Source organism: Neofelis nebulosa, chromosome 10, assembly GCF_028018385.1.
Source record: "Neofelis nebulosa isolate mNeoNeb1 chromosome 10, mNeoNeb1.pri, whole genome shotgun sequence".
Classification (NCBI taxonomy): domain Eukaryota; kingdom Metazoa; phylum Chordata; class Mammalia; order Carnivora; family Felidae; genus Neofelis; species Neofelis nebulosa.
The window spans coordinates 61,070,291-61,137,119 of record NC_080791.1 but is presented as its reverse complement, the minus strand read 5'-3'; the positions used below and the strand labels follow the sequence as shown (position 1 = coordinate 61,137,119).

The following is a 66,829-nucleotide window of genomic DNA, read 5'->3' as shown; positions in this document are numbered from 1 at the left end:
ACCTCAATTAATACAGAGCTAAAAATCCAACTAAAATATTTCACAGCCCTACTCAGGGAGCATAAAATAAAATAAATAACCTATCTTAAGGTTATGATTTTGTTTGGAATAGAACTTAACATTTATTCCTGATATTTTCCTTTTTATTCATACTCATACATAAGCTTTTAAGTCAAATGCTAACCATGGTATATTCTTTATGATTATTTGCAACAAATAATCTGATCAAAATTATTCTGAATAATGACATCCGATGGGAAGTATACAACCACACAGCATGCTAGCAGTATATCCGAGGATGTGCCTTAACTATTCCCTCTGAGCTTTCCTAAATGTATCATTTGTTTTGCTAGTAGTATGGTATTTTTGTGCCCTACTAAAATTGTTCAAACATCTTCCTGAATACACTCAATCAAATTTTATATTACTCTATTATTAAAATTCAAACTTCTTTTAGGAAGCCAGAGCCTTCATCAGCTGGGAATGTACCAATTGAGATGGCCTTTGGGATGTATATTTTTCTCTACTTCAGATATGTACATAGCTATTGTTCTGCTTTATTTGACTGACTTTATGCCAGCAAAAGTCAATCAAAGAAAATAATACTTACCAAACACTACTTGATGCTTTATAAATATTCTCATTCAAATTTCAAAACAACTCTCTGAGGTAGATGCTGTTATAGCAGATTTAAAGTCAAATTTAGTATAAATTTGTATAAAGTATAAAACCAAGTATAAAGCTAGGGTTAAGAGAGTCTAAGGCATTTGTCTTAGATAACTCATAAACATAAATTGTATGATTAGAAATTGAGTATGTGTCTCTCTCCCTGTTACTAAATTCACCTTGAGCAATAGTGTTTTTGCTAAGGTAAATATAGAAGTATTTATAGAGGTAAATTTATAAGTTAAAAAGAAAATAAATCTTCTATTTAAAACTGTACAGCTATTTAAAGCCTATAGATCCATGAAAGTTACTTTATATAGTAAAGTATGGAAATTACTTTATATAGTAAAATATTCATTTTTTTCTTCCTGTTTTATTTTCTGTAGTGTTTAACAGTCAGACAATAAAATAAAAAAGATAATGTGTGTTCTTCAAGAATAAGAAGAAAGAGGTTGACAATTTAGACCATTAATCATCTGATCTAAACTTGGTGGGGGTCCAGGGTGTTCCCAGGGCCAGGAAGAGCTAAGACTGGAAGGAAAGAAAAGCCTGAGGATTTCAGTGGACCTTGGCAACTAGAGCAATGAAAATATGCTGACTTTTTGGGGGAAGGGAAGGGTTACACAAAGCAAAGGCAAGTGAATTTCAGGGAGCTATTTTTGGCTAGGAAAAGGTGTTGGAGTTAAAACATAGCAAATACGACGTGTCATTCTCTAAGACTGTATCTCAACTCTGTTGTTGTGCTGATGATGCCTGGTAATCATGCTGATGATCTGGTAATAAGTACATCCATTTGAAACTGGAAATTGCAGTGGTTTAAAGTTTAATTAAAGAGAATCATAAACGTGAAGGTCAGACTTTTGAGGCTACTTGGTGAAAGCTTCTTTTCTGTTAACAACCAGAGAGAAAGTCAGTCCTCTCCTTTGTATCTATGGTTTTGCAACCATTTCCATGGTTCTGGGTTCTGATCACTCACCCAGGCTAACATTTGCAGCGAAGTCCACCATACCATAGAGTGCCTGGGTGCTTGCTTTCTGTGGGGCAGCTGAAAATAAAGGGCCCTTTCATCTGTGATATGTCTGTAAATGGTACTACCTGGCACAACTTCCCAAAACTCTCCTCAGTGTCTACTGTGCTGAACTGCCCTGCCTATCTCAACTTTTTCATGGGAGACCTTCCACAAGTATAAAAATATAACCTGGGCTACCTTCCCAAGGACAATGTTCTGCCTCCTCTTGCAGTACCAGGCTGGCCTTCCTGCCCAAGATCCCCTACCAGTAAAATTATACATTATATGGTTATTTTTTATAATTAATAAACCAATATTAACTAAAGTTCATATTTTATTAAAGTTCATATGTTACTCAGATTCCCTTAGTTGTACTTGGATACCAAATTACAGTTACTAGTGATACCTAGTTAGTTCTGTTAGGTTCTCTTGACAGTGACAGTTACTACTCAGGCTTTTCTTAATTTTGATGACTTTACAGTTTTTAGAAGTAGTAGTTAGGTTTTTGTAAAATATCCCCTAATTGAGATTAGTATGATTATCTCCTCCATGATTAGACTAAAGTTATATTATTGGAGAAGGAGATCGATGATGTATACTACTACTTATGTCAAAACATATCAAGGGTATATACTATCAACATAGTTTATCACTATTGATATTAAGCTTCATCACCTGGCTGAGGATGTGTTTGTCAGGATTCTCTCTCTCTCCCCCATTTCCAAGTTTACTCTTTGGCAGTAAGTTGCAATGTGTAGCCCACAAATTAAACAGTGACTTGTTACGCTCCACCTCCTTTAGAATAGAGCATCCTCATAATATTGTTTGGGAATATTTTGCATGAGAGTTAATCTAGTCCCTTAGTTGTTTATGTATTCAATCATTTATTTTTATCAGTATGGGCTCTAATATTTATTTTATACTTTAGACCGTAATCCAATACTACTTTATTTTTTCACACTGACCGGCTTTGGCTATTAGGAACTCTTTCAGTTGACTCCTGTGTCCCTTTGACTTAACCTCACAATTGTGTGGGGTTTTTTTTTGGGGGGGGGAGGGTCACCTCCTTACTTTTGGAACCATAAATTGCTACAGGTGTATCCTATATATCACCTGCCCCAATCTTAGACTGTGATATTTCTCCAAGGATTACTGATTCCTTTAATTGGATAAGGTTACTGGAAACAAAGTTTTGATGCTGGGTGTGCTTTGCTACTGGACTGTTGTTGGTTTAAGACCCTCTCAGCTGGCAGAGCAAGGAAATTTATATGTGTATCCTAGCCTGTGTGTATGTACACACATATATAAATATCCATCATCTATTTATCTATCATCTTTCTGTCATCTGTTGTCTATCTAATACTAAACATAGTAATGGCTAACTCTAATCTGTCACCACGAGAATTATTCTAGTATCCCTTCATGTTTCTCTGTAAACTGCCGTTCCAAAACTGAGAAACCTGGTCCCCACTATATGCCCTACAGTTACATAATTGTTCAATAACACTATGCATATGTAGCTGTATTAGAATTGTTAACCTATAACCCTATGGGGAAAAATTATCCACTAGAATACAATGCTGTATGTATAGGTCTTTTGCTTTTAGTCTCACAGACTCCACTCATTTCCCAAGTTAGTTAGGTTAAAACATTTTCCCCATCCATTTTAGTGAGGTTTTTCCCTACGTTTTTAACACACAGTGTTTCTCATATTTTTGTATTTCATCATGGATTCCCCTGAACTCCTTGTTGATTTTTTAAAATTTGCATACATTAAGATCATCTTTTGTGTTCTAAAATTCTAAGAGTTTTGCCAAATGCATATCATAACCCACCTTTATAGTATCATATAGAACCTAAAACCTTCCATGTGCTTCACATATTCAACATCTCCCCACTCTTGCTCCCCCTGGGATGCATGGATATGTTTGTGGTCTCGATAGCTTTGCTTTTTCATAATATAATTTCACTAGAGTCACCCAATATAAAGCCCTTTCAGATTCACTTCATTTACTTCAGAATATGCATTTAAGATTCATTTGTGGTTTTTTCATGGTTTGGTATCTTATTAATGCTGAATATATCCATTGTAGGAGGTACTACAGTTTGGATATTCATTTACCTATTGGAAGGCATCTTGGTTACTTCTAATTCTTTACGAATAAAGTTGCTGTAAGTATCCATGTGCAGGTTTATGTGCGGACATAGTTTTTAAACCCATTGGGTAAATTCTTTGGAATGTAATTGTGAATCACATGGTAAGACTATATTCAGCTTTGTAAGAAACTTCCAGATGTTTTTCTTTTCTAAATAATTTTTTAATGTTTACTTTTATTTTTGAGACAGAGTGCTAGTAGGGGAGGGACAGAGAGAGAGAAGGAGACATAGAATCTAAGCAGGTTCCAGGCTCCAAGCTGTCAGCACAGAGCCCAATGTGGACCTCGAACTCACGAATTGAGAGATCATGACCTGAGCTGAAGTTGAACACTTAACCGACTGAGCCATTCAGACATCCCTCCATATGTTTTTCTAAAGTGACTGTGTCAGTTTGCATTTCCACCAAAAATGAGTGAAAAGTTCTCTTGCTTTCTTTGGACCCTGACCTACCTTTGATATTGCTTTATTTTTAATTTTAGCCATTGTGTGAAGTGGAATCTTATTGCATTTTTTAATTTGTAATTCCTTAATGGAAAAATATGCTGAGCATCTTTTCATGTGTTTATTTTCAGTCTGTATATTCTATTTGTGGGGTGTCTGGACAAAATTTTTACTCAAGCTTTAACTGGGTTATTAATTACTTTTTAAATTTACATATGTTTTAGTTCTAGGTTTTAATTTTTTTAAATCAAATTGATGGAGCTCTCCTTTATTCCTTGTTTGCTTCATATTTTTATTAGAAATATGTGCTGTTGCCATTTAAAAAAAAATTTCCTTTGACCATTTATGTGATCGATATAATTTTTCTTCTGTAGGCTGATGTTCTAGGCTACATTGTTTTCTGAATGTTAAATCAGTCTTATATACCAAAAATAGACACCATTTGGTCATGTTGTATAGTTATTTTGATAAATTATTAGCTTAAATTTACTAACATTTCATTGAGGATTTTTTCATCTGTTCATGAGATATAAGTTTGAGAAATGGTCTATATATATTTTTGGATATCTTTAACTGACTTTGGTGTTAGGATATGTCCAGCTTCATAAAATGAGTCAATATTCTTTATGATTCTATAATCTGGAAGTGATTTTAGAGGATTGACATAATTTCTTTATTGTTCAGAAGAATTCATCAGTGAAACGATCAGAACCTCATTTGGGGGGGAAGGTTATTAATTAATGATGAAATTTATTTAATAAACAGATATCTAGAAATTTAGAACTGTAAATTTTCTTCTGTGCGCTTTATATCATTTATATATATTCAGTTGACTATTGAGCACATGAATTTGAACTGCGTGAGTCCATGTGGATTTTTTTGTAAACACAGTACAATACTATAAATATATTTTCTCTTCCTTATGATTTTATTACTAACACTCACTTTTCTCTAGCTTACTTTATTGTAAGAATACAGTAGACAAAACATATATAAAATATGCTTTAATTGTTTATATTATTGGCAAGTCTTCAAGTCAACAGTGGGCTGTTAGTAGTTAAGTTTTGGGGGAGTCAAAAGTCATAAGTGGATTTTCAACTGCATTGGTGTGGGGGGGCACAGTGCTTGATCCCCAACAACATAGGGGTTAGGGGCACTGACCCTATATATAGTGTTTAAATATATTTTTAGTGTTGTTGCCACTAAACACTGCTTAGCTTTTAGTCGTAGTGCATGGAATTTATATCAAGAAATTTAGGGGATGATTTGAGACAATGAACATTATGACTATAAAAGACACAGTTAGGACATGAATATAAAGAAACCATTAAAATTTTAATAGAGAACATCACTACTTACAGATTAGCATATCTGAATCCTGTTAATCAGACCAACTGGAAATATGTATGAACTTTCCCTCAAAAGGTAGGACATCGAATTTAGTTTATTTGAGGAAATCATGTTGGTAATCCTGTGTGGCTTTGAAGGTAGGGGGTCATGTATTGAATGGAGATTTAAAATCAACTTATAAAAATAAAAATGTATAAATGTAAAGAAATCAATTTTTATTTTATTTTGTTTGTTTTTTTGGTTTTTGGTTTTTGTTTTAAGTAGGCTTCATGCTCAGCATGGAGCCCAGTGCGGGGCTTGAACTCACAACCCTGAGATCAAGACCTGAACTGAGATAAAAAATTGGACACTTAACTGACTGAACCACCCAGGCACCACTGTATTTTATTCTTAAATATTATTAAATTTGATCTGTAGTTAAAATGAGATGCAACATTCAAATAAAGAAAACACAGGGAAGAATGCTTTTGGGTTTACTTTTGACAAAAGAAGACATCAAAAACTCAGAATGTGCATCTTTCTATACCTAAGAGAAAAGAGCATTTAATGTGCTCACAGGAAATAAACTCTTCAGATAATCATATTTAGATACCCCTGTGTCATCGTCCACTAACTCCTTTCAGAAACTGTTTACCAAAGTCCATGTTCCTTGCTGAAATATAATCTTTCATACTTCCAAATCCTGAAGATACATGTTCTGGCTCAGTCACGTTGCAAAGTTGTACAATCATTTTCATACCATCACATAGTAAACATGCCATCAGGAAATTAGTTTCTAGGCTCCTGAGCAGTCATTTCTATGTTCTATTTCATTATTTTTATGCACACATCAGTTTCTGCTCACAACAAATTCAAGAAGAATAATAAAAAGATATTTGATCCTTAGGAGTCATAGAGGAGATATGTCCCCATAAGATTACACAAAATACTTGTAAATATATCCAGAAAATTCTTGTAAAGTAAGTGACTGAAAATTTAATCTCTACCTGAACTTGTCTAAGATTCATCTACTTTTGCAAAGCATCAAGTCCCAAAGGATGCATGTATGTTGCATTCCACAAATAAAGAGGGATTTGGAGAGGACAAAGTGGTCCTATGGATAACAGGTTACCCAAATACGCTTCACACACACACGCACCACACTCCCAAGGAAAAATTCTGGTTAAATATGACTCAAAACCACTGTTAGAATTTTATACATTCAAGCTTCTCTTAAAAACAAGAGTTTCATCCTTTAACACAAGTATTGTTTTCAGGTACTTTCACTTCATGATTCTCCATAAAGGTAGGAGGTGGCATACTGAGGGCACATAGTGCCTACAGGTTTTCATGAAGAATAAGGAAGAAGGTGCTGAAATGAAAGGTGAAAACCCGAGACATTTTTTTTTTAACTGCACGAAGTATCCCAGTATTGTCCTCAGAGAAATCGGATACAAAGTTTTTAACTGAGAAATCTATGAAGATCTTTCTTATTTTATATTCAAATTTAGTTATTTTTTTTTCTGAGAAAGCAAAGCAGTTGGCATAAACTGATTGTGCCCAGCTGGAATACTATCCTATTTTCAAATACAGAGAGATAGAGGTTCACTAAATTTCCCTAGTTAAAAGGGAAGGGGCTTTGGGCGTGATGTTTGCCCTACTGTAATGGAACCCTATGGTCAGAAGAATATGCATTCAACACCAATATGGAGAGAAGGTATTGAGATTAAAGAACAGACAGCATTCTCCAAAGTTTGTAACTTTAGGATCTTCAGGATCTTTTGATATGAGGAGCATTTAAAAAATAATCAACCCAGAGTAGAGTAAAATTAACTTCCTTTAGTTATATCCACACCTTCAAGAGCTAAGGAAACAAGAGACTCTACTGGGAGGTGAGAGCATGGATCACATGCTCACGAATCTGCTTTGTCCTCACACCGTAGATAATAGGATTGAGGGCAGGTGGGAAGACTACGTAGAGATTGGCAACAAGGATGTGAACATAATGGGGAATTTTCTTGCCAAACCGGTGGGTGAGGAAGGAGAAGAGACAGGGTGTGTAGAAAACACACATGACCCCAACATGTGACCCACATGTGCTCAAGGCTTTGTGACGAGCATCTCGAGATGGGAGGAGGAAAACTGCACGGAGGATGTAGGCATAAGAGATTCCAACAAGTACCACGTCCAAAATAAGAAAAGAAGCCACAAAAAGCCCATAAATGGTATTAACTCGAATGCTGGCACAGGCCAACTTGGCAATGCCCATGTGCTCACAGTAGGAATGCGCAATAATTCGAGTCTCACAAAAGGGCAGACGATGGGTTAGGTAGAGAATGGGCAACATGAGCAGGACAGGACGCATTATAATGCCCACACCAATACCTGCTAGCACCCGGGGTGTCAGGGTGGTTGCGTAGTGGAGTGGTACACAGATAGCCACATAGCGATCAAAAGCCATGGCCAACAGAACAGTAGACTCCATTCCTGTAAAGGTGTGTATCAGGAACATCTGAGCCACGCAGGCTCCAAAACCAATTTCATGTGCATCAAACCAGAAGATACCCAGCATTCGGGGCACTGACGTTGTGGAGAGGGCCAGATCTATGGCTGATAAGATGGCTAGAAAGTAGAACATAGGATCCCGCAGAGTACGGTCAGACCAGATGATCAGCAAAATTGTAACATTGCCTAACAGAGCCATTAAGTAAATGGAGCAAAAAGGTAGGGAGATCCAGCCATGGGAACCCTCAAATCCTGGGATGCCTGTGAGAAAAAAGGTGTCTGGGTGGAAAGCGGAAGTGTTTGTGTGGAACATCTTGCCATTGATGAGAAGAGAAGTAGTTGACTACTTCTAGAAGGAAAAAACAAGAGCTATGAACACATTTCTCAAAAGTCTCAGGTAGGCTTAATTTTTATCTGTAGCTGTCTTATTATGAAAGCAAATACTAAAACTTGAGTTCAAAGTAATATGTAGGCACAGACTGAGCACTCTACAAATGGAAGAAACATTAACTTTATGAGAAGTATACTTCTCAGGTTTTGGACGTGAATATCATATTCATTTGCTGAAACTCCATATAAAACCTGGAATTAATTTAAAAAAAACATGAAAGGATTGAGATATCAATCCTCTTTGAGGACAAAATACACTTTACCTAAACACATCAACACAAAAAGCATGGAACAGATACAGACACCCGCACACAGAACATGACAATACATATAAGAATATAAGATACCTAGACCTGTAGAATGATAGGAAATACAGTAAGACTTCTTAAATCAGTTTGTTCTGTATCAGTTGTGACATTGATATATATTTAGAAAATCAGATCCAAAATGAAGAACGGTGTTTCATTAATGTGTCCCTCCATATTTACTCATATGCTCCCACAGACATGCTGTACTGTATCTGAGATATAATAAGAGTTGCACAAAGATAGACAGACACTGTACTATACAAAGATAGGAAAACACTGCAGCTGGAAGTCACCTCCAGGACAGAAATGCATCTCTTTGCTACAATATTCTGATAGGAATTAAATTAATAAAAAATCCCAAGGTTTCCATTGGTTGCCAAATTCTCAAGAATGTCCTAAGATATCCAACAATTCTACCTATCATTGCATAGGTGTGTGGGGGAGAGTTTGGGGGGAGGGAGATAGCGAAAAGACATATTGGAAGGAGAAGCATTGAGAAAAGTAAAGATTTGTTTCCAATGACAATAATGGTGGTCAACATCAGGCTTAAGAAATCCATGCTCCTGATTTACCACACTCTAGTTATGATTGCTCTCTCTCTCTCTCTCTCTCTTTCTCTCTCTCTCCATTCTTTCTTCCCTCCCTCCTTATTTTCCTTCCTTCTTCTTTCTTTTCTTCTTTCTTTCTTTCTTTCTTTCTTTCTTCTTTCTTTCTTTCTCTTCCTGTCTTTCTGTCTGCCTGTCTTCCTATAGAAAAAGAAAAGAAATATAAGAGAGCACAATAGAAAAAAAATAAGTAAGGGATAGAGAAATATAGGAAGAGAAAGGAGGAAAGGTAAAAAAAGAAGAAAGGAAAGCAAAACAGAAGGAACATAAAGGAAGAAAGGTAGGAAGAAAGTTGATCTCAGCTCCAGTTGACTCCTGAGCAGAGTGACAGAGAAAAGTCCAAATTTGGGGAAATATTTTATTAATGACATTAAAAAAAATAGAGACTCTCCAGTTATGTAAGTACTGAAAGACTATAAATGTTCATCTCCAGGCTATTTATTTATCTTCTTCCTTCTTTGTAATCAATTTTAAAAACCTGCACTCAACTCTGGGCCCCTGATGAGCATATTTTAAAATTATTATTATAGAAGACCATGCCCTAATACACAGTTATCACTGAGAATTGAGGTTGTTTATACCACAACTATAAGTTCCCTCTGTAGATGGTTATTTTAAAAAATCTAAGTTGTCTTGGGGTGCCTGGATGGCTCAGTCAGTTAAGTGTCCAACTTTGGCTCAGGTCATGATCTCACAGTTCGTGAGTTCGAGCCCTGCCGTCAGGCTCTGTGCTGACAGCTCAGAGCCTAGAGACTGGTTTGGATTCTGTGTCTCCCTCTCTCTCTGCCCCTCCCTCACTCATGCTCTCTCTCTCTCTTTCTCTTTCTCTCTCTCTCTCTCTAAAAAAAATAAATAAAACATTCAAAAATTTGATTAAAAAAATCTATGTTGTTTCAGCATAATCCAGTAATGACCTCTTTCAGTCAGGAAATCTTTCTACAGTAGTGAGAATATAGTAGCTTAATAAATTTAGCTGTAACCTGTTCCTTAATTGTTAGACGAGAGTCTCTGATCACTGTTCATCTCCATCACACATTTACTAGGAAACTCACCTGCAGCAGGACTAGGGCTAGAGAGCTCTGGTATATCCAGTAATGGGAATAAGGTTTTATACTACCTATATTTAGGGCCCTTGGGGGCCTGTCTGAACACAAAGCCAACTTAAATCCCCTGCATGAACCATAGCTAACACCACAGAACCTCCTGAGAAAGATTCCATTATCTGCACTTAGGATAAAGGGACTGATGGAGAAGCAAACATCTTCCCTACATCCCCTACACATCTTGTCAATAGAAAATCAGAGATGCAAAACTAATGCTACCAAATGTGTTCATATGAAATATGACGTGAACAGAATCTCTTATTGGGTAAATTTTGCATCTTAATTTTATTAGATATCATAGCAATGAACATTTAGAACATAATTTACCTATATATATATACCTATATATATACCTATATACCTATATATAGGTATACCTATATGTGTATGTATGTATATATATATATATATATATATATATATATATATCCCCTTCCCACATCCATGTCTTACTACTCATCAATAATATATCATAGCTATCGAATAAGACAAAATATCTTATTTCTATCCTATGTAGTGCTAGTCTTACTGGCTTTATTTATTTATTTATTCATTAAAGTTTATTTTTATTTTTTTTTTTAATTTTGATTTATTTTTGAGAGAGAGAGAGAGAGAAAGCATAAGCAGGGAGGGGCAGAGAGAGGGAGACGTAGAATCTGAAGCCAGCTCCAGGCTCTGAGCCATCAGCACAGAGCCTGACGCCAGGCTTGAACTCACCAACTGTGAGACCACGACCTGAACCAAAGTTGGTGCTTGGCCGACTGAGCCACCCAGGTGCCCCAAATAGAAGTTAATAAAAATTAATTTGACATAAAAATGAAAAAAAAACCCATGAATTTATGTTTGTTTGTTTGTTTTAAATGTTTACTTATTTATTTTGAGACAGAGAAAGAGATCAGAAGCACATGAGCGGGGCAGGGGCAGAAAGAGGGAGAGAGAGAGAATCCCAAGCAGTTTCTGCACTGCCAGCATAGAGCCTGGCACAGGCTTGATCTCACAAACAGTGAGATCATGACCTGAGCCAAAACCAGAAGTCAGACACTTAACCAATTGAGCCACCCAGGCACCCCACATGAAATGTATTTAGAGACATGAAACACATGGAAACCAAAGAAAAAGATCCATTACACTAGTATTACAAAATAAGGCCAAATGTATTTTTCAATGTAATGAATAAAAATAAAGTGAAATTACATTACTTAATCATAGAAAAATATAAAGGGCAGCTGGGTGGTTCAATCAGTGAGGCATCAACTCTTGATTTTGGTTCAGGTCATGATCTTGGGATCCCTGACTTCAAGCCCCATGTGGGGCTCTGTGCTGATAGCATGAAGCCTGCTTGGGATTCTCTCTCCCTCTCCTTCTGCCCCTCTCCCCTCTCATGCTCATTCATGCTCTCTCTCAAAAAATAATTGTTTTAATTAATTTTTAAAAAGAGTGAAAAATATAAGAACACCACTTACCAAAATTTCTATTAGGATGGTGACACAGGAGGAAAATCACTGACTGGGAGGTGATATTCCCAATACATATATTGGTTAAAACACTTATATTAATAACACATTAAAATAGTGAATTGAAATTATTATTAATCTATAAAGAAATGACAAAACAATGTAAAATATAAGAGCAAATACTTACTCTGGCACTTTAAAGGAAAATAATATCCAATGAGCATAAGAAAATTTTTTCATCACTGTTACTCATCAGGAAAATAAACCACCATGCTATACCTACAATCTTTCCAGTATGGCTGAAAATTAAGACCGCTAATACCAAGTGTTCATAAAGATAGGAGCATCTGCTGACCACTTTGGAAATTGGAAGTGTCTGCTAATTCTAAATATTCCCAGCAATTACTATTACATAAATGTCCAAAGGAAATGAGTGATTATGTTCACCAAAATACATACACAAAAATGTTCATAGGGATTTATTCAGAATAGAGAAAAAAATTAAATAATTAAAATTATTCAACAACAGTAGAATATATAAATTAATTGGGTTTATTCATTAAAGAAAATACTATCAGGGCACCTGGGTGGTTCAATGGGACACCTGGGTGGCTCAGTCGGTTAAGTGTCTGACTTTGGCTCAGGTCATGATCTTGCAGTTCGTGAGTTTGAGCCCTGCTTCGGGCTCTGTGCTGACAGCTCAGAGCCTGGAGCCTGCTTCGGATTCTGTGTCTCCCTCTCTCTCTGCCCCTCCCCTGCTCATGCTCTGTCTCTGTCTCTGTCTCTCTCTCTCTCTGTCAAAAATAAATAAACATTAAATTTTTTTAAAAAAAGAAAATACTATCTATGAAGAAATAAAACAGCACAATAAAAACAATAAGAAGCAAACCAAAAGAAAATTCAAATGAATTACTATTACATGCAAAGTGGATTAATCTAACAAATCTTGTAAAGCAAAAAATAGACACATCAAATTGTGTTAAGATTTTGATGCTTGAATGTTTTTATGTGAAACTCTGGGGGCAAGAAAAAAGACAAAAAGAAAAAAGAAAAAGAAAAAAACCACTATACTATATCTGCATGAACCAGAAGATAAAAATAAGAAGAGATGAAGTGAGTGGTAAGCCAAGGAATGAGTGAAAATTGGAAATATGCAGATAATCATAATGGCTTAAGAGGTAACAGGACTAGCAAGAAAAAATCACTGTTGCACATCTGCCAGATTGTAGTCTTATTATGATGCACATGGTAAATGCATTGAAATAAGCAAAATCAAAAATACAATGCTTGCAATGTTTGCTTTTTATTTTCCTAGAATGTACCAATTATTCTATGCCCAGAGAAATCAATTTACCCTTCCATACAGCTTGACTGTGCTCTCTTTCCTGATTGATCATCACCCCCCTCATATCTCTCCCTGCCTCCCTTTCATTATATACACACAGCCCTCATTGTTTTCATTTGGAACATCATGTATGCTGATATTTCTCATCTACTAGGGAGCAAATTCCTGAAATTATCATGTACATCCTTATGCATACCCCAGTAGTTGGCACAATATGCTGAGTAACATTTCTTATTAAATTTTGTTGAAAGAATGACTAAGTTATTGACCTGAACAACATAAGTCATTTCAAATTAAAAAATGTAGTATTATGGAAGATAAATGCTAATAACATGAGATTATGGTAATTAATTTCAATTTTATATTCTTCAATGAGGAAATATTTTTATATGATCATAATTTATGCATCTTGATTAAATGGGTATGGCCCTACTTGTGCAAGAGAAAAAAAGAGTCTGTAATCAGTGTTTCTACTGAGGAAAGCACAGGGACATCTGGTTCTTAACTCAGGAAGTAAAAATCATGAAATAGTGTGCTAAGGCCACATTAGAAAGGCTTTCAAGAGGAAGGAATTTTGAATCAAGTTTTTAAATCACTATTAATGTGATATTGGTCATTTTAGAAGAAGTTGCATAACAGAATATTTTCCATTTTGTAAATTCCCCCAACATTGTGTGTATGTGTGTGTAAATCTATCTTTATGTGTTCATATACATATATACACGTGTGTGTGCAAGCACATGTTTAGGAGTGTGTGTGTACGTGTGTGTGTGTGTTTAAGAAAAAATGGCACAATGAGTAAAAAAAGAAGTAAAAATATGTATATTCCATTTTGCATTAATAAATCAGTTGAGTTGGAAACATGTGCTGTATGCACTCACTATTTTTAGAATTTATTTATTTATTCACCTCTTTCTGATGTAGTATAATATCCTATTATCAGTCTGTTTTTGTACATTTTTTTTTAAATTTTGGCAATGGTAGCTTACACCAATGCACACGTTTAATGTCAACTTTCTTGTATTATACCGTGACTAATAGTAAGTACGTTCATTCTTTTATTCTTACTTAGACTGATTCATTCAGCATACGTTTATTGAGTAGCTGTGTGAGTCACACTATAAGTAACTAAGTGGATAAATAAAGTAATATCAAATCCTTATCGCCAAGGAGGAGAGAGGATGAAATGTACACATTGCAAGTGATTATAATATTAAGTTGTGAGTAAGAGAATGGAGCAGAAGTGCACAGAAGGCAAAGAAAAGTGAGTATTGCTCTATCTTCAACAGTATGAGGATAGTTACCCTAAAATGTGCATACATATAGAAATTCACTCCTATGTGAACCAATGTTTTTCTTTATCTGAAACAAGATTTTATTCGAATAGTAGACTTTGAAAATTAAAATGCAAATACCAGAAAATTGGTGTGCCATTAGTATTTAGCGAATGAAGGAGAGACAGGCAATAGGTCTTAGAAAGTAGGTATATTTGGAGTGTAAAGGGGTTTATGAAGGAATAGGCATATCTCTATAAATCAAAAACCAAGGATGTTAATTGTGATATGAAACCTGAAATCAGGAGGATGTTTGGCATGGGCAATGTCACAAAGGTCCTAACATCACATGCTGGTCACTAGGAACACTAAATAAGATGGTACCACTGGAGACAGAAAACAAAATACCTGAGAGATATTTATGAAACAAAATCAGCTAGTCTGGAAGACTGGAAGTGGCTGATGATAGAGGTACTTCAGAGATAGAGTGATCCCATACAAGAGATCAGGCTACAGAAAGTTAGAAAAAGGAACATATGAGTGAGATCAAGAGAATATGAGCCCAAATAACAAAAGATTGTGGAGATAATGGAGATAACTTGCCTCGCATTACACAATGAGGAAGAGAAGGATAAATGATGAAAATAATTATTTCCAAATTAAAAATTTCTGTTTTAAAGACTAAGAGGTAATACCAAATATATGCATGAAAAATATAAATGTCATTTTTGATGGAGTTAGGTAAAATGAGCCTTTTGAAATTTTTCCTTAAATAATAACTTTAAGAAATCAAGTTTTTATAAAATATCAACCAATTAGTTGTGGACTAGTATCTTGTGTGCGTGTGTGTGTGAGTGTGTGTGTGTGTGTAGTACATATACAATGTATATATTATATTAGATACTTTTTGTACTTTGTGTCACTTTAGCTTCAGGTTATTTTATGTGAGGGTGGTATTAAAATAAAACCCATAAGCACCTCTTATAGAAACACTGTTGTCAAGGGTGAGAATAATAAACAAAACATAGTAATACAAATAATGATAATACTAATGGCTAACAATTATTTTGTATTTATTGCAAACAACATCCTGGGAACTATGCTGATGACTTTAGAAGCATCATATAATTAAGTCTTCATGCTTTATCTCTGAAATGAAACTATGACTATATTTGGAAAGTAAGGAAATTGAGGCCACTGAAACTTACGCATCAAAGATAGAAGTAGGAGTGGAATCAAGTTCTGTTTAACTGTTCAAATCATATATGAAAAGATAGGACAAAAGGAAACAACTACAAGATGACTCTCAAAGCAAGTGAAAAAAACAATAGAACCCAGGAGGTGACAGTGGGCAGCCTCTCCGGGCTGCAGGAGGTTTCTTCCTTCAAGTTTACATCAGAGTTGGGTCTATGTAAACCTAAATATATTTGTGAGAAACGCCACACAAAAATTAGGAGGAAGGTTTTTGTAGCCACATTTATTTCCTCACTTCCTTTCTATGTATAAAACCAGGATTTAATCTATGATATGATTCTGGATCTTTGCAGTATTTTGATGAAATCACAGGATATCACAATACGGTTTTTGTAATGCAATGAAAATTTGCATACTTTCTGAAGAGAAAAAAAAAGAAAAAGAAGAACAGATAAGGGGGGGGGGATGCAAAATAAGGAGAGAGAAACCAATACAGGGACACCTAGAGATAAAAAAGGAATAAGAATCATCAAAAAAAGAGCCATATAAATGATAAAGGGTAACCAGTACATGTCCAAAAAAATACAGCATGCCCTATAAATTCTACTTTAAATCTACTGACACCAGTTATTAAAAATCACATATAAAGACTCTGATATGCCCTCACTTACCATATAAATTGGATAACAAAACTTAAGCTTTCAGTCTCTGAATTCATTAAAATACTTACAGAATGGACCCCCTTCCCCCCCAAAAAATAAACACTGTCAAGCACATTTAAATTTACTAAATTTAATATCACAAGGCGTTTCTCTGCTCAGAAGTTCCATCTATATACATATTCCTTTTTAATTCTTTATTTTTTCAATATTATTTTCTTCACACGGTCATAAATCTGTTTGGTTCTGACTCCATATATGACAGGGTTGAGCATTGGTGGCACTACGACATAAAGATTGGCCAGGAGTATGTGGATATAGCGGGGGACGTTATGGCCAAAGCGATGTGTCATAAAGGAAAAGAGGGCTGGTGTATAGAAGGCAAGAATTACACAAACATGAGAACCACATGTGCTGAGGGACTTGAGTCGGGCTTCGCGGGAAGGAAGACGGAAAACGGCATGGAGTATCTGAACATAAGAAAGGGCAATGGCTATGATGTCAAATACTAGGATTGAAATAGCACCCAGGCCATAGATGATATTGATCTTGATGCTGGCACAAGACAGGCGAGCCAGACCCATGTGTTCACAATAGGTATGGGGAATGATATGATTCCCACAGAAGGGCAGTCGCAAAATAAGAAACACAAATGGAATAACAGAAATAAATGACCTCACTAACACACCAACACCAATCACAGAGACAACCTTGTTGGTGAGAACGGTGCTATATCGAAGTGGGTTGCATATGGCCACATAGCGGTCATAAGCCATTGCCAACAGGACTGCTGACTCCATACCAGTGAAGTTGTGGATAAAAAACATCTGGGTGAGACAAGCATCGAAGATTATCTCCCTGAGACTAAACCAGAAGATCCCAAGCATCTTGGGGATGGTAGCTGTGGACAGACCCAAATCAATGGTAGCCAACATGGCCAGGAAGTAGAACATGGGCTGATGTAGGCTGCTGTCAACCTGGACCACAAACAAAATAGTGAGGTTTCCTATGAGTGCAATCACGTACACAGCGCAAAAGGGAAAGCCAATCCACATGTGGACAGTTTCCAGTCCTGGGATCCCCAGCAGCAAAAAGAAGGAGGGATGAAACTGGGTGTCATTGGGAAGGGACATCTTGATAGGTAACGCATAAGTCCATGTTCTTACAATTATATGTTCGTTAATCCTCAGGACACAAGGTAAAACTCTGCAACGTTTTAAACCTAAAGAAAAATAAGATCATACAATTTTGTACATTCTCCTCTTCAGTTAATTCACACAATTAAAAATGTACAATCAGAAATCCATCTCGAGCAATGTGAGGAAGTGAATTCTCAGTGAAAACCTTTGGAAGCAGTTATGCAGTGGATTATAATAAAACATTTTTCATAATATATTCATCTTTGTTAGCAACTTTCTTTTTTCTTTTTTAATTTGCAATGGTCTCACCACTGGTATTAGGGTAAGATTTTGCCTTAATTCCTATTTCATTAATTATCTTCTGTCATCACCAACATAATTTACTTTCAATTTTGGCATATAGAGAGTTGTGCTGGCCTATGTAAATAGTTATTTCTGTTGGTTCCATTTGGTTAGATGGTAACACATAGGTGTTGACATACAAGATGGGTAACAAGTGTTAATGAACACAGATTCATTAAAATGTAGTCTAAACTATTAGAAATAAGTCTTTAGGATTAAAATCATCCATTTGTTAATATTTATTCATTATTATTACAAAATAAGAAGCAAATGTGGTGAAAACATAAGCAACTACCATTTTTTTATTTTTTAAAAAAAATTTTTAACGTTTTTTTATTTATTTTGAGACAGAGAGAGACAGAGCATGAACGGGGGAGGGGCCGAGAGAGAGGGAGACACAGAATCAGAAGCAAGCTCCAGGCTCTGAGCCATCAGCCCAGAGCCCGACACGGGGCTCAAACTCATGGACCGCGAGATCATGACCTGAGCTGAAGTCGGACGCTTAACCGACTGAGCCACCCAGGCGCCCCAGAACTACCATTTTTGAAGGTACTGCCTATTACTTTCCACGTTGTCGGCACCTATGCAAGTACCAGCTGTAATCTTTATAAACACATATAGGAGAACATAGTTAACCATATTTTTACATGTGGATCTGAACCTTAAATAGTTTAAAACCCTTGTCAAACGCTTGAAGCGCTTGTAGTTCTGGAGCTGCGGAAAGAAGGTAGAGAGGAAATAATTAAATTGGAATGGAGAGAGATTGGAAATAAAGAAAAGCTGACTCGTGCCTCAGTCACGTCAGATCCACACAGCTTCCCTTTGTCCACACACATTCACACAAACACATAATCTCTTTTAAACTCACATCCCTCTGAATAAGAGATATCAGTGTCTTCATTATAAATCTCAGGTAGTCATTATTTTAAGAGTTAAGATGCATGACAAATATGTTGAAGAAAAGACCAGGTGGCATATTCTGAGCAAGCTGAATCTATCATATCCAAAGCTACCCAAGCTGTTCTACATGTTCATGTACTTTATGTCATTTGTTAGAGTATTTCTGAAGCACTTGATCATTCAATACATGTAATTGTTTTCTGGTAAAAAGTGTCTTTTCATGATTTTATATCATTGGAGGATTCCAGAGGAGCAGTAGTAATTATGATCCCAGTTTCAGTTAGACAATCAGAGTATTAGCCAGACATTGTTGTATGAGAAGCAGAGGCAAGAAGTGTCATGTCTGTGATAAACAACTAATAGAGGGAGTAGTACCATGTGGATGAGGAAAGCTGGAACTCCTGGGAAGAAATGGTAGACATTTGAAAAGGAAGGAAGCTAAAAATAATAGATATTATTTGTTTTTTTAAGTTTATTTATTGATTTTGAGAGTGAGAGATCACGCAAGAGAGAGCATGAGTAGGGGAGGAGCAGAGAGAGAGGGACAAATGGGAATCCCAAGCAGGCTCTGCACTGTCAGTGCAGAGCCCCAATAAGGGCTTGATCTTATGAACTGTGAGACCATGACCTGAGCTGAAAACAAGACTCAGAAGCTTAGCCTACTGAGCCACCCAGGTGCCCCTAGATGTTATTTGTAGGGGATGCTCTGTGACATGACTATAAGAATAGTCTCTCTTCTAAAGTCCTCTGGCCTTGTAATGGAATGGTGAATAAAAAGGCATGATGTGATCAACACAAGAATGGAAAGTAGGATTCAATTATGGGAGCTAAATTTTCTGTGATTTATCAATGTAAGCAAAGTGCCAATGGCAGATTCTTTTATTAAATAATTTTTTTATATTCTTCAGTAACATCTCAGAAGATCAAAATTGTAGGCAATAGTCTCAGAAAGATACAAAAACAAAACCTAAACAAACAAACAAACAAACAAACAAAAAGGGTGATGCTACTTTTCAAGTAGATTTAAAATCAGTACATTTATCTCTGTCCTCATGGCATCATTTTTGGGGTTTATTACGACACAATACTTTACAGTGCTTAAAAGCATGAGCTCTATAGTTTGACCAATTGTGTCGAAACTCAGTTTCCTGACTTAGTCACTCTATAATCAAAGGAGACTAAATAACAAGCACTTTTCATCTATAAAATAGAGATTAGAGATAATAAAGATTAAAACCCTAAGTATGTTGTTAGTTTTAAACAGATAATTTTTTAAAACACTCTGAACCATGTTCCAAAGATACTAATTATCCATCATTCTTTAGATATCAGGCATACTAATTTTTCTAAAATGCCCATTGAATGGATTCAGGCTGAAATCCAAATGCTTTTACTAGAATTATATGGTTTTTCCTAATGTAATCCTACTCATTCTCTAAACTTCAGTCCTAGTCCTCTATCCCCTACACTTATCCCATGGCTCTTCTCTTCCTTTCCTATCCCTCTCTTTCCCTTCAGCCATCACTGTGACATAAGGAGGCTCTGTGAGTTGGGAGATGGGGAAGACTCACCAGAATGAGCACCAGGATAGAACCCTGTCTCTGTTTTATCTCAACCTGCTCAGTCTTTATGAGGGTGTTGCTCTTTGCCTGTGAGGAGCCTTTAACAGGAAATTCCCTATAGCCAGTTTTGTAAAAACACACAAGGTCTCTGAGGAATCTAATTTCTAATTCTGACTCAAAAAGAGAGAACCAATAGGGAGCTATGGCTTCTGAGAAAATGAAGGCAGAATAGTGAGGTTTAAGTCAGCAAGATGATGGAATAAGAGGACCCAGGACTCTTCCCAATACAAAAACACAGATTTAACAAGCATTGATGGATGAAAAGACCTATACGAGAGTTCCAGAATTCAGTTGAGAGATTACAGGATCCTGGTGGCTCATACAACAAGAATAGACAAATGGAAAAGGATGAGAAGAAAAGTTTCACCTGACCCACATCCCCTCTCCCCCAACCTGGCACTATTCTGCGCCAAGAGAGATTCCCTCAGCCCATGAGTTCTCCCGTGGTGGAAAGAGTGTGGTGGAAAGAATGAGCAAGTCTGCCCCCGCACACCTATATGTGTATCCACACAAACATAGTTCTCATTATTCTCAATAGCTGTGTTCTATAACACTGAATTATGTTCTTGAACTCTGAATTAGAAAATTTGGAACCATTGCTCTTAGGGGAAATGCAGAGTAAGATTCCTACAAGCATCTTGTCACAACATTTTTGTCAATCAGCCAATACATAAACTTTTTTTAAATGTGTGTTTCTGTGAAAATACACCTCCTTTAATACATAGTTATTACAAATGATTAATTGTACAGTCCTTAAATGATTGAAAACCAGGGGCTTTGGAGGCCACTTATGTTGGTTCCTTCCACAAAGTCTTTATAGGACAAGCCAGTCTCATTGGTGTTGATACTTGTTTTCCACTTACTCCTTTCCCTGTATATTTAATAGGCGTTTGAAGAACTCATCTGCAGCCTCCTGATTAGCAGAACCTGCCTGAGGCCTGAGCTCTAAGTTTAACATTGTATATTCTTTGTTGCCTTTTGTTTTTTTTTTCCAATATATGAAGTTTATTGTCAAATTGGTTTCAATACAACACCCAGTGCACATCCCAAAAGATGCCCTCTTCAATGTCCATCACCTACCGTACCCTCCCTCCCACCCCCATCAACCCTCAGTTTGTTCTCAGTTTTTAAGAGTCTCTTATGCTTTGGCTCTCTTCCACTCTAACCTCTTTTTTTTTTCCTTCCCCTCCCCCATGGGTTTCTGTTACGTTTCTCAGGATCCACATAAGAGTGAAACCATAGGTATCTCTCTTTCTCTGTATGGCTTTTTTCACTTAGCATAACACTCTCCAGTTCCATCCATGTTGCTACAAAGGCTCATATTTCATTCTTTCTCATTGCCACGTAGTACTCCATTGTGTATATAAACCACAATTTCTTTATCCATTCATCAGTTGATGGACAGTTAGGCTCTTTCCACAGTTTGGCTATTGTTGAGAGTGCTGCTATAAACATTGGGGTACAAGTGCCCCTATGCATCAGTACTCCTGTATCCCTTGGGTAAATTCCTAGCAGCGCTATTGCTGGGTCATAGGGTAGATCTATTTTTAATTTTCTGAGGAACCTCCACACTGCTTTCCAGAGCGGCTGCACCAATTTGCATTCCCACCAACAGTGCAAGAGGGTTCCCGTTTCTCCACATCCTCTCCAGCATCTATAGTCTCCTGATTTGTTCATTTTAGCCACTCTGACTGGTGTGAGGTGATATCTGAGTGTGGTTTTGATTTGTATTTCCCTGATGTCTTTGTTGCCTTTTGACACATTTCCTAGCCAGCCTGTGCCAGCCTAGAAGAGTGATTATTATTCTGACCTGGAATGATATAACTGAATACCTTTGACCTCCTTACACCAGGGTTGTCCCACTAGGCTTTTTTTTTTTTTAATTGTCATCTCTTGAATCCACAAATTTAACCTCTTTTTCATCTTTTCCATATTTTTATCTCACACTACCTACCGATGTTATTTTAGTACTTTCCAGAGTGACTTCACACACAGGTAGACAAGTTTCCTCTTCCTTTATCGGGGTATATATTATATTTTTGATTCATTAACCTTGAACTCACAACCAACAATGCTATAACTCACACTTGAATGAAGTTTATCTAAGATGGTTATTTTCTCCATAAGGCACATTACAATCTTGCACTTAGAAACACTAGAAAAGTATTATTTATACCAGTAAACTCCATAAATGGTAAGATATTTACTTATTCTAATGTGCATCAGCCATACGCATGGGGGCCATTTTAAACAGTGGAATCAACAAAAAACATAAAAATATGAAAAATATGGCATGAAACAGATTGCAAAAGCACTTGTTTATAGCTTAAATGAGAAGTCAGAACCTCACCTTATTCAATCTCTGGGAATGTGACTGTCAGGCAACTCAAATATTTACCAGCTCTTTGCATGCTGCAAATAACAGTTAAAGTGCCATGAGAATTTATTTGACAATAAGTTACAATTTAAATTGTATGGAGTGGGCAAATTTGCAAGTATGGAAATCCCCATATAATGGAGCCCTGCTGTGTATTTGTAATTTATATGACTCATATCTAAGATGTCCACAAAGAATGTAAGTAAATGTAAAATTAATCTGATAGAATTCCAACCTCTACAACTTACAGATTGGTGAGATTGACACAAAAATGATGTAAAAACTGTTCAGTGCTCTCAAAGGAGCCTGAAATACATGCAAAAGCATAGTAAATCTAGATGGCTGAGAGGATTGCATGTGTATTAAAGTTGTCAAATTTTCCACATTAATGTTTAGATATAATTCAACTTTCACCAAAATCCCATTTTGATTAATTTCATATAATCAAATAAATCTTCCACAAAAATTATTCTGATGAATTGTGAAAAGAATAAAGTACATGTTACAACATGTTATTTAGACTCTGATATAAAATTTTAAAGTCTAATATGACTTAAATACTCAAATGTATATGAATATGAAAATCATGGAATAAAATTAAACCAAATATCAAAGTGACAGTATGGTTGATGTTTGTTTTGTGTTTATATTTTCCTATATTAAAAATAAAAAGACATTATTTAAAGTAAAGGAACTAGACACTTATCTATCCTTTTGTGATAAATACACATGATGTATTTAAGAACAATTCCGAGACTCAAGCAATCCTGCTGAGAGGCAGGCTCCAGAGACACTCCAAAAAACTCACCTTCCCTCTCCCCACCCTTGTTGGATTCTCCTGTTATTAAGATGTTAGTGCTAAAGACTTAGAACCTGAGTTCTGAGCTCAAATTGAACTCCCAGCGGTTTCTTCTCTTGACATGTGGGGAGGCCACCCCCACTCTATGCCCTTGAGAGCTTTAGAAATCAGAAAACATGTCTATAACTGAGCTTATTTGGAAATGCTATAAGTCTTGAGAGAACTAAAGTGTTCCTCAGACCAAGATGCTCATCCTCACAGGTCCCCTGTTAGGTAAGGCACTGTTTGGTCACACTCATTTGTGTCATGGGCTGGCTAAGTGGACCATAGCCAAAGAGAAGGTTTCAGGGCTCTAATAGAACAAACAAGCTCTATTAAAAAACATCTTGTATAAGATTTCTTGGGGCACCTGAACCTATTTGGCTTTGTGGCACCTGAATAGACTACCTACCTCTGTTTTACCCTGTATGGGCTGAGATTAGGCTGCAACTTTTATTGAGAATAAATTTGTGCATGGGCTTCTCTGCTTAGTTCAGTACATCAGAGGAAGTCTGATGAAGGAAAGGATGGGAGTATAGTTGTGTCAGTTCTTTAGCCTGAGCGAATCTATGGTATTTGAGCAATGTCTCATACTGCTCGTGTAGTCATAAATGCATTATGCCATTTTACATTTATAAAACCTTAAGAAGTGCTCATCTCCTAAAGCTTAATGTAAAGATTACAAACTTTGTAATTATACTTAAGTAGGGTTCAAATTCCACATCCTTGAATTCATAGAATAGCTTTGGGAACGTAAATTAACATTCTTAGGGTTTTTTTTAAAGCTGTATTATGAGTATGGTTATCTACCAACTCCCTTCCTTAAGGATTAAATGGGATAATGCTTGCAATGTTAGTAATATAATACCTAATATATGCCAATGCATGTTGATTAATTTTTGTAAGGAGATGTATAGGGTTGTAGAATTTAGCCAAAAGATATAATGGTGTTTTTTTTAAATTTTATTCCTCCCCAAAAGCAGATGTAAGTTTCTTTTCCTCTGAACCTTCTTTTTATCCATCCTATAATCAGACAAGGAATGAAATGCTGACAATTCAATTTTGTTAGAAACTAATACCTGGGTATGTCTTAAAGATTTAATATTAGAATCAGGAAAACTGTTAATGCACTATAGTGTTTGAAGATAGTGTGCACTATAATAAATTTATAGTGATTCCACTGGTTGTCTTAAATTTATATTGAAATTATTTACCAGAAAAATAACAACATTCCTTTGTCTTTTCCTTTTCTCTTTTTCTTCATTCTTTGGAACAAGCAAATATATGAAAGTACATGGCCTCTGCCAAGTATTTTATTTGCAATATATATATTTACAATATAATATATTTATTTGGATTATACATATATATATATATATATTTGCAATATAATAGATGAGAAAACATGCAGAAATAGACAATATGACAAAAGATAGAAGACAGGTAAGTATACATATCATAGTAACACTTGAGGGATATCAGTGGTGGTTCAAAGTTCCCAGAAAAATAATCTCACAGGAGCTGATATGTGAGTAGAGTCTTCAATTCTAACCAAATTACTAAGGGTTTGTATGTGTGAAGAAATGCTATGACAAATAAAGACACAGGGTTACCACCTTCATGAAGTGAGTAGATGACCAGTTCTCCAAGGAGAGAAATATAGGAAAGGTATTTCAAGGGGTTAGAAAACTTGCTAATATTTTACAAGACATAGAAAGCTACATCTTCTTTGTAACTTCTGGGGTTGTACATTTTTCTGATAAATACATTTGTAACTCTGTATTATTTACTTACATACTTTAAACAGAGCCCATATTTTAGACCTCTCCTACATTGAGTGTATATCCTTTTCAGGTTATTTCTTATGTTTATAAAAGTTTTATTATAAATGTGTGTGTCTACACCCACACCCATACATGCATACACACACACACACACACACACACACACACATGCTTAATTTTTGCATGTGTGTCAATGTTAATGGAAAAATAAAATTTATGCTTCCTTTTTTCATTTTTCTGTCAGTTTGCAAAAATATACTTTACTTATTCTAAGTGCTTCTGAGTATTCTAAAATATAAATATACCACAGATTTTTAAGTTCAGTATTACTTTACTGATGGGCATTTTGAATGTTTCAATATTTATTCTTTTACAGGAACTTTTACAATGAAAATTACTGTATATACTTCCACATGTATATATGAACATTGTCCCCTGAGATGGCACGTAGTTAAATTGGTCTGTCCAAAACTTTGTTTTTAATAAGAATGATCACTATACAATTTTCCACTAAGAGCAGGCTCAATTTTCTCCAATCAATTGGGCATAAGGATCGCTCTTTAGCCCAAACCTCACTAATGCTTATTTTCATCATTCCTGAAATTCTGTTGGTTAAAAAATCCAATTCATTTCCTGACACATTGTTATCAGCCCCACTCTGGCCATCATGCTGAATGAGTTCCATGTCAGTGTGAATGAACTTCCTCCTGGTCCTTCCAAAGAAAGTCACACATCCTCCCAAATTTTGGTATTCCCTTCTCAAAGCTATACACTATCACTTGGCATCTTGGCATGAACTAATATGACTAAAATCTAAAAGAAAAGGCATATTTTCTATTTAAAACTTCCTATCATCCCTCCTGCCTTTATAACCTGTGTCTTACAACTGTTTCTAAGTCCTCCAAACCCATGACTCTTACACATTTTTCCCCACATGATTCTACATATACATTTACAAATACATGTCTCGTAATGAAAGAAGAAGTTAGTTGAAGGAGCCATTACATACAGTGTGGTTTTGATGAATTAATCATACAGAAATTCCACTAAGCATCTAAACTTATTTTTATTTTTTTATGTTTTTATTTAAATTCCAGTTAGTTAGCACACAGTATAATATGGGTGTTATATGTAAGTACTGAATCACTTATCACAATATACCTGGGACTCTTACATATTTTTTAGCATATTACTTTTTACATATTACTTTCTTCTCAGTGTGTAAAAGATTTTGGATTTTCACACATTAAGCTCCAATTTTTGGTGCCTAGATATTTTCCCTCATATAGCATTCATAGATCAGCCACATTGTAATTACACCTGTGAAATAATATCTGATAATCAGATACGATGATGAAATAATTCATAAATATTTACAGACATTGGAATTATTTCATGACCTGCAATTCCCTGCATTTTGGTTTACTTAGCTCATCAAAGGTTTCAAAATTTGCAAGCTATTATTTTTGTTTGTTGTAGAGGAAAATACACCAAGAGAAAGCTAAAACATCCGGCACTTGTTATGTCAGCATACAATAAGACTGATGTCCATCCATCAACCTTCATCCTCATTGGCATTCCTGGCTTGGAGGCCGCCCACATCTGGATCTCCATCCCCTTTTGTGTGCTATACCTTTTGGCCCTCCTGGGAAACTGCTCTCTTCTGTTTATCATTAAGACAGACCCCAGCCTCCATGATCCAATGTACCTCTTCCTCTGCATGCTGGCTGTGGCTGATCTGGTTGTGTGTACTACAGCTGTACCAAAACTTCTTAGCCTTTTCTGGTTCCATGATGGAGAGATTCGCTTTGAAGCCTGCCTCACTCAGGTGTTCCTGATTCACTCTTGCTCTACCATGGAATCTGGCTTCTTCCTGGCCATGGCTTTTGACCGTTATGTAGCCATTTGTAACCCATTAAGACATTCAGCTATTCTGACACATGCTGTAATTGGGGGGATGGGTCTAGCTATAGTACTCCGGGGCACAGCACTTCTCAGTCCTCACCCCTTCCTGCTACGTTGGCTTCCCTACTGCAGAACCAATATCATTTCCCACACCTACTGTGAGTTCATGGCCCTCATCAAGATTGCCTGTGCTGAGACAAGAATCCGTAGAGTCTACAGCCTCATTGTTGCCTTCCTTACTGGTGGCCTGGACTTCATATTGATCATTTGTTCTTATGTTCTCATACTGCACACTGTCTTCCACCTCCCATCCAAGGATGCCCGATTCAAGACCTTGGGTACCTGTGGCTCCCATATCTGTGTCATCTTAGTGTCTTATACTCCAGCCTTCTTCTCTTTCCTTACCCACAGGTTTGGGCACCATGTAGCTCCCCATGTCCACATATTTGTGGCCAACATCTATCTCCTGGTCCCACCCATGGTGAACCCTATTATCTACGGGGTAAGGACCAAGAAGATACGGGACAGGTTTCTTAAATTTTTCACTTTTTCAAAGCCTGTGAAATAAGTCTTTTGTGTTGATGAGTAATATATAAACAAATGTTATATTATTTATCTTAGAATGTGTGATTTCTTTTTTTTTAATTTTTTAATGTTTATTTATTTTTGAGAGAGAGAGAGTGTGAGTGGGGGAGGAGCAGAGACAGAGGGAGACACAGAATCCGAAGCAGGCTCCAGGCTCTGAGCTGTCAGCACAGAGCCCTACGTGGGGCTCAAACTCACAAACCACGAGATCATGACCCAAGCTGAAGTCTGACGCTTACCGACTGAGCCACCCAGGAGCCCCAGAATGTGTTATTTCTTCAGAAAGATCCTCTTTTAATGGTCAGAGGGCTAGGACTTTTCTGTGGGAAGTAATTCTTCCAAAGATACATTTTATGTTGTAACAATCATTACCTACAGGCAAACATATCACTGAGTATGCCTCTTTACCAAAATATTAAAGTATCATTTCCTAAAAAACATAAAACTAGAATCATCTGTGGCTAAAAATAAGAAATTTAAAATTAACATGCTGCATAATCACGTATCTTTGGTTTATCATCTAAGACTTACTACCAGGTTTAAAAATTCCATCCTCCCTGCCCCCCCGTTTTTTTTTGCCCCAATCATTCCTTTTTGACTTATGTCCTTCTTTCTCAAGTATATAGCTCACCACTTAGTGAGAGTTTCTTGGTGCTAACTTCTGTGTTCTGTGTTCATCTACAGTTTTCTTTAGTTCTTCTTGAATGATACTGTTCTCTTGAATGATACAGTTCCATTCTCCAGTTACTACGTTTCCTTAGCTTTTTGATGTCATTATCCTACAGTCTTTTAGAATCTATTATTACTTTGAGAAAACATTGTTGGCCAGATTGTCATTAATTTGTAGGTAATTATCTTTTCTGTAAATTTTTTTTTCTGTCATTAAATGCTATTGCTTTGGTGTTTTGTAGTTTCACATGGATAAATCTCATGGGCAATATGCTAAGTGACAAAAGATCACATACTGCATGATTCTGTTTAAATGAAACTTTAGGGAAGAAAAATTAGTGTTGGGGTAGCATTTAGGCATCCATGTTTTAAAGTTCTGTAGGTGATTTTACATACAGCTAAAACTGACCCACACCTGGAGCAGCTGGGTGGCTCAGTGAGTTAGGCATCCAACTCTTGATTTTGACTCAGATCATGATCTCACAGTTCATGAGTTTGAGCCCCACATCTGGCTTTGAGCTGAAAACGCAGAGCCTGGTCGAGGTTTCTTTCTCACTCTCTCTCTCTCTGCCCCTCCCTGGTTTGCTCTCTCTCTTTCTCAAAAAATAGACACCAAAAAAAAGTGATTAAAAAAAATTGACCTGTGCATTGAGACACAGAGACATTAGTTGACCACAGGGAAAATATTTTAGTCAAGTACCTCACCCTTCAAGCTAAAATGTGAGGCAAATCAACATTTGTTAAGCATTTACTTAAATAAGCTGTTTATTGTAAGATATATATATATATATATATATATATATATATTAGCTGTTTATTATAAGTTTTCTATATATATATTACTTAACCCTGATATTTTTTAGAATTATCATGATAAGTAACTCAACAAACTTGTATTCAACGGGCTAGTTTAGAGGAGCTAGGATTTTAAGTTTGTCTAGCTCCAAAGCCATAATTTTCTTATAATGTCGCAATGAATCCATATACAGCCAAATCAATGCGTGGGACTCCTAGGAACATAGTCTCTCACAGGCTGAGGTATCAAAATTGTTGCTACTGCTCAATTCATTCTCCATAACCACATTCAGTTTCATTCCATTTAGCTAATGTTTACTTGTTCATCACAATTCACCAAGGATATAGAAATGAGTAAGGCAAGGTTTGTAATCAGTTTCAGAGTCTCAGAGGTACACATGATCAATATAGCCTTTCTTCTCCATATGATTCCTGAAAATACTGAGACTGAAGAAAGGTGTGGCTAATGTGAGTTCAAAATACCATCTTTCTTAGTTATGAAGGACCTAGTCTATTTTGAAGGACCTAGTTTGGTTCAAGAGTCAGTGAACATTCTATAGAGTGCCTGGGTGGCTCAGTCAGCTGAGCATATGACTCTTGGTTTAGGCTCAGGTCATGACCTCAAGGTTCATGAATTCAAGCCTTGCATGGATGTCTGCACTGACAGTGTGGAACCTGCTTAAGATCCTCTCTCTCCCTCTCTCTCTGCCCTTCCCCTGCTCAGATTCTCTGTCTCTGTCTCTGAAAATAAATAAATAAAAACATTTTTAAAAATTTTAAAAAGAGCCAGTGAACATTCTAACTAAACCCCAGAGTTAGGCATATATTCTGAATCAGAACAGTTATACTTACTATATGGAGGAACACCAGAGAACATATGACTGCCTTAGAAAGTCTCACTACCAGGAAGTGTGTGTGTTGGGAGGTAGGAGGGCATGGAGAGAGAAGTCTTAATAAAACTTATTGAGTTTACTCCCACCAAATTTTCAAGTCTACAGCTTCTGCCTAGCACATAGTGAATAAGGGTATATATAAAATAAAAAAAGATGGACTTTACGATACATTAACATCCAGAGTAGGCTAGAAACATTTTGTTCCAGCAGTCTGATAAAGTTGATTCAGACATGCAAACACTTACTTTTAGTATAATAACATGTAACACTTATATAGTGTGTACATTCTCATAACCACTCCTGAATTCTTTACATATATTAATCCATTAAATTCTTGTGCAAACTAAAAAAGATTTGTAGCCTTAATATCCTCACTTCACAATATAAGAAAATGGAGAAATGGAGAAATATTTGGCTTTCTCATAGTTACAGATGGTTAAAAAGGGAGACAGGATTTGAATCTAGGAAGTCTGACACCAAGTTTACATTCTCAGCCACTACACTGCATTTAGTCACATTACACTCTGATAATAGCAATGTGACAAGTGCGATGATAGATGTAGAAGACAGATAAGTAGTTATCCAAGGCCATGGAGTTTAGAAAGTCAAAAACAGTTCCAGAAGATAAAGACATCAGGAACATCAGATAGGCAACTAAACTAAGTTCCCTGTGGATTAGGTCAAGTCAGGTAGGTAGAGTGTGGTGTGGGGAGTGAGGGGAGGGAGTGTTAAGAGTGGTGTCCAGTTTTGAGTTTTGAAAGCCAATTCTTTCAGTCATTTCACTTCCTAGAGTTTATCCCATTTTCTTCATCTAACAATCAACCAATTTGTTTATTAACCAAGTTTCAAGTTTCTAGAATGATAGTTTTCAAAATTTAGGCTTGAAGACTCTTAAAAATACATATTGCTTAGGCCCACTCTAAAACTACTAGATTCAAAATGTGTATGGTGTATCCCATAAGTAAAATCCCATTTAATTTTCCTCAGTCATTCTGTATATTTATAATTCAGTGATCCACAGTCCATGCCACAGTTGTAGGAAGCAGAGAATCAACACATAGCTGTTCTACTCAGAGGATACAACATGATTTAAAATTCCTACCAAGATTTATACTCTTTACCTAGAATATAAAAACTTGGACAGAATGTAATTCAAAACCTTTTGACAAAGAAAAATATTGCTGGATAATCAAAAAACTCACAATTTTCTGGGTGCCTGGGTGGGTGGCTCAGTTGGTTAAGTGTCCAACTTTGGTTCAGGTCATGATCTCATGGTTTGTGAGTTCAAGCCCTGCATCTGGCTCTGTGCTGACAGCTCTGAGCCTGGACCCTGCTTCAGATTCTGTGTCTCCCTCTTTCTCTGTCCCTCCCCTGCTTGCCCTCTATCTCTCTTTCTCAAAATTAAATAAGCATTAAAAAAATAATTTAAAAAACTCATAATTTTCTTGGACCTGTCAGAAAGTTGAAATCACAGAGCAACTAACTAACCCAAAATATAAGGAAAGATTGGTAACTCCAAAGAGAGATGGAACATGATTCTGTGCTCACCAGGTGCTAGATACTATACAAGCCATTCTACAAAAAATGTTAAAATTTTAAACCAAATTATTCACAGCTGAATATGAGCCTGTGTGAGAATACAAAGTGTCTGGGAGTCTTGTGTATATGACACAAAAGGGACTTCACACCCTTTTCGGTTTTTTTTCTCCCTAGACCTAGACCAGGTACTCATTAGAAAGCCTGAGTGCAGGACTAGAGACCAGAGAAGGCCTTCATCATAGAACAGACCCGATGGAGGCAAAAGGCAAATAGCAGCCACCTGAACGTAAGAATGACCCCTCATCCAATTTCTCTCCCCTAAGGAGCAAAAGCATTTACCCTGGAGGAAGAGGACAGCAGAGACCCATTGCTGCTGAGACAAAAGAGCAGAAACGAACTTTGTAGCCCAGGGTGAGGCCTGTTCCCCAGAAACTGTAGGACACTTCTAGGGAAGGGGCAGGATGACTGAGACGCTTTACTTTCAAGACCCAGGGACATAGCAGCCCAGTTGGTCATGCTGTATCTTCCGGCTCTCACTAGTAGACTAGCAGGGTTCGAGTAATAAGTAACAGTGCTCTGCTCCTGAGGGAATGTAGAGGACATGAAGAATGGCGTGATTTGTAGCACAGCAACAAAGGGAAGATCTAATACTGATAGTGGGTTGGACATCAGGCAAACCCAATTCATCAGCCCACACCCTGAACAAGGGTAAAGTTAGAGGAATGTGATACGTTTACTGAGGACATTCAAAGCAAAGACATGAAGAAATGAATTACTTGAATAGTTGTTTACCTATCAAGTAAGTTGAATCCGGAGTTAGCAACCTTCTAACACAGAAAACTCCAGGGCCAGGTGACTACATTGGTGAATTTAGTCATTGAAAGGTTAAATACAATTCTCCACAAATTAGCCAAAACATCTAAATGGAATGAGCGCTGACCAAATCACTCAAGGTATAATTGAGGCCATATCATTAAAATCCATTTCATAAGCAGAATAAATAGATAGGGGATGAGCTCAGTGTCACAACAGGATTGCAGGAAAAGCTGCTTGTGCCTATAATTTTACAGCATAACTGATTGTTTCAAAGAATCCCAAGTTGGGTGGGATCCCAAGGATGTGATGCTAATTAATATAAATTCCCACTAAGAGTTTATGATGTCATTTTTTATATTATAATAAAAAAAAGTAGGATTTTTTTTTCTAAAGTGCGTGCTACAGAATATTAGCATCATAGGTTGGTCAAAGGAACATTCTGAAGCCAATATCACCCTAAAATTTCAAATGAATGAATTTGAAAATGAATTTTCAAAATTCAAATTTCAAATTAAAAATGTTGAGAAATCCCACAATAAAAATATAGGTAAAAATTTAGTTTTATTGGCCAGGATTTGCAAACATAATTTCTCAGAATCCTTCACACAAATAATGCCAATAATATCACCTAGAACTAGAGAACACTGAGAGGTAGCATATGGAACAAGAATTCCATGTTTAAAACACACACACACACACACACACACACACACACGTACTCACTTGGCTAATACTGTACTTGGAACATCACTAAAACCTCCTGCTTTCCTTAAGAGGGAAACTCCTCCATGAAGTGGCAAAAGACACAGAGACAGTACTTTTTGAAAAAGAGTTGTTTGAAAAGAAGTATCAATAAGCCAGATTTTATAAGTATTCATCCATCAAGTAAACGGTACAATTTAAAACCAAAAGACTACCAACTTTTTGCAATTCTATTCCTGGTAGAAAATAGCCAGTTTTCTTACATGATTATGGTATTCACAGGATCAATTTCACATCTTCTGACATTAACATGGTAGAGGCAACAGTAACCCATGCTTTTTGATAGGGAGTCCAGCCATATGGGAAGTGTTTGAGCATCTATTATTTTGGGGACCAGCATTAGTAAGGGTGATGAACTATTTTTGTTTAAATTAGGATATGAAGGAATTTATGGGTGTTTTTATTATTTGTGTGGTATTTCCTTTTTGGAGGGTTTGTTTTGCTTTAAAATGATGCCAACTGTGGAATGCAGTATGTTCGATCATAATGGAAACAGAACAAAGAGTTCGTTTTCTTCCACATGAGGAATCTGAATGATTTCCAAACAATGGAAAATGATAAAACACTTTTACTCATGTGTTAGACATGGGCCTAACTTCCCATTTCTGGGTTTGAGAAGGAGGGTGACATGACTCCCCTAAGATAAGCCAGTGTGACTTTCAAATGTTCTCTTTCTGTTCTGAACATAGAGAATTAGTGCTGCTCCCTTCTTAAATGGATTATTTACAAGAATTATGGTTTTTTCTTGGAAAATACCTTCAGCACCTGTTCTCTAATCTGTTTAGTTCTGACACCATAGATTACAGGGTTGAGAGCCGGTGGAATGACTACATAGAAATTAGCCAGAAGGATGTGAATATAACGTGGAATATTCCGGCCAAACCTGTGGGTCATAAATGAAAAAAACGCAGGGGTGTAGAAAGCCAACATGACACACACGTGAGAGCCACAGGTGCTGAGCGCTTTGAGCCGAGCATCATGGGAAGGCAGTCGAAAGACAGCATGAAGGATCTGGGCATAAGAAATGACAATGGCTATGATGTCAAACACCAGGTTAGAGATGGCATATAAGCCATAGATGATGTTGACCCTGATGCTGGCACAGGACAGGCGGGCAATGCCCATGTGCTCACACTAAGTGTGAGGGATAAGTTGGTGCCCACAAAATGGTAACCGTAGGATGAGTGGAACAAAGGGTATGGCAAAAGACAAAGGCCTCAGTAGAATTATCAATGCAATGATGAATACCACCTTGTTTGTCAGCACCAGTGTGTACCGAAGAGGGTTACAGATGGCCACATAGCGATCATAGGCCATGGCCACGAGCACAGCCGACTCCATGCCAGTGAATAGATGGATGAAGAGCATCTGGATGAGACATCCCTCAAAGGAGATTTCTCTCAGGCTGAACCAGAAGATTCCAAGCATCTTGGGGATTGTGGATGTGGACAGGCCCAGGTCGATAGATGACAGAATGGCCAGGAAGTAGAACATGGGCTGGTGGAGGGTGCTCTCAGTCTCAATCACAGAAAGGATGCTGATATTCCCAAGAACAGCTATCAGGTACACAGCAAAGAAAGGGAGACCCATCCAGATATGCATGTGTTCCAGCCCAGGGATCCCCAGAAGGAAGAAAGAATATGGATGAAATAGGGTGTTATTAAGTGAGGCCATCTTTCTGGGATAAATTTATAGTGAAATATATTATAAATCAAGTACCTCTCATTCACTGAGTAGGTCTCATCCTTGCTTAGTGCACAGAGAAAGTGGAGAAACCAGTGAAACATTTATTGTATCTACCCATATCACAGCATTATAGACTCAAAAGCATACAAAATTGAATGGTAAAATGAAGGCACTTGATTTCAGTGTACTTCATCATATCCATTCAATTGAATTAAATATTTTTACTCAACCAAAATTGACTGAGTATCTAGTATATATGTGTCAAGCTCTGTGCTAAGACTGATTACAAAAGATGAATTAGAAAAAAAATGAATTAGAGAAGGTTCCTTTTTTAATGAAAGTTAAAGTTTTAGCAGTTGAAAGTTATACAAATCAACCATTTAAATTAATAAAATAATTATTAAGATAAAGGTGTTCCTCTGATACTTAGGTGCACAAAACATTTTTCTTAAATTTATTTATCATTATTTTATAGAAAAAATATTTGATTTATGACTACATACATTATGTACAAGGTAGGGACATAACATAAACATAATGACAGCCATTATGATTCCACATGTACAACATTTCTGAGCTGAACTTATATAATGCACTCTTCAAAGGAACTGTAAATGTAGCAAACCAGAACTTTGTAAGACAAATTTGGATCTATGTAGGCTTCTCACTAAGTATCCCAAACATTTTTCATGCCATAGTCATCTTCTGATCTCTCCTTTCTTGCTGGTGCAGTATCAGGTGCCTTGAGGTTTCAAAATGAAGCCACACAGAACTTCATTTTAGGATAAACCTCTTAATCTGGGTGGGTCTGCTGAGAATGGAACATACATATTCTTCTTCGTTTCTGTCCTGATGATAGGCAAACCCTTGCCCTTTAAGTGCCCTCCTGCTAATGCCTGTCCAGAAAGAAATGCAGATTTATACATGGAAACATGAACATTTATGTTCAGGTTTATAAAATATCCATAATCATCAGGTAAAGTGAGTTAATTTATATAAACCACTCTTTGAAGCTAAATTCATCATTTCTCTTACTATATAAGTTGTCACAATATATACACCTTAATAATTTTAAGTACATTGTGATTAGGAGCTCTTGCTTGCTCTTCTATAGATAGATGATAGATGATAGATAGATAGACAGATAGACAGATGATACATCGATCAATCTACACATACAGAGAGAAGGTCTGAACTTAGAAGTGCTCAGTAGAAATAAAAATTATTAATTTAAGGAAATTACCATCATCAGGAAAGTAGATCTAATCCATACCACCAGGAGGCTATCTTGTTATTAACATGAGAAGTTTGGAAGAACTCAGAGGTCTAAGGTAAAATGTATTATTGTTATAGATCACCTTCGATGTACTCCACTCCCTTATAGATAGAATTGGACCTTTCCATTGTTCCTCTGCTCAGTGTTCTGTGAGACTCCTAAGTACTGTGCCAAGCAGGAACAGGCAACATTAGCCAGATTGACTGTATTAGAACAGTACTTATGGGGATGGAAGTGTGTGTGTGTGTGTGTGTGTGTGTGTTGCAAGGGTGCATTGCAGCTTGGGTCTTGAACAAATTGCTTAAGAAATCCTAGAAACGGTTTGCTCACAGGTACAGGAACGAGACAGTTAATTAGTCAAAGGCAAGCAAATTACTAGATTGAGAAAATAGAAGAGGGATTTCGAGAAAGAGAGAAGAACTATATAGAAAACAATCCCTAATTTGAACAGGGATGACTATAGGCAAGGAATGGCATTAAAATCCAGGGGATTCGGGGGGCGCCTGGGTGGCGCAGTCGGTTAAGCGTCCGACTTCAGCCAGGTCACGATCTCGCGGTCCGTGAGTTTGAGCCCCGCGTCAGGCTTTGGGCTGATGGCTCGGAGCCTGGAGCCTGTTTCTGATTCTGTGTCTCCCTCTCTCTGCCCCTCCCCCGTTCATGTTCTGTATGTCTCTCTCTGTCCCAAAAATAAATAAAAACCGTTGGGAAAAAAAAAAATTAAAAAAAAAAAAAAAATCCAGGGGATTCGGGAAGAGGATGAAGTAGAGTCCTATAATCAGATCTCTCTTCTGTGATTGTGGTTCAGCTAATTTAGAGTTTAGTGTATGATAAATGGTATACTGTTTAGAATTAGACAATAGGAACTGAAGCCAGGGTCTGCATGTAGGCTTCTCACTAAGAATTTGGCAAAATTACTTATCTTCATTGGGTCCATGATTCTTCACCCTTAAAATGAGGCTGAAAGGCCTCCATAGCAGGATTCTTGACAAGTTTGCATGACTCAAGATGGGTCATCAAGAAAGTGTAGTTACAGTTACTGGTTAACTTGTTGATAAGAACATGATAAAGTAGAGAGTTTTTGTGGAAGTGGTTCTGACATATCTCAGGCCTTCAGGTAATCCATACATCAGGAGTCAGCAGACTAAATCCTGATCTTCACTTTATCCACCTATAAATATTTTGGTAAGGTTTCCAGCCTTTATAATAGAGTATATCTGATTACCATATCCTTAGACATTTTCCCAGACATTAGCATTACACACTTGGAGGCCAAACCATTCCAAAATGATCAGTACTGCCTTTAGTTAGAAGAAAGTAACAAGTGGTTTGGTGTGTTTTACTAGGTTGTAAGTTGTGAGAGATAATTTCTGAATAGCCGAAGGTAAATTCAATTATTGTTCTCCCTCTGGGTCAAAAATGGACTCAGGATGGGGATATTTATCCAACCTTTAAATTAGACTAGAAAGGATTGAGGGAGCGATAACAGTGAGAATGAGGCAGAAAAATTGAAGAGAAAGAACTTGGTACATTAGTGAATCATTAGGCTGCAGGTCAGTGAAGAGCTCTACGCACAGAAAGAATGGCAGAGGTGTGAAGAGATAAAGAAGCTGCACACAGAGATGGTGTAGGAGGTATTAGAAATGAAAGCAGAGGTTGCTCACATGCATATAAGAGATTACGCCAGCACATTCTTACAGACAGTTCCCTTATCCCCTCCCTTCAGTCAGGAGGTTTTCCTGTTCCCCCATCCTATCAGCTATCCCTCTTTCCCTTGTGCTCAGCTGGCCACAGATAAGGACCCATGCTTCTAAAGCATTGCTTACCAGCAAGGACTCCTGGAGAAGTTAGCAAATCTCCCCTAGCATACTTCTGAGCTCCATTTGCTTTGGTGGGAGGATTTTTTATATGGTTGCCACAGCCTCTAGAGTGAGAACTTAGCATGTCTTGGAACTCCTTGGGGATAGTGTGGGCTACAAAGCTCTGAGATCTGTATTGACTCCTTTCCTAGTGGAATATACCAGACATCAATAGACCATGTCCCGATTCTGGACCCAGACTCTCAAATTTAGGGTTAGCATATTTCCAGGGCAATAATTGTTATTATCTTGGCCTTGTAAGCTCTGTAAACATTTTTTCCAGCAGGGTTCCTGGAACTGGTCTTAGGATATTAATTCTGAAATCCTCAAAGGGGGTTTAGATGGCTCATACAGGCCCCAAATATACATAAGCTAATGATTGTATTAAATCTGGGTATATCTTCTTACTATTGTGCAATTGTCATATTGACTCAATATTTATCACAACTGAAGTGCTAAAAAGTAAAGAAGTGCACTAAAATTGAATCATAATGGTTCAACATTTAGCGTAATTTCACGACCCTGAAGTGAAGTAATGCATACAGTTTTGCATCACAACTGAAATCTATCATGTCATTCCAGTGGACGTTCCCTGTCAATAAGGAAAAGTAGATATGAAAATCTGGAGGGCAGAAGCTAGTTAATCAGTCCCCACTGACTACTTATTTAAAACCTGTACAAGTTGGCTTATTCTCTCAATCTTGATTTTGAAACCTGTAAAATGAGGACATTTGTCAAGCAAGTTTTAGTGTCCTATAGTCCTAACATCATATGAAGTTATCACCCCATTTTACTGATGAGGAGACAGAAATAGAGAAGGGAAGGGGAGGTAGAGTTGAGTGTTCAAGCTTCCATCTAGAAGGCTTTTCCGTGAGTAATGGGGACTGATCTTGGACATTCAGGTGGATACACCATTTCAAGGTTCATTCACTGATGAATTCAACAACTATGCACTGACCATCTTCTATGTGTCAGGTACCATTTCAGGCACTATCCATACAGTAAACAGGACAGACAGAATACCTTTTTCTCTAGTAACAGGAAGATAAGAAACAGAATAATTACATAGATGACAATATGAGCTGTGTTGAAACATAAAGCTGGGAAGTGGGGGAGATGCTGATGGTCAGACTTAGTCATTCTAAGTAACATTGTCAAGAACGTGATGTTTATGTAAGGGTTAGGGGATGAGGGAGCCAGCCACGTGGGATTGGAAGTGGGGCGATGTCTGGGGTGAAGCATTGCCGGCTGAGGGGACAGCAGATGCAAAGACACCGAAGCTAAAGCATGTTCAGTGTCATCAAGAAAAATGCAAGTTTCACAGAATCCAGGTCTCGAAGATGTGGGCAACACTGAGAACCCTCAGACCTCCACACACTTAAGTTTCAGAGGGCCATGATCCATTAGTATAAACACCAAAGGAGATCCACATACAGTGCCTAGCAGTTAGGAGATCTCGTGGTTACTATTACAATTAAGGAGCCATGTTTAAATCAACTCAATTCCTTGCTCTTTGTTTTGTTTTATATAGAAAAACATGGAAATAGAAAAAAAAACAGCTCAATCAATAGTTAACTTTTTTTAATTTGCTGATACAAAAATGTATGTCTATGCCTTCTCATTCGTAATATTGCAGTTTTTAAAAAATCTGTTCAACATACCATATGACCCATAAAGTTTTATGTTTTATGTTTCTTTAATTTTTGAAATTATTAGTCATTTTTTCAAATATTTTACCTCTTCATTTATTATTTCCCTCCTTCTAAAATTCATCATCTATGTCTTTGGCAATTCTACATTAATCTTCCAATATATCCAATTTTTTGCATTTTCTTACATCTGTTCATTAGTGATAATTTAATAATTGCTTTATGATCTATTATGTAACAGGTTTTTTTTAAGTTTATTCATTTATTTTGAAAGAAAGAGAGAGAGTAGTGTGCATGAGCAGGGGAGGGGCAGAGAGAGAGAGAGAGAGAGAGAGAATCCCAAGCAGACTCCATGCCATCAGCACGGAGCCCTACACAGGACTCAAATCCACAAACTGCGAGGCGATGACCTGAGTCAAAACCAAGAGTCAGTCACTCAACCAACTGAGCAACCCAGGTGCCCTTATGTAACAGTTTTTGTGTGTGCATGTGCCATAAATGATATTCAGTAATCTTATGTGCAGAGTTTTACCCATATTGATTAGATCAACTCTACTGAAGTGTCTTTTTTTCCCAAATATTCTATATAGGAATTAATTCTATGAAAGTTGTATTTGTTTCCTACTGCTCCTATAATAAATTATCACAAATTTATTTGCTTAAAACAACACAAATTTATTAGCATACAATTTTATAAGTTAGAAATTCAAAACATATGTCACTGGACTAAAATCAAGATGTCAGGAGGGGCGCCAGGGTGGCTCAGTCGGCTAAGCATCTGCCTAAGGCTTAAGTCAAGATCTCACAGATTGTGAGTTTGAGCCCCACATCAGGCTGACTGCTCTCAGCACAAAGCCTGCTTCAGATCCTCTGTGCCCCTCTCTCTCTGCTCCTCCGCCACTTGTACTCAGTCTCTTTCTGTCTCTTCCAAAATAAATAAATAAACTTAAATAAAAAAAAAAAGATGTCAGCAGGGTAGCATTCTTTTCTGGAAGCTTTAGAGGTGAAACCTTTTTCTTCACTTTTCTAGCTTCTAGAAGCTTCCCACATTCCTTGATTGTTTGTCTTCTTCGGTGTTCAAGGCTGGCAATGGATGGTGTCAGTTCATTCAGGTTGCTATAACAGAATACCATAGATTGGCTGGATTTACCATTTTGGAGATAAATCTCCGAAGTCCAAGATCAAGGTGCAGGAAGATTCAGTCTGTGGTGAGAAGTTTCCTGGTTCACAGATGGCTGTCTTCTTGTTGTGTCCTCACGTTTGGGGTCTCTTTTCAAAAGACATTGGTTCCATTCCATTCCATTCCATTCCATTCTATAATTAGGCTCCATCTTCATGATCTAATAACTTCTCAAAATTCTTGACTTCAAATACCATCACATTGGGGATTAGATTTCAACATCTGAATTTGGAGGGAGACACAAACATTGCTTACAGCAGATAGTCAAGTGTTTCTCACATCATATCCTTAGACACTAACTCTTCTGCTGCCTTTTCACTTCCACTTTTAAGGACCATTGTGATTACCTTGAACCCCTCTAGATGATCTAGAATAATGTTTCTGATTTAAGGTCTGATCATTAGCTTTAAGTCCATCTTCAGTCTAAATTCATCTTTATTTTGTAAGGTAAACTACCCACAGTTTTGGGGGACTAGGATATGAATATCTTTGGGGGGCCATTTTATGCCTACCACAGAGGTTCTTTTTATCTCTTAATAACATTAAGAAATTTTTGAAATTTAAGAAATATTTATGTTCTACTTCCTATATAGTGTTTTATTTTCTTGTTGTGGTGTGTGTGTATCTTAATTACATATTGAAATCTTGGTGTTACTACTTAAAAACACCACAACTTTTACTTTAAGTCATAGAATATCCGTTTGAATCTTTAAAAATACTCCAGTTTCTTTCTGAGTATTTCAATCTTGTCTTTCATTTTCTCAAGTATATTTAATCATACTTATTATAAAACCTGACTGAAAACTGTATTATTGAGTCTCCTATGTTTCTTCTTGTTTTTTTTTATTATTAGATGTTTTTATTTTATGTTTTTTCTGTGCTTTGTTATTCTAATGCCAGATATATTGTGTAAAAATAAAGTATCAATAATTTGAAGTCTAGGATAGTGCTATATAATGCTAGGTCAGTCTAGAAGATTCCCATTTTTTAGCAGGTGACAATGGACACTAAAAGTCTCAAGTCAAAAGGCTAAGAAAAATAGTGTGGAAGAGAGATCATGGCAGTGATGAAGTGAATGAATTAAAATACTTTGGACAAAAAGGACATGTCTTTTGACAACTTTTGTAACAAAAGGGCATGTTGATGAATTGGATGGGGTAGGAAGGTTTGAATAATTGAGGAAAATGCTTAGTTTTAACATTTTACCAACTGTACAGCAAGCGTTACATTTTCCAAGATGGAAATATTAAGGCAGCTATGGAGAATCCTTCCTTGACCATGTGATATTTGCTGCACCTTTTAGACACATAGGCAGAAATATTTAATACACTGTTTCACATATCACTGTGGATATCAGTAGAGAGATAAGGGATGGAGAGGTACAGTAGAGTTTCTAGTGTTCATACAGTTTTTAAAGTCAATTACTGAATAAAATATCTTTAAAAAGAGTATAGTATATAAGAGAAATAAAAGCAGAAGTAAGACCTAGGGTACTCATGACAACATTTAGAAATCAGGCAGTAGAGAAGGACGCAACCAATATTAAGAAATGAGATCATGTAGTGAGGTGGGAGGAGACAAAGCATGTAAGGGTAGTTTTTAAAAAAATGTATATGAAGACAAGCATTTTCAAATGAGCGAATGGTCAATTTCACACACTGCTGAAAGTTGTGTTATGAGGGCAGGGTTTGTCTGGGTTTGGTGACCAGAGATCATGTACTTGACCAGAGAGGTGTTGGGGAGGATGCCAGACTAGAGAGATGAGGTGAGGTGAGGAAAGACAGATTATACACCTGATTGTTTTTTCATGGTCTGTTTTCACATATTGTTAGAGAATTCCAGTGGATCCATAATCCTTGAGGGATGATATTGTCACTCACTTGTTTTCAAGTGTTATCACCAGAAACATGTACACAGTCCTAGATGCAAGTTCTAGGATTTCAACTCTCCCCATAGGAATTTCCACCTCTGTTCCACTTTGTTGTAGGGTCCTGGGCTGAGTGATATGGACGTTTTCTGCTCTTCACCTAACACTTTGGTGCTCAGGTTCCCTTGGCAGGAATGATTCAATCTGCCAATGCAATTGGAGAGCTGCAATGAAGTGAGAGTACTGTCCCTCTGTGTCAAAGTACCAAAATACAGCTGATTATCTTCCTTCTCCTCTCCAATTACTGGGTTCTAACAACTGCCTAAGGTAGCACTCTGGCCTCAGAAATTCTCACAACTCTCCCCATTCCCTTCCTTTTGTGCCCATAAAACTTTTCCTTTAGAGAGCTGCCCCCCCTCAGTTTTCTTCTAGGCCTATCTTTTTAGGGGAATGCAAATGAAGAGTGAAAAGGTAACACCTGTTCCGTAAAACTTGGAGGAATTGATGAAGTGCATTCACCACTCTAATTCCCAGTGTGTGACGGAGGTCCTCATGGTGCAGAGGTAAGACAGGTTTCTGAACACAGAGCTAAAATGTTCCAGTGGAAATGGTAGAAGTTTCAGAAGGAAGGGGTTAGATTCTGATCATACATCTCTTTAGTTTCCTCAGTGACATTTCAAAACCTGGGAAGTGCAAGATCAAAATGCCAGCTGATTTTGTTCCTGGTGAGAGCTCCCTTCATGGCTTGTAGATGGCTGCCTTCTTGCTATTTCCTCACATGGCCTTTCTTTCTTTGTAGAAAGCCATTAATCCCATCCTAAGAGCCCCACCCTCAGGACCTAATCTAACGCTAATTACCTCCAAAGACCCATCTTCAAATACTATGACATTGGGGGTTGGAAGTTCATTTATGAATTTGGTGAGTGGAGGAGGAGGGCACAAACATTCAGTCCATAATATTGCCCTGAATTTTCAGGTGTTGTGTCTGAGCCAATGTCTTAACCAGGGCAGGTTGCATGACCTGAGAAGCCCAGTGCAAAGTGAAGTTGGTTGGCCGTTTATTCAATATGCAGGGAGAAAAAGAGCTCCCCCCCGCCCCCCACCATGGTCTGTCTTTTAAACAGTCATGGTGTTTTCCATGTTCTCTTTTACCTTGCTTCCTTTGGGGTATAGGAAAAACGTATGGGGTAAGTGCAAACATGCATAGGAGCACAGGGTCGCTGTCCTGTGAATGGAGCACTGGTACAGGTGTGGATAGGAATTGAGGTCAGGAGCATGCCAAAGGCAGCCTCAGTCTCTAAGCAGGGAATATCCTGGGAATATGTGTGTGTGTGGGGGGGGGGGTGGGGTATAGCCCATGAGAATGTATGAGTCAGCCTGACTCATACAGGCTTCCTGACTCTTACATTCCCCAGCCCCAGCACCTGCCCCATTTTCATATCAGATTTCCATTACAGAAAATAAATGCAAAGATAAAATTATTTAAAAATTTGATACAGGGTAACATCCCAAATACCACAGAGATTAAACCCCAAGTGAAGGGCCCCTTTTTGAAGGCAGAGTCCTGAGTACTGCAGTGGTTACATACCCATGAAGACCCTAAAAGCATTAACTAAGCCACAACAGGTCTAACTTTTGTGATATTATCGGTTAGTTACTGAGGAAGAAACAAAGCAAAAGGACTGTGTGGGACCATACCTGCACCGATAAAGTTTTTATTTTTCATAGAATAAGTAGATCGACTTGAAACATTCAAGACACAGTATTAGCATCTGCTTAAAGTTATTGATTTACAGGGGTGCCTGGGTGGCTCAGTCAGTTAAGCATCCGACTTCAGCTTGAGTTCGAGCCCCGCATCAGGCTCTGTGCTGACAGCTCAGAGCCTGGTGCCTGCTTCCGATTCTGTGGCTCCCTCTCTCTCTGCCGCTCCCCTGCTTGCACTCTGTCTCTCAAAAATGAATAAATGTTTCAAAAAATTTGAATTATTGATTTACAGTGTTTACAGAATTTCATTACAAAATTTTATGTTAATTTTGCCTTTTGTGTGTAACTCAAAATGTAATCACAATGGTGAATGTCAATAAAAAGAATTGAAAGAGTAACTGATTACACTTATGAACTGAGAAATAGGTTGGTGCAGTAAAACAGAGGGAACAACTGAAAAATAAATGGAAAACAAAATTATGAGGTTAAATAAATGGAAAACAAAATTTTGAAGTGTAAAGAGCTACCAGTAGAACAGCAGTGTTCTGATTTGAGAGCCCTGTTCTTGAACACAAAATTATACTGTCCCCCATAGTGATGATCTGGGATGGTGAGAGAATGATCTGTATCAAACATCGTGTGCTTTAACACAGAGCAAGTTACCAAAAGGTTAATGGAGACTCACAAAGTAACCAAGAAACCTTAGTTTTTCCTGCCTTCATTTCCTTAGAAGTCATGTCTTTCCATTCATGACTCAGGACTAGATTAGAAAATAGACTCCTCAGAGACTTTGTGTTTTTTCTAAAACTGGTACCAGGGGATTTTCTTTTTTTTTTTTTAATGTTTATTTATTTTGGAGAGAGAGAGACAGAGCATGAGTGGAGGAGGAGCAGAGAGAGAGATACACACAGAATCTGAAGCAGACTCCAGGCTCCAAGCTGTCAGCACAGGGTCGGACGCTGGGCTTGAACCCACAAACCATGAGATCATGACCTGAGCCGAAGTCAGACGCTTAACTGTCTGAGCCACCCAGATACCCTGGGGATTTTCTATTGAAGGCTCCTCACAGGCAAAGAGTAGCACCCTCATAAAGACTGAGCAGGTTGAGATAAAACAGAGACAGGATTCTATCCTGGTGCTCATTCTGGTTAGTCTTCCCCATCTCCCAGCTCACAGAGCCTCCTTATGTCACAGTGATGGCTGAAGGGAAAGAGAGGGATAGGAAAAGAAGAGACAGGAGATAAGTTTCAAAGAAGAATAAGGCTTGAAGCTTAGAGACTGAGTAGGATCATGGTCAGAAAGGGCCATATAATTTTAGTAAAAGCATTTGGATTTCAGCCTGAATACACTCAATGTGCATTTTAGAAAAAATCACTCTGCCTGATATCCATGAAATGATGGATAACTAGTATCTTTGGAACATGGTTCGGAGTGTTTTAAAAGAATAATCTATTCTAAAATTAAGGGTTTAATTTTTGAAAGGTTTATTTACACTTATTTCTATTTCCTAGATGAAGAAACATAGGTATAGCAATGCTATAGCTCTTGTGCAAGGCTCACACAGCTAATAAGTAATACTTTACTTACTTTCCTTCAACTCTAGAGTGAATAAGTCATGAAGCTGGTTTCAACACAATTAGTCTCGCTACAGAGCTCATGCTTTTCAGCACTAGAAAGCACTGTGCCATAATCAACTCAAGAAATGATGGCTGGAACTGTTCCAGTGAGGATGATGACAACTGTACTGATTTTCAGGATATTTTTAGAAATAGAATCAATAGAGTTTTTTTTTTAAAGAGGTGGAGAAGGGAAGAGGATGATGCTCATATTTCTAAATTGGTCAAATAGTTAAATGGTAATGACATTTACTGATATTAGACAAGAGTGAAAGTAAGATTGAGTTAAACTGGGAGTCTGGTAGAGACAGGTTTGGGGATTCAATTTTAGGAATATTTTATTTGTAATATTTTGGCAAAAGAAGAGCAAAAGTAATTGCCAAGAAGAATTTGGTTTTGAGAACCTGAATTTGATAAATTCTGAGGGTTAGCAACTTTTACTTAGGATTTTTCATTGTAAAGATAGCTATCAAAGCAATGGATGTGAATGGGATTGTTTGTACAGATTAAAGTGGATGAGAAAGAGCAGTAACTACAGCTGATGGTTAAGGATCACTAATAGTTAATGAATGGTCAGAAAAATGTCTTTAAAGGAAAATGAGAAGATGCAACCCAGAGAGATGGCAAAACATCAGAAATTTTTAGTATTATAGCATTTATCTTTCTGCAGATTACAATAATGCAGGTACAATGTTTTATATTTTAGTTACAGATGTCAGGATGTGAGGCAGTGTTGGCATTTATAGGGAAGCGTTTGACCTTGATACTGAGAAGTGGTATGTACATATGAACCAGAATAATAATTTTGAGAAATTCTACTCTGTGTTAACTTTAAGAATAGATTGTATGATTAGATCAAAATGTTGGTGTAGAGTTTCTTTCACTATTGATAGGATAGTTCCATGCATTTATTTATAGAAATTTGTTTTTCTTGCATATCTTTGTTTATAAACATTGCATCAGATTATATATAACATTTTTTATTATGCATGATTGCACAGATCTCAATTTTAAAATGTCTCAGAACAGTTTCTGATACATAAAACACATTCTGTAGTATTTATTTAACAAATGAGTAATGCATACATTAATATAAAACTATTAACAAGAAGATTAGAGAGCAAATTAGTCTGACCCAGGAATTATTTATTATTAACCCCTAATACTTATTACCATTAATAATTTATTAATTATTAATCACTTAAATATTAACTTCCTTGATACAGTAGACTCTGCATGTTTGGTAAGTAGTTTACATTTTAAATTAGATACAGAGATGTAAGCATGAGTGACACTTGTAATAATGCTGTAATACAAATCTGTATTAGATCCTATAGGAGCCCAGAAAGGATCAAGTAATTCATCAGCACCTTGTATATGGACCTTAAATATGTCTTGAAGGATGCTTTTCAAAAATTTTTGATGGAACTTTCCATTATTGTTAATGCACTTTTGTCCATGAGAGGCTTAGGTATAACACTGATGTTTTTATCAATTCAAACACAAGGGAGTCAAGAAGATATCAGGGTATTCCTATGGTAACATCAGATGCATAACATATCTCCGGGAAGGAGTAAAAATTCAAGATGGCTTAAGCACATGATTGTAGGTATTCTTGGCTTGGAAGATAAGAATCAAAGTTACTAGTAACCCTTCCTTTAACACATCCATCTCACTGTAACTTTGTCCCACTTAAACTTTTGTAAATACTAAAGACCTCGTCAACAAGTATAAGACTATATTCGCTATTCTTTCCCATGTTTATATATTCACGTTGCCCTTGGGGTTTTCCAAAATTTTTTCTTTAATAGTCACCTAAGAAAAACTATTTAATGTCCACAGGAGCATAAAGATTCAATTGTGAGAAATCAGATCTTATTCCTGTCTCCATATTCCTTATTTCCACTCTAGGTTTTTGTGTTCTTTGTCTATATTTGTCTTCTAGTTGGTTTATTCACACCATTTTCTGACGTCTTATCTCATATTATCTCATACTGCATCATTGTGGAATATAATTGTATGACCAGGGAGACATAATTCCCTTATCTTATTTGCAATCACAAAATATAGTACTATTCTCTTAGAAAAACCAGAGGTAGCTTATTTTTACCCTTCGCAATCATATCTACAACTAATGCCCCGAGTAAATTCCCCATTAACTGAGAAACTGTTCTATATGTGTATACTGGAAAAAAGAAAAACTGCTTTTTTTTTTTTTTTTTTTTTTTGCTAATTTCCACCCTTGGGCTTCACAGAAACACTTGCCTCTGACTGAATTCTACTTTTACTCCTTTTGTCCATTGTCATACCTTTTAAAAGTATTCACAATTTCACTGTTATGACGTAACTTTACAGAAATAGCCTCTATTCCTGTTGAAACTGCCAGTTTCCTGGCTTTGCTCTTCACATTTACCATCCATATTCAACTGCTCATCCCATACTTTATCACGCTTTTTCTGTTTTTTTCCTCCTCCTTATGTCAGAGTTTTCATCATGTCCTGCTTTCTTGCTGAGGATGAGGTCACAATTAGTATTGCTGCCATGGAATCTTCAAATAATCAGAAAAGAGATTTTTATTATAAAATAATTACCCATATGAATGAATAAATATTTTGGAAATACTCCCCTGTCAAATGCTATAAACAAGCTACATGAAGATGTGTAATACATTTAGGGAACTTAAAAAATGATTGAATTATCAAGCACCTAATTATCCAATATTCCTATTTTTTTCCCCTCTCACTAGTTTTCTTATTGACATTTTGACATGTGTCTTCGACTCCTAAAGTCACAATTGCCTTAGCTAAAAACAAAAAATAACAAATTTTATACAGACAGATGTTGTGAGTTTTAAAAAAGATTTATAATTTGTATGTATTTGTATGTGTGTGGAGTATTGTGCGCACATGTGTGGTTGTAGTGTACATAAAAATAGGTGAAGCACATCTTTTCCTTTATTTCCATTTGCTATTTTCCTCCCTAACTTAATTTTCCAGACCTTCCAGTGAAAACATTTTAAATTTCTGGCAAGCCACTTAAACTCTTTGATCATTAGATAAGTTTTATGTAAAATAAGTAAAATTAATGTTCTTCTTGAAAGGCATTTTTATTTAAATATTGGAGATGATTTTTGCACAGATTCTGACATAAAGCCTTGTAAATAATGGACAGCACCTCACTAATTAGTATCTGATATTACTGTTTTCACTATTATTCCCAATCATATTTTGTAAAAATTATTACTAAATACTAACAGATGAACCAATTTAACCATTTGAGGTAATTTTTAATATTTTGGCATAAAATCGATGCACCTGTGTGGTTTTTTTTGTGTGTGTAGTTATTGTTCATCCTGTGTGTTAATCCCGGAGTGTTGTCAATCAACTGGAATTAATTTCCGTCACTATATTTAGAAGCTAGCAAAATCCTAAATTGGTCAAAATTGAAGGGGGATTCTGTTGGCAGTGATATGATAATGAGAAAAAGTAGCTAATTAAGTGTTCTTACATTATCTTTAGGTCTCTAGTGATACAGAGAACTATCTGGGTCAGCATACATTTCTGAAGGCTTATGCATTACCAAAAAGAATGTTCCTTCTCAATGACACCCAATTCCACCTCGTCTCCTTCTTGTTGCTGGGGATTCCAGGGATGGAAACATTGCATGTCTGGATTGGCTTTCCTTTTTGTGCTGTGTACATGATTGCCCTCATGGGGAACTTCACTATCCTGTTTGTGATCTGGGTTGAGAACAGCCTACACCAGCCTATGTTTTACTTCCTGGCCATGTTGGCTGCTATTGATTTGGGTCTGTCCACAGCTACCATCCCCAAGATGCTCGGGATCTTCTGGTTCAACCTCAGAGAGATCATCTTTGAAGCCTGCCTCATGCAGATGTTTTTCATTCACAGCTTCACACTTATGGAGTCAGCAGTCTTGTTGGCAATGGCTTATGATCGCTATGTGGCCATCTGTGATCCACTTCGATACAGCACCGTCCTCACCAACAAGATTGTCTCTGTGATTGGTGTTGGTGTGTTAGTGAGGGCATTTATTTTTGTGATTCCATTTGTGTTTCTTATTTTGCGACTGCCCTTCTGTGGGAATCATGTCATTCCCCATACCTACTGTGAACACATGGGTCTGGCTCGCCTGTCTTGTGCCAGCATCAAGATCAATATTATTTATGGCTTATGTGCAATTTGTAATCTAGTATTTGACATCATAGCCATTGCCCTTTCTTATGTTCAGATACTCCATGCCGTTTTCCGTCTTCCTTCCCGCGAAGCCCGACTCAAGTCCCTCAGCACATGTGGTTCTCATGTTTGTGTAATTCTTGCCTTCTATACACCAGCCCTCTTTTCCTTTATGACACATCGCTTTGGCCATAACGTCCCCCGCTATATCCACATACTCCTGGCCAATCTTTATGTCGTAGTGCCACCAATGCTCAACCCTGTCATATATGGAGTCAGAACCAAACAGATTTATGACCGTGTGAAGAAAATAATATTAAAGAAACAAGGAAAGGAAAAAGAATGACACCTAATGCATGTGTGGTTCAATTTGAAATTTCATGAAACTTGAATTAGAGAAATTCCTTCTCACAAAAATTATGTTAAAATATATGTCTATATTGGCTCTGTTCAGTAAGTATTTAAATGCATTTCATTTCCACCTGCTTTTCAGACCACTTCTCAATATCCATTGCTGCAAACTCTTCCTCCCTTAAAATTTCATTCAGCAGGTCATGTCATTTTCTCTATTCATTTCAATATCTGATTGATATTCATATATCACAAGTTTTGAATGCATCCATTGCCACTAGATTAGTTGATGTTTAATGGAGCTTCTTTCTTCTCCAAATATAATGGTTTTCTGAGTGTATATTTTCATAAGTGCAGGATGCTGGGGATATAATGGTAACTATTCCACTTTACCTGACTTTATGAAATTTACAGAGTTTAAACTTATAAGCAAACTCAACTTACAAACGTCCTTCCTTTTCCTTTCAGCCTTTTAAGATCTTGATATTTAATGTTGTCTCCACTTAGAAATATCAAAGTATTTATATTTAACTCAGTCTGACATCTTTCATATTTCAAATACACTACTAATTTCATGCACATTTAACATAATTATTATTTTTCTAGTAATTAAATCTCAGATTTACTTATTCTCTTTACCTCAACCTGAGATACAAATATTTCACAACAAAGATTTTCTTCTTTAGAATTTTTTAATCATTACCATAAGTCTCATTTGCTTTGCTTTGATTTTATGCATAATTTCATAGTTATTTTTGCCATTGTCCTACACATGCCCATGCAACTTATCAAATTTTAATCTAAACCAGCAGTCTTACTGCTTTCTGTTCATAAAGGGTCTTAATAAAAATTAGTCTCTTTTTCTACTTTCTGAGTTACATATTATTGCTGGTTTAACTTACTTCTTATACATTTTGAAATTTACAAACATAGGGTTATTGTTTTGGAAAGTCAATATTCATGTAAATATTTCCAAATATTTACCACTTCTATTGTTAGTCATTCCTTCTTGCTTCTTTGAATTTCATCTGTAATGATTTTACTCATGTCTGAAGAATAAACTTAAATATTTCCTTGATACAATTTTTCTGGTGAGGAGTTTTCTTTTCTTTGCCTAAAATAACTTTGTCTCATTTCATTTTAAGGTTGTTTAGAGCATATAGGATTATAAGTTAACTGGGAATCTCCCCAGTCTTATGGAAATTTGACCAAAACTGTCTATATTTAGCTTGCATAATGTGATTTTTAAAGGTGTACACATTATGATTTAATATATAAATATATATTTGTTATGAAATGATTACACAATCAAGTTAATTCATACATCCATCACCTCACATACTAACTTTTTATTGTGGTGAGAATACTTAATATTTACTCTAACACATTTTAAGAATACAATACCATGTTATTAACTGTAATCATCATGCTGTACATTAGATCCCACCGCCTAGTCATCTTCTAATTGAAAGATTTTACACTTTATCATTATCTCCCTCTTCCCCCCACTCCCTAGCCACTGATCTACTCTCTGGTTCTATGAGTTTGACTTTTTTTAGATTCCATATAAAAATGAGATCTTATAGTATTTGTCTTTTCTGTGTCTGACTTATTTCACTTAGCGTAATGTCCTCTAGAAAAGATTTCCTTCTTTTCAAGACTAAATAATATTCCATTGTTTATATATACCACATTTTCTTTATCTACTCATTTGTCGACATATATTTAGGTTGTTTCCTTATCTGGGCTACCATGACTAGTGACCCAGTGAACACAGGGGTGTACTTATTTCTTCAAGTTACTGATTTCATTTTCTTCAGATATTTACCAAGAAGGGGAGTTGCAGGATCAGAGTAGTTCTATATTTTTATTTATTTTTAATTTTTTTAATGTTTATTTATTTTTGAGAGACAGTGGGACAGAGCCCGAGTTGGGGAGGGGTAGAGAGAGAGGGAGACACAGAATCTGAAGCAGGCTTCAGGCTCTCAGCTGTCAGCACAGAGCCCTAAGCAGGGTTTGAACTCATGAGCTGTGAGATCATGACTTGAGCTGGAGTCGGAAGCTCAACCGTCTGAGTTACCCATGTGCCCCATATTTTTTTGAAGAAACTTCATACTTTTTTCTGGAATGCCTGTATCAAAGATATTACAGTAAAGTGGTTAAATTTAAGTATAGTGGAGTCAGAGTGTTTGTATTCCATACCAACTCTACCAATTCCTCACTCTATGTCTTGGGGGGGCTACTTAACTGATCTAAGTGTGCTTAACCTACCTAAGCAATTCAGTAAAGGGAATGTTACTACTTTCTACCTCTTACAGTTACTATGGGTATTACACCTCCATGTAACAAATGCATGTAAAAACATGCATAAATACAATAAAAAGTCACTAAACAGAAGTTGGTATCATTATAATTTTAAAATCACACCAGTGTGGTTTTATCTCTGCTTCATATTCAGAATATCATGAATGCACCATCTTTTACCCTTCTCACATAGACAAATGTATTGATATCTAAAATGGTGTTTCAGAGATTCACCCAATAATTATTTGCTTTACCTCTATGTTACACGTATGATGTTTTACTCATTTAATATAATCAGAACAGTCAGTACATTTTACTTTTATACTACATTTAATCATATACAACCTTCTGATATCATTGATATTTTATTATATCACTGCCAAATATTTTAAAATCAGAGAAAACATAGAATAATATATAAAAACTTGTACATCTTCCAGCCAACATAAAACTTAAAAATTACATGCAAACTAAGATCATTTCTATACCCATCACCCTCTCTTCTTTTCTAGGTGTAACCACTATCCTAAACTTGATGTAAGTGATTGACATGCAGCCTTCATTTTTTGAAAAAGTGAGAGATGCATTCACAAACATATAGCTTGGTGGGTTGTTTTTTTTTTTTTTTTTGAGAAATTTGTATAAAGGAAATCATAATGAATGTACATTTCTGAAGCATCATTTTCCACACAATATTTTTGGTTTGAGATATATTCATATCTATATTTTCCTGGTGTTTATCACTGCATCGTATATATACAGCAAGTTTATTTACCATTATCCTCATATTTCATTTATAGGCTATTTTCAATTTTTTAAGCAATGTAAGTTTCTCATCCTTTAGGGGGCAATTCTAAGGTGTGTTTAGTCCTTCAGAGACTCTACTACAATATATTGTTGCCCACAGTGGTAACCAGCACAGCAATTTTATAGGAGTTTTTGTCTTTCCTATAGTAGTATTCCACTTCATTACTGTGCTTCCTGGGATCAACGTCCAGATTAACTAAAGGCTCCTAAACCCTTGTCCAAGACAAAGGAGCCCAAGGTAAGATATGGGTATTAACACATGACATTAATTTATTAATAAAGCAGAATTGTTCAATGAAATATGGATCTAATTCTCTCTCAGGTTTGTCTCTGTGTGTATCTGTGTGAGTATGTGTATGTGTATGTGTATGTGTATCTCTCTCTCTAAATGAGAAGCTAATTGTTCTACAATCATTTAATTATTAGTCCATCGTTTTCCCCACTGACAGACAACATAGAAGTGCTATGTATGTATACTGTATTTTATATGAAGTAAATGGTTAAAATTAAGTGAATCCCTTCAGTCTCAATATGTGGGAGGTAAAATTTTTCTTCTTATTTTTATTTCTGACTATGTATTCTCTTCTCTTTCATAAGTGATAATTTAGCCGAGAATCAGTTTTGAAATTGGCAATTATTTTTCTCCAGAATAGTAAAAACAGTATTTAATTCCTAACTGCTATTTTTGTTGTCTTTAAGAACTTTATATCCAGTCAGGTTGTCTTTCCTTTTTTGGTGTCTGAATTTTCTTGTTTATATGTCCTTTTATTTTCTCTTTATCTTTGATCAATTGAAAATTTAATTTATTTGTGTGATATAATTTTATATTATAGGTTGTAACTACATATTATATTATATATAATAGGCTGGTAACTATTACATACTATTACTATTATACTATTATACTATTACTATACATCAAATAAACTATTGATGTAAATACTTATAATTATTTTTGTAATTAGAAAGTTCTCATCCATAATATTTTTAATATAGCTCCTTCATCCTATTTTCCAGTTTCTTTTTTAAAAAATTCTATAAATACTATTTATTCTTAATTTATGCTCCAATTATGTAAATATTATTCAACAACCTCTCATTGTTTTGCTCTTTTATACTATATCTTTAGTGAATTATTCAGTATTGTTTGGAAATTTTCTGTAGTTATTTCTTAGGATTCTCACTTTTTTATTTGATTTGTATTCAGCAATTATAAAGTTCGACTATAATAATCACATGACTATAATAATTTACATGATTCTCCATTTTTTAGTTGGTTGTTTCCTTTTACTCAGTTATTATAATATATATTTAAAAATTTTAATCTTTTGTTTTTGAAGTTGAGAGATATAAATATTTGAATTGTTTCTCATTTTGTTTGGTTATTTCTATTTTTTCTGGACTGATTTTTTTTCTTACTGTGAATGTTTTAGTTGACTTTATGTGTTGCATTTTATAGGTTTGAAGATCCCTCTTAAGTGGGATATTTCCCTATTTCCTTTTACTCTCTTTCTAAAATCTCTTGTTTTCCTACTTCCTGTCTCACTTGCTCACTTTATCCTCTCTCCTATAAATTTTACCATCATTGTACCTACAAATCAACTCCTGTCCAGAAATTTTGTGATGGTCTCTACCAAGAGAGCTTCAAGGCAAAAATTTGTCTTCTCATTGGAGCTTCAGGATATCTGAGAGGCAGTGACCAAAAGGTGCTTGGATCATTTGAGTTCAGAGGTTGACAGTGTGATTTGCAAACTATGTCCATACACCTTCATGGAAGTATGAGCCCCCAAAAATTATCCCTAATAGTTTTTTTCAGTTTTCATCCTGATGTAGTAAATCACATCCCAGACTTGACTTCCAATAGCAGGGTTTGTTCTAACTCTGGTGGAATGTTTTTGCCTTTATGAGCTCAAAGGAGTAGATATTTCATCTTATTCAGTACCTTTTTTTTTCTGAAGTATTTTGTATTTTGGGTTTTTTTTCGTTGTTTTTTGTTTTGTTTTGTTTTTACTTTTTGAGGAGTAACTTACATATAGTAACATGTATAGATCTTTCGTGTACAGTTCCATGGATTTTGGCAAGTGAAGGTACTTATGTAGCAAATGTAAATCTAATTATGCATGTCTTTATTTCTCCAGGAAGTTCTCTTGTCTTGTCTCCCAAGATAGACAAACATGATTCTGATTTCTATCACAGTAGGGTTGTGTCACCTGTTTCTGAACTTTAAATATACCGAAGCAAACTGTATATAGATTTTTCCTTTTAGCTTATTTCACTCATAAAAGTGTTCATTTTTAATATTTATTATGTTGTGGTATGTACAGTAATTCTTCTCTTTTTTATTGCTGAGTAATATTTCATTGGATGAATATAGCCTGATGTGTTTATCTGTTGTTCAGTGAAAGTTTATTTGAATTGTTTCCCCTTTGGCAGTAGTATTGTGAATAAAGTTGCCATGAACATTTAAATATTGGCTTTTTTGTGGGTAAACGTTTCCATTTCTCTTGGTGAAATGACCAACAGTGGAATTTTTGGGTACAGGATAGGTGTAACCAAATGTATACTTAACATTAGAATACTTTTCACCCCCACCATCAGCTTAAGAGGTTTTCAGTTGCTCCCTATTTATATTGTCACCACTTCATATTGTCAATATTTTATTTTTTTTAATTGTACCAATCTTGTATGGCATGAACAGGCATTTCATTAAGGAGTTAATATGTATTTGCCTTACAATTAAAGTTTCTAGGCAGGTTTTATTATATTTGTTGAATCTTACATATCTTTATGAGTACATATGCAAATTTTTCCTTACCTTTTATATTGCTTTTTTCATTTCTTAATAAGTAAATCATAGAAGATCTTTATATAGTGAAGTTACATTACCTTTGTCAGAACTATTTATTGTTAATATGTTTTTTCTGTCTGTGATTTGCCTGTTAATTTTTGGATAGTTTTCTTTTACAGAATAAAATAAGAAATCTTTTCCTTCCTCAAAGTCTCAAATACATTATCTTATTCTGTCTTCTAGGGACCTTATAATTTGAATTTCAATTGGATTAAGAGCTTGGATTTATCTCAAGAAATGCTCAGATTCTGCATTTAATTTGAAGGCACAGTACATACAGTAGCCTGATATGTTTGATGTAGATGGTAAGAGAAAGAGAGGGATCAAGGATGAATTCATGTTTTATTTTTCTTAGGATATTAGAAATAGGATAGTAATGATCAATAATGAAGATGTGTTATGTGTATGTGTACAGGAGTGTTATGTACAATTAGGAACCTTGTCATTCATTCATTTATATTTGAGAGAGAGAGAGAGAGAGAGTGCTAGTGAGTGAGAGGCAGAGACAGAGAGGGAGGGAAGGAAAGAGAGACAGAGTCCATCAGGGGCAGAAAAAATTATCCCCAGAGACAAAGAAAGAGAAAAGCAGGGCTCACCCAAAGCGGGGCTTGAGACCACCCAATGCGGGATTCAGAACTGTAAGATCGTGACCTGGGCCAAAGTCAGATGCTTAACCCACTGAGCCACCCAGGCGTCCCTTAGCTTTTATTTATGAATTAAGTTAAAAAGTGACCAGAAAAATGTCAAGTATAAGAAATGATTAAACAGTACATATTCAATTTTACTTTGTTTTAATCTTTTTAATTTTTATGGCTAAATGATATTTTATGAAAACAAAAATTATATATGTTCAACATTAAACATTTTATAAAATTAAGAAAATTTCCAGAAAAATAAACTCACTGTCTAGAGATAAATAATTTAAAATCTGGTATATTTGTGAAAATTATAGTTTCTTGATGTTTTGCATGTTGCACATAATTTTATAATTTTCATTTTTTTCCACTTAACACTGAATCATGAAGAGAGTCCAATGCAAGTAAGATATATTAAAGTAAATCTTTAAATGTTATACATCTTATTCCATTTTAGCATAGCTGTAAAAATTAAACTATGGAATCACATTGGCTGGCTTGGGATACAGGCTCTATGTCTTACTAACTGTGTGACCTTGGGCAAAGTGCGTCATGTCTGCATGTCTCATTTTCCTTAACTCTTAGAAGATAAAAATAGCACCTGAACCATAGGATTGCTATAATAATGAAATCAAATAATATATGTAAGTATTTGAACTGTGTCTGATACACAGTGAGAGCTTCAGAAGCACTAGCTATTATACAGTTTTGAATAATGTATTTCTTTATTATTAATTCAACACTTAAGATCATATTGATTTCAAATACAATTTTGATACCCATTCCTAAGTTTGTGGGCACCTCTCTCTTACTCTTGACTTCAAAATGCATCATTATACGTTAAGGATATTAGAGTATCTATTAAAAAATACAGCAGGAAAATTTTTCCAATTAAATTTGGGGATAATGTGAAAGCAATAATGTTCTGTCAGGTGCAAAAAAATCAAAGCTTCCAGACAATGAAAATAATAATAATATCTTACAATATTTTAAGTCCATGCTATGTATCAGGTGTAGTATTAAACTTTTGTTCATATTATCTCTTTTCTTCCTAATAAATATAATCTACCTCCATCTTACACATGAGAAAGCAGAGTTCTAGTGTTGCAGAACTAGTTATTATAATTAAATATCAAATTATTTAACATAGAAAATAAATAGTGCATGATCTGATGTAAACCAGCTTTGGCCCCCACTTCAATCTCTGTATTGACCACACTGTTCTACCTTACATATGAATCTGTAAACCTAAATCAGAGATTTAGCAAATCTCTATGATCCTCCTCATGTGTTCTCTTCTTGAAATACTTTCATATACCTACTAAGAAAGTAGTCCTTGGGAGCAAATACCAATCATTAGCTTGTATCTGAGCATGTATTTGCTTCCTGATTAGACATACAGTAAAATCTTGCATTCCAAGTAACTTGTTCTGCAAGTGTTCCACTAAATGAGCAAATATTTCTAAAAAAATTTTTAACTTGATAAACGAGCAATGTCTTGCAATACAAGTAGTAGTACATGATGCTAAATGTCACATGATCACAACTGAGCCAATGATTCTTGAAATTCTCTTTGATATACAAGTGCTTTGGATTACAAGCATGTTTCTGGAATGAATTATGTTTGCAAACCATGGAGACTTAGTATCATTTTGTAGCTCTATATGTTTCACTTCCAACATATTTCATTGCAGAGATTCTGTGTTTTCTTAGCAAACACACAACCAATTTTTGTAAGGCAAATTACTTTACAGCCAAAGTATACAAGTGGTATCAGGAAACAGGACATTGTTCTTAAAGGGAGGAGAGACATTTGATAGAGCCAAAGTGTGTTCGTCATTGGCTTCTGAATGAATAGTGTTTCTACAAATGATCTAAGGAATACTGTTAGTGAGGTGGCTATGTATTTATTTTTAAACATAATGAATTTGTAGTATGTGTAAGAATGCATTTTACTTCTGCTTAGTTCCCTAGCCTTCTGCCTTTACTTACACTTCTCCAAAGGCAAGGGAATTAAAAGCAAAAATGAACTATTGGGACCTCATCAAGATAAAAAGCTTCTGCACTGCAAAGGAAACAATCAACAAAACTAAAAGGCAACCGACAGAATGGGAAAAGATACTTGCAAATGACATATCGGACAAAGGGCTAGTATCCAAAATCTATAAAGAACTCACCAAACTCCACACCTGAAAAACAAATAATCCAGTGAAGAAATGGGCAGAAGACATGAATAGACACTTCTCTAAAGAAGACATCCAGATGGCCAACAGGCACACAAAAAGATGCTCAACGTCACTCCTCATCAGGGAAATGCAAATCAAAACCACACTGAGATATCACCTCATGCCACTCAGAGTGGCTACAATGAACAAATCAGGAGACTACAGATGCGGGAGAGGATGTGGAGAAATGGGAACCCTCTTGCACTGTTGGTGGGAATGCAAACTGGTGTAGCCACTCTGGAAAACAGTGTGGAGGTTCCTCAAAAAATCAAAAATAGATCTACCCTATGACCCAGCAATAGCACTGCTAGGAATTTACCCAAGGGATACAGGAGTGCTGAGGCATAGGGGCACTTGTACCTCAATGTTTATAGCAGCACTTTCAACAATAGCCAAATTATGGAAAGAGCCTAAATGTCCATCAACTGATGAATGGATAAAGAAATTGTGGTTTATATACACAATGGCAATAAGAAAGAATGAAATTTGGCCTTTTGTAGCAACGTGGATGGAACTGGAGAGTGTAATGCTAAATGAAGTAAGTCATACAGAGAAAGAAAGATACCATATGTTTTCACTCATGTAGATCCTGAGAAACTTAACAGAAGACCATGGGGAGGGGAAAGGGAAAAAAAAAAGTTAGAGAGGGAGGGAGGCAAACCATAAGAGACTCTTAAAAACAGAATAAACTGAGAGTTGATGGGGGGAGGGAGGGGAAAGTGGGTGATGGGCATTGAGGAGGGCACCTGTTGGGATGAGCATTGGGTGTTGTATGGAAACCAATTTGACAATAAATTTCATGTTAAAAAAAAGAATAGGAAAGAGATGTTTTTAATTAGCTAGCACAATAAAGTATATTTCAAATGTAAAAAAAAAAAAAGTTGCTGCAGGTCAGGTCAAAGAGGTTGTTGCCTGTTTTCTCCTTTAGGATTTTGATGGCTTCCTGCCTTACATTTAGGTCTTTCAATCATTTTGAGTTTATTTTTGTGTATGGTATAAGAATGTGGTCCAGGTTCATTCTGCATGTCGCTGTCCTGTTTTCTCAACACCATTTGCTGAAGAGACTGTCTTTTTTCCACTGGATATTCTTTCCTGCTTTGTCAAAGATTAGTTAGCAATACATTTATGGGTCCATTTCTGGGTTCTCTATTCTGTTCCATTGATCTATGTGTCTGTTCTTGTGCCAGTACCATACTGTCTTGATGATTACAGCTTTGTAATACAGTTTGAAGTCCAAAACTGTGATGCCTCCAGCTTTGGTTTTCTTTTTAAGGATTGGCTATTCAGAGTCTTTCCTGGTTCCATACAAATTTTAGGATTGTTTTTTCTAGCTCTGTGAAAAATGCTGGTGTTACTTTCATAGGGATTGGATTGAATATGTAGATCGCTTTAGGTAGTATTGACATTTTAACAACATTTTTTCTTCCAATGCATGAGCATGGAATGTTTTTCCTTTTTTTGTATGTGTCTTTCTTTCCTAAATTTCTTTCCTAAAATTTCTATAGTTTTCAGTGTATAGATTCTTCACCTCTTTGGTTAGGTTTATTCCTACGTATTTTATGAGTTTTGGTGCCATTGTAAATGGGATTGATTCCTTGATTTCTCTTTCTGTTGCTTCATAATTGGTGTATAGAAATGCAACTGATTTATCTACATTGATTTTATATCTGTGACTTTGCTGAATTCATGGATCAGTTCTAGCAGTTTTTTAGTGGAGTTTTTTGGGTTTTCCACATCTAGTATCATGTCATCTGCAAAGAGTTAAAGTTTGACTTCCTCCTTGCCAATTTGGATGCCTTCTATTTATTTTTGTTGTCTGATTGCTGAGGCAAGGATTCCCAACACTATGTTGAATAACAATGGTGAGAGTGGACATCCCTGCCATTTTCCCAACCCTAGGCGGAAAGTTTTCGGTTTCTTACCATTGAAAATGATATTACTGGTGGGTCTTTTTCATATATGGCTTTTATGATCTTGAGGTATAATCCTTCTATCCCTACTTTCTTGAGGGTTTTTATGACGAAAGGATGCTGTATTTTGTCAAATGCTTGTTCATCTATTGAGAGGATCATGTGGTTCTTATCCTTTCTTTTATTAATGTGATGTATCACACTGATTGGCAGATATTGAACCAGCCCTGCATCCCAGGAATAAATCCCATTGATCATGGCGAATAATTCTTTAATGTATTATTGGATCTTGTTTGCTAGTATCTTGAGAATTTTTGCATCCATGTTCATCAGGGAAATTGGGTCTTAGTTCTCCTTTTTAGTGGGGTCTTTGGTTTTGGATTCAAGGTAATGTTGGCATTATTTATTTTATTTTAAAGGTTTATTCTGAAAGAGAAAAGGTGAGGGCAGAGATAGAGGGAGAGAGAGAAGCCCAAGCAGGCTACATACTGTCAGCCCAAGCCTGGCACAGGGCTCAAAGCCACAACCATGAGATCATAAGCCAAAATCCAGAGTCAGACACTCAACTGACTGAGCCACCTAGAACCTGTTGTTTAAATGCTTAAGTGCAAAAGCTTTGGGTGTTCTGGAAAATGTTTTAATCCAGAAATACAATGATATGGGGGGAAGGGAGGGATATACTAGAAATTAGTATATTATATAATGATAGCACTGATTTCAGTTGAGCCTGTCTTCATTTTAAGACATTTTTTAGTATGTCCCATGGTTCAAAATGTGCTTCCTGTCAAGAACATGGAGTGTTAAGACAGGAGGCTGGGATAGATAAGCTTCATTACAATAGCAATCATGTTACAATAGATAAATGCTTCAAAGTAACAAGTTGTACACCTTAAATTTACACAATGCTATATATCAAATGTATTCCATAAAAAAAAGATAGGAGGCTAAAAAACTAGGAGTTAATCACTGTTGGGCAACAAAAAGTTACAGACATGGCAACGAAAGGTTTTCATCAAATAAGTCTTTGGTTTAATCTAAAAAATCTTCTTTATTTAACTTAAAAAATGTTTATACAAAGTTATAAGATGTTGTGAAAATTGAGCGATTTCTATGTTTCTCTATACATACATAAACGTTGTGGTCATAATCTGTTTACCTTCTGCAAATGATAAAGTCAATACAAGTAGTAGTTACACAAATGACTGTTAAGGGATTTTTCCTCCTTGGCTGTTAAGGAGAACCTAAGTTATTCCAAGACCTGGGGAATAATAAATATCTTTGTTAAAATGGATCTTCCATTTCTCACAGATATATTCTAGAGTAGCAGACAATATTAAAAAAAAAAAACTAGGAGAAAAGGAATACAAAGAGACTCAGATGTAGATTTAAGTAGGTAAAAAAAGAAAGAAAGTAAAATTTCTTGAAGATTCAGAGAGAGAGGAGGAAATCGTGACAGGATACTCTCCTTTATATACCAGTTTTATTTGGAGTGATCATTTAAAAAAATTATATGAAATTGTATTTACCTGTTGTTTTCGTCCAATTTATAGACAGCCCTTTAATGTTAAAGAAACTTTCACTTACTTATATCTGTATACTCAAAATGTAGTACGGAGCTGAGTATATTGGGTAAGAGAATTTTTAACACATATTTTAAGAGATTTTATTATTTGTTTGGCTTTTGGTGTTTTGTTTTTTTAATTTAGAAAGATGCAGAGACAGCATGAGCAGGGGAGGAGCAGAGAGAGAGGGAGAATAGAGAGACTCCCAAGCAGGCTGTGCACCATCAGCACAGACCACAAGATCATGACATGAGCCAAAACCAAAAGTCGGACACTTAACCAACTGAGCCACCCAGGCATCTCATTAAGGGATTTTGTTAAACTGAAGTATAATTAAACATACAATGTTATATTCGTTTAAGATGTACAATATAATGATTCAAAAATTCTATACATTACTCATTGCTCATCACGGTTAAGTGTACTCTTAATCTCCTTCACCCCTCCACCTCCCATTTGCAGCCACCACTCTGTTCTCTGTATTTAAGAGGCTTTTGGTTTTATCCTCCTTTTCTTTGTTTGTTCCTTTGTTTTGTCTCTTAAATTCCACATATGGGTGATATCATATGGTATTTGTCTTTCTCTGACTTATTTCATTAAGCAGTATATTCCATATATATTCCATTATCTTTTCTCCTTTCTTCCCCTCTGTCTGTCATCTTACCCATCGGCTGGGGAAGTATGTAGCAGACTCACCAAAGTGTGCACCATAAGCGATTCTGAGCCTGTCGTGATCTTTCTATTTTCATACGTACTGAAATAGGGAATGGAGTTTTTATCCTTCATGTGATGCTCCCCAAAGGAGAGCCTCCAAATGAAACTCTCCAGGGCCTCATCTCTGAAGGACAAGAGGGCCCCAAGTTCCCTATTTTGAGCCAGGTCCTACACTGGGTAGAAACATCCACCACGAACTTCTGCTCTTCTCTAGGGACAAAGATTCCAACTACCCAGAATCAGTGCAATGATGTGCACCTGAGCCTATGTGAACCAACTATATTCCTTGCCTGAAAGATAAGTCATAACACATCAGGAGAACATTTAGCACCCTAAAAGCCAGCATTCGAATCTGATCAAGCCCAAGCAGAGTGGATTCTAGTTGCAAGGTCATCCACTTACAGACTGTGTGATTTGAGCAAGCTACTTATTCTCATTAAGACCTAATACTCTTTTTATATGGAGAAGGGGAAATAAAATGGTATCTACTTCATATGTTTCATGTAAAGTAACAGGCAGTGTCCCTGATAGTATATCTTTTACACAATAAGCATTTAATAAATGTAATAACAACTAGAAAATTCTACTAACTTTGTGAATGCTGCCTATTCATTTTATTTCAAACAAATTCCTTCATGATTCTTCACAAAGTCAAAATAAACTCGAGCTCCCAAATGCAGTTTAAGATCCCAGCATGTAGTTCTCTGCTGCTCTTCTCCATGTAGTATACAGCTTTCCTATACTTCTCACGAGGGTCTTCCTGATCTCCAGTATCTCCCAAATGTATCATAATTTCAGACTTCTGTAAGCTGCTTTTAACAATTCTTGGTATACGATATTTTTTTAATTTTTTTGAGGGGGTGGGGCAGAGAGAGAGGGAGACACAGAATCCGAAACAGGCTCCAGGCTCTGAGCCGTCAGCACACAGATGGGATCATGACCTGAGCCGAAGTTGGATGCTTAACTGACTGAGCCACCTAGGCACCCCATTATACAATATTTGAACACAGGAAGACATATAAGTACGCTGTGCATTCGGTAGTCAGCGCAAATAATAAGACATGGATTAGAATGGAGGCATGTTATGTACTCCTCTCTCTCATTTCCTCATCAGATGTAACTATTACTGTCCCAACTTTAGTGTTTACTGTCATTTAACTTTTTTTTTCCCCACTTTCTTACACATGAAAAAGTTCATAAACAAGTGGGAACCACTGGTTGGAATTGACCAAGTCCTTGTTTATGTTCCCTAAATGGCAAATTCTGTTAAAATATTGTTCAACTGGCAAAACAATCTAAAGAAAATCTGACTTATCTCTTTAACTATCTTATGTGAGGGTTGACAGACATAATTTTTAAAGAAAAAGTGACCACTAATGCCAAACTTTTTAGATTCTTTTTTTTTCTTTTATTTGCTCCTGCGGCTTCTTAACAGCCATGAGAGCTCTCTGATCCTTTCAAATGCAACTTTAACATTTAATATGTTATAGAGTTGTTTCAGTTATTCCAAAACAGTGTTAATTAACCAAATTATGTGTTTGTCATCAGAAGAACCACTAATTTTCAAATCTTGTGATGTTTTTCTTTATATTTTTATGTTTTTCTAAATGTGTATTTATTGGAGCACCTGGGTGGCTGAGTTGGTTAAGCATTTGACTCTTGGTTTTGGCTCAAGTTATGATCTCATGGTTTACGAGTTCAAGCCCTTCATCAGGCTCTGCATTGGCAGTGTGGAGCCTGCTCTGGAATTTCTCTTCCTCCCTCTGCTCCTCCCCCCTCAAAATAAATAAATAGACTTAAAAAAATAAAACATTTATTTTTTTATTTTGAGAGAGAGATCACAAGTTGGGGAGGGGCAGAGAGAGAGGGAGACAGAGAATCCCAAGCAGGCTCCACGCTGTCAGCACAGAGCCTAATGTGGGGCTTGATCTCATGAATAATGAGATCATAACCTGAGCCAAACCAAGAGTCGGAGGCATAACCAACTGAGCCACTGAGTGCCCCTTATTTTTATTTTTTAAATAAACCTTTTTTTTGAAATTTTAGATCTACAGAAAAATGGAAAGCAGCCTTCACTGTTTTCCCTGTTATTAACAATGTACATTAGTACAGTGCAGTTTTTAAAAGTGAAGTGATAGGTGTATAGAAAACAAACACGACTACAGCATGGGAGTCACAAGTGCTCAGTGTCTTGTGATGGGTATTTTGTAACTTGAGACGTATACAGGGCAGAGGATATAGCCATAAGAGATCCCAACCCATACCAGGATGAAGACGAGGAAGAAAGCAGCTAAAAGACCACAGATGGCATTGATATGAGTGTTGGCACAAGCTAACTTGGCCATGCCCATGTGCTCACAGTTTTATGAGCAATAACGTGGGCATCACAAAAAGACAGACAGTGAATTAGGTAGACAGTGTGCATATGACTGCACTCAGTGAAATACCCATTCTAATTCCTGACATCCAGACTGTCAGGATGGTGGTACAGTGCAGTGATGCACAGATGGCCACATGGTGGTCAAAGGCCATTGCCAGCAGTACTGCAGACACATTCCTGTGTATGAGAAACATCTGGCCCACACAGGCTCCAAAGCCAATCTCATGAACATTAAACCAGAATGTACCCAGCCAGGAATGTAGAGAGGGCCAGATACATGGCCAGAAAAAATATAAGATTCAAGAAGATTCTGTCATCCATATCATTATCTGAGATGTTACATTGAAAATAAGAGCCAAAATATAAATGCAACAGAAGGGAAAGGAAATCTAGGCATGGACAGTCTCAAGCCCTGGGATGCCTAAAAGAACAAAGTGCAGATGATGGAGCATGGTTATATTTTTATGGGGCATTCTGGAAGTGGCTGAAATAGGAGGAGATATGATTCATTCCTAGAAATAATTTAAAAAAGCATAATGTTTTCAAATGCTTAGTTCATATTTTAGTAGAGTGCAAGAGAAGGCAGTGATATTGTTTTTTTGTCTATTAAAGAAAGGAAAATTCCTGACACTGAACACAGTTTGAATCTAAGAAACCAA

At 36.3% G+C, this 66,829-nt stretch overlaps 5 protein-coding genes and 1 pseudogene across 6 annotated transcripts; 2 read left to right on the top strand and 4 right to left on the bottom strand.

The window, feature by feature from the left end:
• Nucleotides 1-7,484: 7,484 nt before the first annotated feature.
• On the bottom strand, nt 7,485-8,426 carry LOC131488611 (olfactory receptor 52J3-like). Its single transcript, XM_058690472.1, has one exon. It carries the CDS (start codon nt 8,418-8,420, stop codon nt 7,485-7,487), a length of 936 nt encoding a protein of 311 aa, XP_058546455.1. The 5' UTR covers nt 8,421-8,426.
• Nucleotides 8,427-16,636: 8,210 nt separating this feature from the next.
• On the bottom strand, nt 16,637-22,451 carry LOC131488609 (olfactory receptor 52E2-like). Of its 2 annotated transcripts, XM_058690470.1 has the most exons (2): nt 22,306-22,451; nt 16,637-17,548 (listed from the first exon to the last, which is right to left on the bottom strand). In XM_058690470.1, exons 1-2 carry the CDS (start codon nt 22,372-22,374, stop codon nt 16,637-16,639), a joined length of 981 nt encoding a protein of 326 aa, XP_058546453.1. In that variant the 5' UTR covers nt 22,375-22,451. The 2 variants fall into 2 exon arrangements, with proteins under 2 accessions (XP_058546453.1, XP_058546454.1); XM_058690471.1 differs by lacking the exon at nt 22,306-22,451 and having other exon boundaries at nt 16,637-17,578.
• A 4,488-nt stretch (nt 22,452-26,939) lies between these two features.
• LOC131488608 (olfactory receptor 52D1-like) lies at nt 26,940-27,914 on the top strand. The gene has a single exon (XM_058690469.1). It carries the CDS (start codon nt 26,964-26,966, stop codon nt 27,912-27,914), a length of 951 nt encoding a protein of 316 aa, XP_058546452.1. The 5' UTR covers nt 26,940-26,963.
• A 6,186-nt stretch (nt 27,915-34,100) lies between these two features.
• LOC131488607 (olfactory receptor 52E1-like) lies at nt 34,101-35,079 on the bottom strand. The gene is given in 1 exon segment (XM_058690468.1): nt 34,101-35,079. A coding segment is annotated over 1 exon segment (942 nt). The 3' UTR covers nt 34,101-34,137.
• Nucleotides 35,080-49,820: 14,741 nt separating this feature from the next.
• On the top strand, nt 49,821-50,780 carry LOC131488606 (olfactory receptor 52E2). Its single transcript, XM_058690467.1, has one exon. The coding sequence runs from the start codon at nt 49,827-49,829 to the stop codon at nt 50,778-50,780; it is 954 nt and encodes a 317-aa protein (XP_058546450.1). The 5' UTR covers nt 49,821-49,826.
• Nucleotides 50,781-65,893: 15,113 nt separating this feature from the next.
• Nucleotides 65,894-66,415, bottom strand: LOC131486580 (olfactory receptor 52J3-like; annotated as a pseudogene).
• Nucleotides 66,416-66,829: the final 414 nt, after the last annotated feature.

What these genes read in the sequence shown, in the direction of transcription:
- LOC131488611 (XM_058690472.1), bottom strand. Translation starts at nt 8,420, where the DNA reads ATGTTCCACACAAACACTTCCGCTTTCCACCCAGACACCTTTTTTCTC.
- LOC131488609 (XM_058690470.1), bottom strand. Translation starts at nt 22,374, where the DNA reads ATGGAAAAGATGAAAAAGAGGTTAAATTTGTGGATTCAAGAGATGACA. An exon ending in TTAAAAAAAAAAAAAGCCTA is followed by an intron (nt 17,549 to 22,305) that starts GTGGGACAACCC and finishes AATGACACCCAG; the next exon opens with TTTCATCCCTCCTTCTTTTT.
- LOC131488608 (XM_058690469.1), top strand. Translation starts at nt 26,964, where the DNA reads ATGTCAGCATACAATAAGACTGATGTCCATCCATCAACCTTCATCCTC.
- LOC131488606 (XM_058690467.1), top strand. Translation starts at nt 49,827, where the DNA reads ATGTTCCTTCTCAATGACACCCAATTCCACCTCGTCTCCTTCTTGTTG.